We start from the raw sequence: 60948 nt of genomic DNA on the forward strand, positions 1-60948 counted from the left end.
GAACAAGGACAGTCCCATGGCAGCAGTCTGGGTTAAATGCTGCGGCTCCAGGGCACAATGGTCATATAGAGGAAGTGACTGAAAGTCAGAGAGAATGAAACACTGTTTTATGCATTTATTGTTGCTTTCCTCCTCAGTCTTGTGTCTGTTGTTGCCTGTCCCATGTCTGCACCAGCACATTTTGTCTTCTTACTCTATAGGACAGCAAACTTATGTCAGTATTATCCATCAGTATACTAGTGTTCAATCCTGAATGATCAGACGATAAAATGGGCAAAAAACAAAAATGTTATGCTCACCAAAGATATTGATTGAAAATTGATATTGTGAAATATTTAAACAAACCATTTTCCCTTTGAACATATTTTCAAATGAAAGAAACATTTCTTATTATTATCAATGCTGAAGACAGTTGTGCTTCTTAATATTTTTGTGGAAACGGATACTTTTTTTTTTCAAGATTCTTTGATCAATACAAAGTTATAACTACACCACTTAAACATAAAATCACTGAAACATCCAGTCAAATAGTGTGTTTTTTGGATGAACCAGGAAGAGGCACTTCCTCAAATCTATCAGTGAACACACATCCATAGAGATAGACAGCAGACAAACTGTCACCCTCGTCCAGCTGTAGAGATCGCTGCTGGGGTGGTAATCATTGAGTTTAGCGAATATTTGATCTTATTTGCACACTAGTCACAAAAAAAAAGAAAGAAAAAAGAAAAAAAGTACATTTTTATTTTTAGACATTTTAGCCAAGAGCCAGAAAATAATGAGTTTAGAAATTATTGTAAACTGCAGGCCTCATTTAACTTAATCTAGACTCAATTCTGTCATCTTACAGCATGAATCAGGGTCACTCTTGTTCTGTACAGTTCCACTGGGGATGATGTTGTTGTTCCGTTGTTGTTACATGGAAGTAGAACTACACAGAACTACACAGTCACATCTGCTGATTTTCCAGATGTTAATTGTTTTCTTTTGGTGTCAGCAGTTTTCCAGCAGACACACCCATACAGACTACACAAAAACTAGCCCAGTCAAACGGCTACGCTAACACACGCCCCAAAAATCAACATTCTGCTGCTGGATGCCATGAACGGCCTATTTGTCTTGATTTCAGTGTTGAGCTAAAGTTGGCCAAACGCATGTTAGGAAACATTCCATGGGGGTTCAAGAACCACAATACACACGGCCAACATCCACTGCTAGGAGACTTTACACCTCAGAAAACTTCTGAAGCTAATATAAGCTACAGGAAAATTGTCTTAAAGGGTTAGTTCACTCAAAAATGAAAATAATGTCATTTATTACTCACCCTCATGCCGTTCCACACCCGTAAGACCTTCGTTAATCTTCAGAACACAAATTAAGATATTTTAGTTGAAATCCGATGGCTCATTGAGGCCTGCATAGCCAGCAATGACATTTCCTCTCTCAAGATCCATTAATGTACTAAAAACATATTTAAATCAGTTCATGTGATTGCAGTGGTTCAATATTAATATTATAAAGCGACGAGAATATTTTTGGTGCGCCAAAAAAAAAACAAAATAACGACTTATTTAGTGATGGCCGATTTCAAAACACTGCTTCAGGAAGCTTTGGAGCATAATGAATCAGCATGTCCAATCTGCGGTTCAGAGTGCCAAAGTCACGAGATTTCAGCAGTTTGGTGGTTTGACACACAATCCGAATCATGATTCGACACAAAAGATTCATAATGCCCCAAAGCTTAATGAAGCAGTTTTTTTTAAATCGGCCATCACTATAAGTCGTTATTTAGTTTTTTTGGTGCACCAAAAATATTCACTAACCCTTTAAAGCAGAACTAAGTAACTTTTTTTACCTTCATAAATAGTTTTCTAAGTCCTTACGATGTTTAATTGACTTGTAGTGGTGTGTTTGAGGCGTGCACTAACCCCATCTGGCACGTCTACGCCAGAATACAGCACTTGAGCTGCACTGACCCGAAACAATCTCGCCTCATGTTCACGTTCACGCGAGAGTGACAAAATGCTTTACGGTAATTCAAAAACAATGTATATATTATGACTTTATAAGACAATTTCGAAAATTACCCACCTCCATCGAGTGTACTGTATTTGCAAATCACCCACCTCCTCTTTCTTGTACTGTATTTGCAAAACTACTGCGCTGGTGAGTGTTGTAGTCGTTGTAGTCCAGAGCTGCGTTTGGAGTATTTACGACAGTGTGATTCACTGAAGGAACCTGTAGGGGGAGCTTCGCAAATCTTACTGAGTTCTGCTTTAAAGTCAGTGTGAATTACAATTTTGCCACAAGGGATTTGTTTTTGCTGTATTTTTCCAAAATGCTGTATTTTTACTTTATGTTTTCATTTTATTTAAAGTTATAGGCTATTAATTTTGTGTTTTTTTTTAATGTCTCTAACGTTATATAACGTTTGTTTTAGTTATTTTATATCAAGTTAAAATACATGAACATGAGAGATGTTTGCAACTAGCTGAAATAAAATAAGCGCCGCGCTCGTTGTGTTTCGTCTTCCGGTTTGTATACATGGGTTTCAAAGACGTCACTTCCGCTATGCCCGCCGCCATATTTGGGACCGGTCACAGCTGCGCGCCCTGTTTAAGTCTATGGTGACAGCAGCTACAACTACCAGAGGAAGGCCAACAAAACGCTCTCAGAAGGTTCACAACAAGTTTATAATAGATCTTGGATATGTGGTGCGGTTAGCCGTTTCAACAGTCGTCAGAACTTCAAATTTATTTGATTTATTTGAAAATATTATGAATTCTAGTTGCTGTGTTTCGGCGTGTTACAGGATGAACAAATTCACGACACCAGCTGACTACATTACTTAGTTCAAGTACATGCGTGCATGATTTTGTGCAAATATAAGTTGTAATTTTATGTATAGCTTGTATAAATATATATGAATTACCATAGGATGTGTCCTGTTGAGTTAATTAACCTTCTAGCAAAGCGCTTCAGTTTACGGGTGTTCATTCAGCCCGCGCAGCTCAAATAGTTATCAAAATGAATCTGTTATTGATGTTATTGTATACAAAAAAAAAAATCTGTTATTGTTCATGATCCTTATTATTAATCAAACTATGTGTTGATGAAAATAATGCATTCGTTTTCTAAAAGAAATATTAAAGTTTTAATAATACTGTGTAGTAACGTTAAACATTTTAATGACTTAATCATTGCTGTTTGAGCTGCGCACGCTGAAGCTGAAGAGAATAAAAAAACCCATAAACTGAAAGTTAATTAACTTTCAACTTTTTAATTAATCAACGGAACACATCCTATATAAAATAATCCAGATATTAATACAAAATAAAAATAATATTACAACTAGTATTTGCACAAAATCACGCACAGATGAACTTGAAGTAACCTCATTGAAACTCTGAAACACAGCAAATAAGCCCAAATAATTCACAACGTTATTTTACAAGTATATACGATTATAATATCATGTATAAGAAGAAGACAGTCCCAATCATATTAATGTTTTGTCTTTTTGAGCGCTCGCACTGAAGCTATAGATGATCATCAGCTCTGTGGGTTATTTACCTCAACGAAACACATCCTTTATGAGAATAATCAGATATTTATACTTAATAAAATTAATAAGTTTTATCTGTACAAAATGACGCGAATGCACAAGTGAAGTTTGAACAAGTTATGTAATCAATGTTTAACTCAGTCGACGCGCTCTTACCACAACAACACGCTGAAACAACAACACAGAGAATTCACAACATTTTATTACAATAGTGTCCTCGTTATAATGTTACGTAAATGACAGTCCCAGCAGTTATTAATGTTGTGCATTGCTGTTTGGCTGCCAGTGGTGTGGTCCCTTCTGAATGAAGCCAATAATTCTGCCGATCTAACTACTTTGGGATCAAATAAATTTGTAGTTCTGACGACTGTTGAAACGGCTAACAGCACCACATATCCAAGATATATTATAAACTTGTTGTGAACCTTCTGAAAGCGTTTCGTTGGCCTTCCTCTGGTAGTTGTAGCTGCTGTCACCATAGACTTAAACAGGGCGCGCAGCTGTGACCGGTCCCAAATATGGCGGCGATAGAATACAGTGACGTCACATGAAACCCATGTATAGAGGGTATTCGTCGACGTCACTTTCCCGCCGAAAACGCGCTCCCTCAGCTGGACTGAGTGGCAAAAGAACCTGCTGCGTGACTGGATTTAATAGAGGAAACTGCGAAAACACGAGTAAAACTAACGAATTACACTAAAGGTTGGAATTGAATGTGTTCCTTACAACTTGTCAAATAAAAGTAATCCATGGATATTGACATGCAGCCAGGAGTCGTGTTTCCTGACATTTATATGTGCCTGATTTCGACGGTGGGGAAATACATAAAGCAAATCTGCCTGTGAATATTTTATATAACTACAAAATAGGTAGGTTTAAATCCGCGTAATCACTTTCATATCAATGTTATATCGTCATATTGTCCAGCCCTAAAACATATATATAGTTTTATAGTAGGCTATAGTTTTTATCAGTGTTGTTTATTTAAAAACACACAATTATGCAGAATATAAGATCGAAAATATTTAATTGATGAATTGTCAACATAATATATAACAATACAATATATACGGTATGATTTTACCTCAAAATCCAACATTTTGTCACAAAATGATAACTGCAAATCCATGTTTTTCTGCCTGGAGTTCAGATGTTTGTGAATTGCAGTGATCCATTTGCTTTTTTTTTCCTGTTGCTTTATGATTTTTTTAAAAATATATGCCTCAGGTTTTGTGTCAAAGCTATTTGTACAGTCAATCACAAAGCTCTTTCCCGTTTTGGATGTGTTTTGTGTGTTTTTCGCGACATTCACACTGAAAACTGCTGCCGCTCAGTCTTTTGCCTCTCAGTGGACGTGACCGCAGCCGTAACGGTCGACGGTGACGTCACTTGCATACCCTCTATTTCCAGCCGGTAAGACTTGCGGATTTATGAATGAACCGCTCGTTTTAAAATCTTCCCGATGTACTAACATTTGTTATGACATCCGCTTCAAACCTTACAATGCTCATGATAACTTTAGTTACATCTACAATAAGTAAATCCAATTCACCAGTTAATTTCTTCACAGCGAAGCCACCCAGGTGAAAAAAAGTACATTTCTATAATGTACTTAAAGTGCTTTATTTTCGTGCACTAATTTTGTACTTAATATACTAAAAATTCTTCTTTAGTACTTCTTAAGATCATCTTAAAGGATTAGTTCAACCAAAAATGAAAATTATGTCATTTATTACTTACCCTCATGCCGTTTGACACCCGTAAAACCTTCCTTAATCTTCGGAACACAAATTAAGATATTTTAGTTGAAATCCGATGGCTCCGTGAGGCCTCCATAGGGAGCAATGACACTTCCTCTCTCAAGACCCATAAAGGTACTAAAAACGTATTTAAATTGGTTCATGTGAGTACAGTGGTTCAATATTAATATTATAAAGCGACGAGAATATTTTTGGTGCGCCAAAAAAAACCAAAATAACGACTTAGTGATGGCTGATTTCAAAACACTGCTTCAGGAAGCATCGGAGCACAGAATCAGTTTTATCGAATCATGATTCAGGTCGAACTGCCGACGGCTGAAATCACGTGACTTTGGCGCTCCGAACAGCAGATTTGATTCACTGATTCATTATGCTCCGAATCTTCCTGAAGCATTGTTTTGAAATCGGCCATCACTAAATAAGTCGTTATTTTGGTTTTTTTGGCGCACCAAAAATACTCTTGTCGCTTTATAATATTAATATTGAACCACTGTACTCACATGAACCGATTTAAATACGTTTTTAGTACCTTTATGGGTCTTGAGAGAGGAAGTGTCATTGCTCCCTATGGAGGCCTCACGAAGCCATCGGATTTCAACTAAAATATCTTAATTTGTGTTCCGAAGATTAACGAAGGTCTTACGGGTGTGCAACGGCATGAAGGTGAGTAATAAATGACATTATTTTCATTTTTGGGTGAACTAACCCTTTAAGAAAGTGTACTGTGCTATTTTGAGACAGCATGAAATATGAACTAAAATGTGCTTTAATATACTATCTCTGTATTTAAAAAATGTATTTAGATACCACTTATAGTATATTTGAACCCATAGTGTACTACAAGTGGTAGCTAAATATATTTTTTAAATACAGATAGTATATTAAAAGCACATTTTAGTTCATATTTCTCAAAATAGCACAGTTGAGTACACTTCTTAAGATGATCTTAAGAAGTACTAAAGAAGAATTTTTAGTATATTAAGTACAAAATTAGTGCACGAAAATAGAGCACTTTAAGTATATTATAGAAATGTAGCCTACTTTTTTTTTCACCTGGGACCGCAAAAACGGAAGTTGAAACACAAAATGGCTGCACGCGCATAAGGTCTATTAGAAATAGTTTAGCATAAGTTCAGCTTGAAAACCATTGGGAGTCTTCTCTGAGTTTGTCATTGAAACTTATCTTTTATGTTTCATTCGTTAGGAAGTTTAGGAACTGAGACCACGCATTTCCTCTTTTTATCGCTTTTGGTCTGTTCTTTATCGGTTGTTTATCTTTAAACTAATACATGTCACACTGAATCTATTGTGTGCTGATATTGTCAGGCGGGCCATTTGAAGTGCCCTTTTCTTGACTTGCAGTGGGTGGAGAGACCAAAGGGGCTCTTTGTTTTCACAGAAGCCTCTGTCTGTACTTCCTGTTGACAAGATGAATGTCCATCACATCCTGTCTCCAGTGTTGGTGCCTGGTGTTTGCTGTCTGATTGACAGCTGAATGAATGAAGCCAAGGCTATCTGTACTAACAGAGAGATGACTGTTTCCTGCGTCTCTATGACTGTGTGCAGTAAGGAGATTCAACTCGGTTTGGCAGTTAATTTGTTCAAACACTAGACTTAGCCAGCTTTTTAATATTTTTTATATAACATGCCATTTTGTTTTCTAATATGAAGAAAAGTTAATGATGCTGTAAACAGTGCTAATCCTGAAACTACCACTAGATGGCAGTTGTGTTCTTTGTTGCCATTGGCATCTATTACCACTAGAGGGCGACATTAATGCACTTTATTTGATCCTGCTGTCATTATTCTAGTAGTGCAAGTGACTGAACTATCAGTTTACCTAATAAATTAAAATGCCCAAGTAGTAAAAAATGCCCAGAAATTTTGACAGAAGAGTGTAGTACAATAAATATCAAAAGTAAAACTCCTTGCTCCTTGTTGTACAACTACATATTCATTTTAAAAGCTATATCAGCACATTTGTGCATATAACTTCACTTTAACTTCAGTACTTTAACAAAATTAATTTGCTTTATCATTCTTATGATGCACGGGTCTTTATCTTGTTTGCTAAATTATTTATAGAGCTGCTGTGGATCAGCTTATGTGGCTCAGACAGTGATGGAGATGTTAGTGAGGCCTTGTCTCTGAGGAACTGGCCTCTTTCGACATGATTTACAGGCTAAAATTTAAACTCGGTCCTCCACCAGTCAGGATTTGCGCATGATTTTCTCAGACACTGGGAAAAATTTTATCAAATAGATCATAATAGCAGCTCATATCATTTGGTCTTGGAAAATATTAATGAGAAATGTTCATATTAAGATCTGACATTTGATTTCAGACTCTGGCATTTTGGCAAATCTGAGCACAGTGTGAGACGCTGTTGAGATGCTATGGAAATTAAACCGCTATGGAAATACTTCTGTTCCTTTGGCTACAAGGCTGTTGAACTCTAATTCAAAGGACATGACTGTGTGATTATATTATTGATGTGGGTGTACAGCTTCACCTCTATTGCCCAAAACAATTTTCCCTTAACAGGGACAAATAAAGTATAAAGTAAAGAGATCTCTTCTGAAATTCTAGAGACATGAGATTATTTGATCTCAGGGAGTAGTAAATGCCATTATGAAGTGATTTCTTTTGTGATTTTTTTTTTTTTTTTTCATTAACAAAATATCATCAAAATCCACTCGCCACTCTTACACAACACCGTTTTCAACTAATTAGTTTTGGCCGTCATTTTAAAAGTGCAAGTTTTTAAAAATGATACTGTTATTGTCTCCATGTAAACTACAAAAATATGAATTTGTGAAACTACCATTTTCAAGCCCCAGAAAGGTAGTAAAGACATCATTAAAGCTGCAGCCCGTGATTTTTCCTCTTTGTCGCCATCTCTTGTTTGAAACCTGCAATTGCAGTCATATGCGGAATAGTTATCTGTACGTGTGTTGTGCCTCGGCACAGCTCGTCAGCGCAGTCTTTTGCTTTTTGACTACGGGTGAATCTCCAGTTGTCACTGATGATTGTCATTTGGACCTTTCTGGATTACAATCCGCCATCAAAATGATAAGTTTAATTATTCCAGCTGCTGTGAGAAAAGGCTATAAATGCTCCACTACAAGCAGCATCCTCACATGATAAAACTGACTAGCCTGGACGGGACTCCTTCCTTTCTGTTTATGGACGTGATGTAATGATGCACAGACGAAATCCACCATGTCGCTCTTAATATAAAACATTATTACAAGCTTACCGTTGTGAATCGAGCTAAGATAAGGAGATAGTTTTGAGCACTGGCTGGTTATGTACTTTATCAAAAATTTATTTTGGATCATTTTTAACCAAAAAAGTTACGGACTGCAGCTTTAAAATAATCCATGTGACTCCAGTGGTTAAATCTTAATTTTATGAAGTGTGTTGGTGATTAATATTTTGTAAATAAAGTGGTAAATTATGTTTTTTTTTATGTTTTTTTGCACAAACAAAGCACATAAAATTGTGGTTAAACCACTGGAGTCGCATGGATTACTTTAATGATGTCTTTACTACTTTTATGGGGCTTGAAAGTGTCAATTGCGTAGCTGTCAGTGGAGGGACATCATTAAAAAATATCTTAATTTGTTTGTGTTCCAAAGATAAATGAAAGTCTTACGGGTTTGGAATGACGAGGTTGAGTAATTAATGAAAGAATTTTCATTTTTGGGTGAACTAACCCTTTAAGTTTTAGTAATTTTCTCATGTGATTTTGTCATTTTCATTAGTTTTTCATTTTATTTTTATTTTTAGCTTTAATATACAGTATTTTTATTTTAGTACTTATTCTGGTTAGTTGCTAAGGCAACCTTTTAATTTAAAATGTTTAAGTTTTTTAAGCTTAAGTTTTATTTCAGCTTTTTTTTCAATTAGCAATTTTTAATAGTTTTAGTTTTAGTTAACAATAATAACACCGCTCATAATTATAGACTCTAAATGACTCACGGTAACACTTTACAATAAGGTCTCATTATGTGAACATTAGTTCGGTGTTTCCCAACCCTGCACACCAACAGTACACATTTTGAATGTCTCCCTTATCTGAACCATATATTTCTGGTCTTGGAGTTTCTACTAACGAACTGATGAGAATCAGGTGTGTTTGATTAGGAAGAGTTGGAAAATGTGTACTGTTAGTGTGCCTCCAGGAACAGGGTTGGGAAACACTGCATTAGTTAATGCAGCTAACATGAACTAACAATGAGCAACATTTTTTTTACAGCATTTTTTAATATTTGTTAATGTTCATTAATAAAACCTTATTGTTATTGTAACCTTATACAGCCATTTTTGCAAGAAACTATCACAATACGTGATCTATAAAGTAGCTATAAATTAAGTAGCCTAGTTGAAAATGATCTCAGTGTATTTAAAGTCATAGAGTCTCAGATGAGGTGGTTTAGCAAAGCATCAGGTGTTGTGAGCTTTCTGAATGTATCTCAGAGAGCCGCAGTGTGTTTTCTTAGTGCTGACATTATCAGGAGAGGCAGAAGAAGATTTTCATGCATTTTTCATGTGCTTCAGCTCAGAGGAAGAGCCTGTGAGATAACGGTGCATTTAATTGCTTCAGAAACCCCTGAATTCACGTCAACCTCTGTCCATACATCTGAGAACTGAAATCACCTCACATTCTGTATGATCACATTGCTCATTTGTGTGTTTTAACTTTGCAATGTTGCGTCACTCGTGTAAATGACATCAAAGTCTATATTGATCACATCTGCCAGTTCTGATTATGTTTGCAGGTGAATGAACCCGTGTCATCTTCAAGTGTTAACGTCTGACACTTTTTCTTCCTTTTCAGCTTTTTAAAATGCTTAAAGTCAATTTGCATCTTTGCACATTCGCACTTTGATTTTCAGATGACTGAGGTGTGTGTGAGTGTGTGCTGTCCTGATAAACCCTACATTATGGGGACAAAATGTCCCAGTGTAACTGAAGCAAGCTAGTAAGAGCTGCACATGTAAACCTCACTCCCCTGGTCTCAAGAGGCGCACTAGTGACTGACACTAGAGGCTGTGGTCTTGGTGTCCTTGTTAGAGCGCCGGCCTCTCATACCGGAGACACCAGTTTGAATCCCACTCGAAGTGGGTTGAGTAGGACCGGTTGCATTTGGTGCCGTGACCCGGATAGGAATGAGGTTTAGCAGGGTGAGTGTAACGTAGGCCAGTAAGAGCTGTGCATATAAACCTCACTCCCCCTGACTGACACTAGAGCGTCCTTGTTAGCACACGCACCTACCATGCTGAAGAAGCTGGTTCGAATCCCGCTCGGAGCGGGTTGAGTAGGACCGGTTACATTTGGTGCCGTGACCCAGATGGGAGTGAGGTTTGGGGGGTGACTGTAACGGAAGCATGCTAGTAAGAGATGTGCGTGTGAACTTCACTCCCCTGGCCTCAAGACGTGCTCTAGTGATGGCGCTATTGCGGTCTTTAGCATCTTTGTTAGCGTGCCCGCCTCCCATGCCGGAGACGCTGGTTCATGTTCCTCTTGGAGCGGGTCGTGCGGGACCTGTTACACCCAAAAAGATGGCAATATCCGAAATCCTTGTCCTTGTGGGTACATTTTTTGTTCGGCATAAGAAAAATAGCTTATAAATCACACTAAATGATGTTTATTGAAAATTTAAAAATGCAGAAAGTTTTCTGTGATGGGTAGGTTTAGGAATAAGGGATAGAATATACAGTTTGTACAGTATAAAAATCATTATGTCTATGGAAAGTCCCCATGAAACAATGTGTGTGCGTGCGTGCGTGTGTGTTACTAAGGTTATCATGTCAACATAATCCAAATATTCTTATTTCTAGATCCAGCTAAAACAGGTGGTAGCTGGTTAACATGGTTTCTAATTGGTCCAAGCTGGTTTAGATTGGTGAGTTGGGTGGCCTAGAAGCAGGTGGACCTGATGTCAACCTGCCAGACCACTTTGGATCAGCAGTAGACCATCTGTAAGGTTCCTATGAGCAGTTTGGACATCTTAAGCTGCAGAATTGAAATATGTCAACATACAAAGTCTGATGTGTTTTACAGAATGTACATCAAACCAATCTACAATCGTCACCCAATAGCTTTCCTCTGCATACTGTATTTTATGAAAGTAATTGTGTGTTCAAGGTCAGGCCGTGTGCTTGTTGTGGTTACTGAAGTATGCAAAGTGAAAACATCAGCGAAATCGGAACAGACCTGCAACTAAATGTCCTTATGCATATTCAGACGCATTGGATATAGAACTGTAGCTGTGCAGGAACAGTCTCACAGTTTGAATTTTATTTTTTAAAATGACCAGTTCAGTAATACTATATTACATTATAATCAGTTCAGTAACTGTCCAGTGAATACTGCTATGAAGAAATAGAAAGCTAGTATAGATCTACATATACCAAACTGCTCTGGCTGTATACTGTATTATATTTACACATTTTCAAAAACACTACAAAAGAAAGAAATAAAGGAAAAAATTGTATGCTTGCTAGTCGACATGAAACGCAGCCTGCAACCCATTTCACTTATATATTGTTACATATTTCTGAGTGAAACGTGATATTCGACGGTACAAATTGTTTTCCCCCCATGTAGGTACTAATTTAATTTAGATTTCATGGATATTTGACTTTGAATATATATGAAATACTGAACACTATATTGTTCTGAAATAATTCTACCTGTAGCTGTATGTAGGGAGAGTGGGGTAAGATGTGTCACCCCTTTATTTTATTTTAAGCAGTAAAATATTTTGAATATTTAAACCTTTTTTTTGGCTGGGTTATGAAAATGCAAATTATGTGCAGCAACATACAGTATTAAGAATGGGATTATGCATTAGTAAATTGTTATTTTTCATTTATATTCATATGTATTGGAAAAGTAAATATATTTACATTTTTCCTAATTATTCAGTGTACGCCATGATATGTCACAGGTTACCCCTAACATGGGGCAAGTTGTGTCACTAAACCACTGTGGCTATTATAGACACTTTCTTCTGAAATATGATGTCACATTAGTTAAATTTCAGCAGAAAGTTCCATTGTCTATTGTCAATAGTGCAAGATATGAGCAAGATATGAAATCGCAATTGCAAGAAAGAAGTATATTAATATTTATATTAATTTCTTAATGTATTTATATCTCACAATTCAGGTTTTTTCTCAGAATTCTGAGAAAAAAAGTCTAAATTGTGAGTTAAAAAGTCACATTTACATTTTTTATTTAAATAAGCTTCCATAGATTTCAACCGGAAAAATTCACCATGATTCACCAATTCACCATCTTGATAAGTGGCACAGTTTACCCCACTCTCCCCTACTATTCATTCTTTGATTTTGTTTTGATTGAATATTAATAAATTACAAATGAACACCATTTAGTAGTTAATATACATAAATTTGTAAGAATGTTAACAGTTCTCAGTACCCCCTAAACTCAAAGTACTATTCTAGCAGGTGACCTTTGACCTGAGTGGATTCAATTGACCTACTTCAGCTGTTTATACTCTCAAATAAAAGTAGTCATTTGTACAGTGACAGTAACATTTAAAAAGCATTGTGATATTTTCAGAAAAAAAAAAAAAAATCCATTCAAAGTCATCACAATCATAATCGACTGTAATCAAAAGATCTTTCATTTTCTAATCAGACCAGCCAAGTCTCAACAGCATCCTTGAAAGATCACCATTAGAAATGTTTAAAGTTGTTTTTACACAGTCCGTCATAAACGTGGCAAACTTTCACTGTTCCTCCGGACAGCCCAGAAGCTCCGCCCTCATAGTGATGCGTCCGTACCACGACCACGGAAGAATCCGGACGAATCGGGCGTAGATCGGCGGATCTATCACGTTCTTTCTGTGCGTTTCATTGTCAAAGTTTCCTTGGAAGATCTGCCAATGACACAGAAGGACAATGCATTATTAAAAATGCTGAATCAGGTGAAAGCACCACATTCTGATGTCATGTAAAAGTGCACAATAATGTGGCTGCGAAATAGGCCATATAAAGCAAATGTTTGGCTTTCATACACCCTTAACCTGCGCTCTTTTAATAGCACTCGTTAAAGGACGTCGTTCATAGATTAGTCCTCTGAGAGAATCTATTCCAGTAGACCGTCTCTTATCAGCACACTGTCAGAATAGATTACCCACCCAACACCACTAACAACCCCCAACCATGACACTCATGACTTTACTGTGTGTGTGTGTGTGTGTGTATTTAGAGGACAAAAACCACTGTCTCTGTATGTTCAGAAGGAAGGAAGAGGGTTTTGAGGAGAAAAGATAACACATCACATCTTGAGACTGAAAAAAAAAGTGAAAAAAGGGAATGTTTACTTAAATTATATCATTATTCACCCTCATGAGTAAACCTGTATGACTTAAGGGATAGTTGAGCCAAAAACCGAATATTTTCCCATGATTTACATTTTGAAGCCAAAAAACAAAACAAAAACTAGCTTATGTTCATCTGAAAGAAGATAGTCATATACACCTAGGATGGCTTGAGGGTGAGTAAATCATGGGATAATTTTCATTTTTGCGTGAACTATCACTTTAATTCTATGGAACAACAAACTATTTTTTTCATTTATTAAAATGTTTTAGTAATAAATAATATTTACCTACACTACCATTCAAAGGTTTAGAGTCAGCAATATTTTTTAATACAAGTTTTTAAAAGTCTCTTATACTCACCAAGGCTGCATTTATTTGATCAAAAATACAGTAAAAACAGAAATATTGTAAAATATTTATCAATTTAAAATACCTGTTTTATATTTGAATATATTTTAAAATGTAATTTATTCCTTTGATGCAAATCTGAATTTTCCGTATCATTACTCCAGTCTTTAGTGTCACATGATCCTTCAGAAATCATTCTATTATGATGATTTGATGCTCAAAACATTACATTTCTTCTTATTATCAATGTTGAAAACATTTTTGTCAGAATTCATTGATAAATAGAATGTTCCGAAGAACAGCATTTATTTTTTAATAGAAATCTTTTGTGAAATTATAAATATCCTTACTGTCACTTTAATGCATCCTTACTGAAAAAAAAAGTGTTATTATTTTTTATCTTAATGACCTCATACTTTTGAATGGTAGCATGCTTATGTATTCTTATGTATAAAATTCTTTTTGTGTTTATTTAATTAAAAATGATGGAAAATATGCTATGATTATTTCTAGAATTTCACTGGATTTTAGTTCTTATATTAAACACTCTACCTGGCTACAGTGGCTGTTAAAAATAATATTGTCAAAATCTGAAAAATATTAATATTTACTCATTTTTATAATATTTTATTTTAAAATAACAAATAATCAATCAATGCACTCAGAAGCACCTGGAACACCTTAGCAACCACATAGCAACACTGAAATCAGTCAAGTTGTATTTGTATAATGATTGTTAAATAGAAATAACTGTCTCTCTTCTTCATAGAAGGACTTCTGCTGGAGTTTTGTGTCTGACAAAAGCTTTTGTCTTGTCAGCTGCTGCCGCTCCGGACTGGAAACGTGGAGGTGATTCTTCAGCTGGAGGTGGGAGATTGTCATAAAAACGCTGAGAGGTTCAACATTTCTCGCAGCTAATGCCAATGTCATGTCCTTCACTGAGTTTGTGTGAGAGGCTCCATCTATTCCTTACAATCACCTGAATGATTTTTGTGAAAGATATTAAAATATCATAAGGTAAAGAAGGTAAATAAATAATAAAGTATGGTATCTCCTTCGAATAGCATCAAATATCAAAAATGAAACATACCGGTTCGTTCACATACTCCATTGAACACAGCAAGTGTCCTACCTTATCCTTCTGTTGTTTCTCATCCTGATATACGAGCCATTTCTCTCCATCGTTACTGAACGCCAATTTAAAGGAACCAACAAACTGCACATGCCCGAAATCTTTGGCTCCTTGGGTGATAATTCCTGTGATTTTGGTTGTAATCAGCAAATCCACCTGGTGATAATGAGAGAGAGAGTTTCTACAGACGTTTCTGTGAAGAAAACAGCAGCCCACATATATCACTTAAGACAGCACATTTTACACTCAATAAACAACAAAAAAAACCTTCTAAAACATCTGTTATAATACAATGAAATATTTACGATTTGTATGTTGGTTGCAGGAAACGTTATTTTTTTCATCAGCATACACAGCTCATTTTGAAGGGGGGAGAAAATGGTGTAGTTATGGTGTATTGAGCTCAAAGACAGATTTCAGCAACAATGAAATAAAATGATGAAAAGGGAATAGTAAAATTGCAGGAGTAGCTGTGCAAAAATAGAAACGGGGCATCCAACTGATGGCGCCTGCAGTGTAGACGGCTCTGCTCGTGTCTAAAAGTGTCACTGTAAAGTAGGTCATACCTCTGCAAATCACTAGAAAGGTGTCTGAGGGTAAAACAAATCTCACACCTGCTTTGGTAGGACTTTCTCTCAACCTGTTATCTGTTTAATACAGCTTGAATTTAGTGTCCTTCACGGGATGATGGACGTCAGAGTAAATCACAGCGCTCGTCTGCACTGCAGAGTTTCCCCTCGGAGGACCGGAGTACATCAGCGCCACTGACACCGCAGGAACGTCTTCAGGCCGCTGGATTCTGTAAGTCTATTACTTTAGTGGTATTACAGGATTTCAAGGCTGCTGTAATTAACTGCTCTGGAGCTTCTTGTTTTTTTGCTAAAACAGCCAGTCCTGATTAATGAACTTGGCTTTTATTAAAATAAGCCGTGCCTCATGAAATTGAAGATGACATGATGCCCAAAGGCCTCAAACTACAGTGTGCTTCTTTAAATTTGGCATATACATTTCTGGATGGTTAGGGTTGGGCAAAACTCAGAATTTGTTGTTTTTGAATTAATGGATTAAATTGGCCACACCCACAGGGTGTGTTTATGTAAATACACATGTATTTAAAACATAAAAAATGACATGATTTAGACCATTTATATTTTTATCATAATAGATCAAATAACTTTAATAAGACTAATAATAAGATTAATTCTAATAAAATAATTCAAATTATTTTTAAGTCTCTTTATTTTAAGATACATTTTGCAGACTAATGTCTTTTTCTCAGCTAAAGAACTTTAATTAATTAACAACCATCAAAGCAGAATTTAACTCTGACAAAGCACCATTTTATTTTCAAATAGCTCTATAAAATAATGACATAATTATTTGTTTATTATGTATTACATATTATAATTAATATATAGAGTAAATTAAAATGTATTAAATATAATGAAATAAGTTACAATAAGCACATTTGTACTCATTTCATTATATTTAATAATTTCACATCATTGGTGAAACTTTTTTATATTTTTAATTTTATTTTAAAATAAAAATTTTAATTGTTTTTACAGTATTGAAATTAGTTTAGAGAAATATATACTCAGTTATATTAAGATAAATAAATAAATAAATATTTAAATAAATATTAAACTTGCTATTTTAATCATTATTATTATCATATAATATTTCTAGAAATACCTCATATGATAACATATTTATGGATAATACATATTAAACAATGAAATGTAGGCATATAATTAAAATCTACAGCTGTTATATGAATGTTTTGTTGGGTTTCCTACATCCTGAACGGGGCACAACTGTGCAGTCAGTTTCTTTCGCTCTCTCTCTCTCTCTCTCTCCTCCTGCTTCTGTATTATTCTTTCATGAGGACTGAGGTTCTGCTTTCTGACCTGGACTGACGTGAGCAGCATTCACAGTAGCTCTGCAATCTCAGAGGAGGGTTTGAGCGGCTGGGCTCGGCTCTGCAAGCGTGCAGGTGTAATATAATATATACATTAGCTGTTCTCTCGGATCCAATTTCCCAATCTCAGTTCAATGGATACAGACTCAGCCATTTAAAGCCATCATGGCTCTTAGTTCTGAGACCGAGCTCAGATTTACAGTCAGTTATAACGGTTTAGCTAGATTAGTGATGCTGGTGGTGCAGAAGATGACCTCAAATTGACCTGTGAGTGGACAGGGAGGATTATAGGAGAAATTAAAGATTATCCTGTAGTATATTGATTGCATGAGGATGAATTTGTTTATGTGGCATGGAAAATTTTGGCTAAAGTCATATACTGAACAAGGCTGATGCCACATCCTACCACCCGCCATGTGTCAAATTCAGCCCACTTGGATCCCTAATGATCCCATTGGCTGAAATAACTTTTGTAATATAATATCCTATTCAGTGCCTACCTAAAATCACCACATAAATATTCTCTGGTTGTCTTAAAAATAATACCAGCTGTTTATCACTCCAGTTTGTGCTTGTCACTGTGTGACTTTTCAACTCCCTCAGAGGCAGAAACTGTACAAAGTTATGAATATTTAATGTAGTAAACTCTGTTTAGTTCATGATTGGCTGTCTTGTTGCTAAATAACATTTGAGCACCTTTGGCCCCACAATTCCAGATAGGGCTTTATAAACCAGGATTTATAGTGTTTTTAACTATGGGTTTAAAAATTATGATAACAAAGGAAAAAAAACAACAGCAAAAACACAGAAAAGCCTTATAATTAGTCTTAATGAGCAAAATAAAATAAAAAAATCACTTTTGATCAATTTAATGTGTCCTTGCTTAATAAAAGTATTAATTTCTTTAAAAAAAAATAAATAATAATAATAATTTTTACTGACCCCAAACTTTTGAACAGTAGATAGTAGTACACTTACCAGCCACTTTAATAGGTACACCCATTTAACTGCTTTTTAATGCAAATATCTAATCAGCCAATCACATGGCAGCAACTCAATGCATTTAGGCATGTAGACATGGTCAAGACGATCTGCTGAAGTTCAAACTGAGCATCAGAATGGGAAGAAAGATGATTTAAGTGACTTTGAACATGTAATGGTTCAAATGTAATGGAGTATTTCAGAAGCTGCTGATCTACTGTGATTTTCACACACAACCATCTCTAGGGTTTACAGAGAATGGATTGAAAAAGAGAAAATGTCCAGTGAGCATCAGTTCTGTGGGCGAAAATGCCTTGTTGATGCCAGAGATCAGAGGAGAATGACCAGACTGGTTCAAGCTGATAGAAAGGCAACAGTAACTCAAATAAGCACAAACGAGGTGCAGAAGAGCATTTCTGAAGACACAACATGTCGAACCTTGAAGCAGATGGCCTACAGCAGAAGAAGACACACCAGTGCCACTCCTGTCAGCTGAGAACAGCAAACTGAGGCTACAATTCACACGGGCTCAACAAAAATGGACAATAGAAGATTGGATAAACGTTGCCTGGTCTGATGAGTCTTGATTTCTGCTGCAGCATTCAGATGGTAGGGTCAGAATTTGGTGTAAACAACATGAAAGCTTGGATCAATCCTGCCTTTGTCAACGGTTCAGGCTGCTGGTGGTGTAATGGTGTGGAGGATATTTTCTTGGCACACTTTGTGCCTCTTAGTACCAACTGAGCATCTTTTAAACGCCACAGCCTACCTGAGTATTGTTACTGACCAAATCCCTTTATGACCATGGTTTACCATCTACTTACATCAGGATAACACACCATGTCACAAAGCTCAGATCATCTCAAACTGGTTTCTTAAACATGACAATGAGTTCACTAAACTCAAATGAGCTTCAAAGTCACCAGATCTCAATCCAATACTGCAACTTTGGGGTGTCCTGGAACAAGAGATTCACATCATGGATGTGCAGCTGACAAATCTGAAGCAACTGTGTGATGATTTACGTCAATATGGACCAAAATCTCTGAGGATTGTTTCCAGCGGCGTGTTGAATCTCTGCCACGAAGAATTAAAGCAGTATATACATACAGTGTCCTCCACAAATATTGTCACCCTTAGTAAATATGAGCAAAGGCGGCTGTGAAAATAAATCTGCATTGTTTATCTTTTTGATCTTTCACTCAAAAAATTCACAAAATTCTAACCTTTCATTGAAGGAAAAGAATTGAAAATGGGTGGAAAAGCTCATTATGAAATAAATGTTTTTCTCTAGTTCATGTTGGCCACAATTATTGGCACCCAATTATTGCAATGTCCTTTTCCCAAGATAACAGCTCTGAGTCTTCTTCTATAATGCCTGATGAGTTTGGAGAACACCTAAGGAGAGATCAGAGACCATTCCTCCATACAGAATCTCTCCAGATCCTTCAGATTCCAGCTCCATGTTGGTGCTTCTTCTCTTCAGTTCACTCAACTCACTCAACTCATTTTCTTTAGGGTTCAGGTCAGGGAACTGGGATGGCCATGGCAGAAGCTTCATTTTGTGCTCAGTGACACATTTTTGTGTTGGTTTTGATGTTTGTTTTGGATCATTGTCCTGATGGACGATCCAACCACTGCCCATTATTGGATTTCTAGCAGAAGTGGTCAGGTTTTGATTTTTTATCTGTTAGTATTTGATAGAATCCATGATGTATCTGAACAAGATGTCCAGGACCTCCAGCAGAAAAATAGGCTCACAGCATTAAAGATCCAGCAGTATATTTAACCGTGGACATGGGGTACTTTTTACCCCTGTGTGCACCAAACCCATCTGGTGGGTTTGCTGCCAAAAAGCTATTTTTTTATTTTCATCTTACCACAGAAGCCGGTCCCATTTGAAGTTCCAGTCTTGTCTGACAACTGAATATGCTGGAGTTTGTTTTTGGATGAGCAAAGAAGGATTTTTCTTGAAACCCTCCCGAACAACTTGTGGGGATGTAGGTGCTGTTTGGTAATTTTTTTTTTAGGCTTTCTGAGACTCAAGACTCAACTAATTTCTGCAATTCTCCAGCGTCTTTGGCCACTCAAACTTTCCTTCTCACCGCGCATCAGGACGATTTAGACACACGTCCTCTTCCAGGCAGATTTGTAACATCTTTAGTTGATTGAAACTTCTTAATTATTTCCCTGATGGTGGAAATGGGGATTTTCAATGCGTTAGCTCTTTTCTTATACCCATTTTCTATTTTGTGAAGCTCAACGATCTTTTGCTGCACATCAGAACTATATTCTTTGGTTTTACTCATTGTGATGAATGATTAAGGGGATTTGTCCTTTGTGTTTACACATATTTGTACTCCTGTGGAATAGGAAGTCATGGCTGCACAATTTCATGCTCCTAGTCACCCTGGTGTGCTAAAAAAAATTTAAATGTGAATGGGAATATACAGAGATATTTTACTCAGAAGAATTTCTAGGGATGCCAATAATTGTGGCAAACATGTATTGGAGAAAAACATTTATTTCATAATGAGCTTTTTCCCCCATTTTCAATTCTTTTCCTTCAATGAAAGGTTAGAATTTTGTGAATTTTTTGAATGAAAGATCAACAAGATAAACAATGCAGATTTTTTTTCACAGCCACCTTTGCTCATATTTACTAAGGGTGCCAATATTTGTGGAGGGCACTGTATATAGTACTATATACAGCATGAAAGTCTAAAGTCTCACCTGCAGCCACTGTGATTGGTCGTTATGGGCTGACGTCCATGCATTGACCTTGCCCTGTTTGTCCAGTCTGGCCTTGGAGGGTTCCCAGGAGAACATGTCCATGTTCAGGGTTTGAAACACACTGGAGGAGGTTATTTGATAGTCCTGGATGTGTCCGGTCTTCATCCCCATGGGCTCTGAGCATCCTGAAAAAACAATTGCAAGAGTGAACATAATTCTCATGACTCATGACTGTGTCGAAAACTGCGCCCATAGTGTCAAAACACAGACCTGTGAGCTCACAGCCCAGGAGCTCCATTCGCAGTGTGCAGTGTTTCCTGCAGACTTGTGGGTAAACGCGGATGTATTGCGCTTCAATCGGTGGGCTGAAGGAGTTGGCCGAGGGGGCATTGTTATCGGTATTTCCTGTGAATATCTGCATTAAAATAGCATAACTTTTAATAGCAAAAATAAAAAAATCCAAAAATGTTTAAAAATACTTCACAAATCGTGCAAATATGTACAAATATTATAAAACACCAAAAGCATTGCTTATTATACTCGACATTGGCAGGTCAAATAATCACGAACAATGATGCTAAATCATATAAAACAAGAATTCAAATATAGCTGGCCTAAATTAAGATAAATCTTACATTGAAGGGATAAAATAGTTCACAGGCAGATTTGTTGCAGATGTATAAAATAAGAAGAGTCTGACTGATAAAAATAAAAACTGTAATGAGGGACGAGTTGGCAGGAGAAGTTCTTAAGCGGACACTTTCTTAATTTAAAAAAATCCCCCCAGGCTCTCTCATCTCATCTGGAACGAACGGTGTGCCCCGTCTTACCATGTCCTCATCTGTGTCCTTGACTTTAAACATGCTCCAGGCCTTCCCGTCATCGCTGTATGCCACTTTATATGATTTCACATACTCAGGGCTTCCGATTCGCTTGGCACCCTGTGTTATCAGTCCGGTCACCCTCATTCTCTGCTGTAGATTTATCTGTGAGGGGACAGCACAAAATCGATGGCCTCAGCTCACAAGATGAATGAGTGAAGCCTTGTGGGCTGTGGAGTAATAATTTGTCCCTATCAGAAATTGCTGTGGTAGAGACAATAATGGCCATGTATCTGGAGAGGGGCTGTGTGGAAGTTAGCTATGAAAGTTTGCACTGTAAAAAGCAAATAAATCTGAATTAAATTGTAAATGTTTTTTTTTTAAATTGTAAATGTTTTGTTTTAAATTGTAAATATACATTATATACATTCGGGTTCTGGAAGGAAAAACGGGATTCTTTTTCTCCATAGGTAAACGATAACTTAACGATAACAAAAATGTATAAACCTTTAAAGATGGACCTGTTGTGAGTTCTGAGGTTGTTAATTGATAATATATTTTTGTGGAAGCCATCTGATTGCATTATTTCAACTTATTTTTAAAAGAATTGAATTAGTGGTGAAAAACTACATTACCCATGATGCTGTACAGAAATTCCACCAATCAGAGAGTCACGACAAGCAAATTGCACCGAAAGAACCACCCACTCGCAATGGAACACCGCAAATTGACGTAATCAAGTCAGCATATTTAAAATGTATTGTTTCTATAGATATTATCATCAACTGTAAATTAATAGTTTTATTTTTTACCATATATTTAAATTCAATTTACAATGCTTCATGGGATTGTAGTTCTTTCCAACACCAAAGTCGTTTAGTACTTTTTAAAAACACTTATGGGAGAAATTAATGGAAAAAATGCCTCCGGAACCAACGCCTGAAACTTTCCGCTGCCTTGAACGAATGAACTCTGATAGTGGCTGTCAATTAATGAAATTAAAGGGGACCTTTTACAGGATGTAATATAAGTCTCTGGTGTCCCCAGAATGTCTGTGAAGTTTCAGCTCAAAATACAGCTTAAAATTTTGGGGTTTGTGATGTCACCAACCCAGGAAGAAGCTTGTTGTAGTCCTATGAGATGTTTGTTGTAGTCCTTTAAAAAGCAATTTCTATAAAACAAAAAAATATCTCCCTTTGCATTGAACTTTGAGCGTCGTAACTTTGCAGATGTTGTTTATGCGCAAACATCAAACATTACAGATATTATGTACCGTATGCTTATTCTTCTGTATGTTCCTGTTCTCTGCAATAAAACCCCCCCAAAAAAACAGCAACATTACACACTAACTAAAGTTAAAAAAGTGAAATCATAATCAAGGACCCCTTTAATACAAATTAAATGTATTATTATTATTAATTATTTACTGATTTATTTTAAACATCTCTTTTTGCTTTAGTACAATGACAATGTAAAAGCCAAAATTTCATTTTTATTTGAGGTCCTTGCCATCTAGTCATTTGAAAACCCATGCTGGGTTGTATCACCACTTGATGTCCAATGTAAAATGTGGCTCCTGATGCAAAAACAAACTCTAAAGCAGCAATGAGGACATCTGAGGACTAGACACACAGGTAACATAGTTTTTCAGCAACAAATTGAGGTCTTATTTAAAAGCATATTGGCATCAAAGCCTTCTTTAATCTCTAGAGCACAAAAATGGAGTCAGGCAGATGAAGGACGCCAAGCAGAACAAGGCCAGAGGCGCTGGTGTTGTGTGGGCATAGCTGGTGGCAGTGTGCGGTTGCCACTTAAGTCATTACGGTGGCTGTGAACGCCCACACTGTTCTTTCTGTGTGTCTCCTAATGAAATCATGCCTTTCGAAGTCCTAAAATCTCTAATGAAATTTGCCTCCAAGAATAAACTAATTACTGTGGGGTGTTTATACTTTTCCTTGAAAGCAAGGAACACAGCAGTTACTGTGTTGAATGGTTGGTATGCAGTTTTGAAGTTAAGTTAGTTGTTATCTAGCTAAGGCAAACACCACTATTACTATTGCTCATATTTTGCTCATGAATTTATATTCAGTTATAAAAAAAACAACCAGTATAAAAGCATGGGATGAGACTTAAATGTGTACTGTATTAAGAAATTAATAGTCTTTTTGTTTAAGTTAGCTTAGATTTTCATTTAATGCAGTCAAAATGTGGCAGGATTACCTGAATCCATGGATATCGATCGCCCTCGGCTGCGCTCCAGGCATTGACGAGGCCCTTCTTGTTGAGTCGGGCGAAGTACGGAAACCACTTCTGCAGTCCAAACAGAGCTCGATGCGTGGAGGAAGCTGTTACCTGCTGGTTTGAAATGATCCCCCCTTCCATACCTAAAGGTCCAGAACATTCTGAGAGAACAGACAGACAAAGAGATGGTAAGAGAAATCACATATAACGTATTCTCATCCTAAAGGGATAGTTCACCCAAAGATGAAAATCCCATCATTAATCATGTCGTTCCAAACCCGTAAGACTTAGGTTCATCTTCGGAACACAAATGAAGATTTTTTTGATGAAATTTGAGAGCTTTCTGTGCCACCATTGACAGCTACACAGCTACCACTTAGATGCTTTAAAAAGTTCATAAAGAGATCGTAAAACTAATCCATATGAATTGAGTCGTTTAGTAATTTTCTGAAGAGACTAGATCGCTTTATATGATGAACAGATTTAATTTATTCTTTTATTCATATATAAGCATTGATCAGTGAACATAAACAGAAGCTCAACACAACATGCTTGACGCATGAGAACAAACCTCACTGGTTCTTGCGGAAGCTCAAACATGCTGAGTAACATGAGAATGAACCTCATTGGTTCTTGCGGAAACTCAAACGTGCTGCGTAACACGAGAATGAACCTCAGTGGTTCTTGTGGAAGCTCAAACGTGCTGCGTAACACGAGAATGAACCTCAGTCGTTCATGTGGAAGCTCAAATTTGCTGCGTAACACGAGAATGAACCTCATTGGTTCTTGCGGAAGCTCAAACGTGCTGCGTAACACTCGAGAATGAACCTCATTGGTTCGTGCAGAAGCTCAAATGTGCTGCATAACACTCGAGAATGAACCTCATTGGTTCATGCGGAAGCTCAAACGTGCTGCGTAACACGAGAATGAACCTCATTGGTTCGTGCAGAAGCTCAAATGTGCTGCATAACACTCGAGAATGAACCTCATTGGTTCTTGCGGAAACTCAAACGTGCTGCGTAACACAAGAATGAACCTCAGTGGTTCTTGTGGAAGCTCAAACGTGCTGCGTAACACGAGAATGAACCTCAGTCGTTCTTGTGGAAGCTCAAATTTGCTGCGTAACACGAGAATGAACCTCATTGGTTCTTGCGGAAGCTCAAACGTGCTGCGTAACACTCGAGAATGAACCTCATTGGTTCATGCGGAAGCTCAAACGTGCTGCGTAACACGAGAATGAACCTCATTGGTTCGTGCAGAAGCTCAAATGTGCTGCGTAACACTCGAGAATGAACCTCTTTGGTTCGTGCGGAAGCTCAAATGTGCTGCGTAACACCTGAAGGAACCTCATTGGTTTGTACGGAAGCTCAAACATGCTGAGTAACACGAGAATGAACCTCATTGGTTCTTGTTGAAGCTCAAACGTGCTGCGTAAAACGAGAATGAACCTCATTGGGTCATGTGGAAGCTCAAATGTGCTGCGTAAAACGAGAATGAACCTCATTGGTTCTTGCGGAAGCTCAAACGTGCTACGTAACACTCGAGAATGAACCTCACTGGTTCGTGCGGAAGCTCAAACGTGCTACGTAACACTCGAGAATGAACCTCACTGGTTCTTGCGGAAGCTCAAACGTGCTGCGTAACACTCGAGAATGAACCTCATTGGTTCTTGTGGAGGCTGAAAAACGTACTGCGTAACACGAGAATGAACCTCATTGGTTCTTGCGGAAGCTCAAATGTGCTGCGTAACACCTGAAGGAACCTCATTGGTTCGTGCAGAAGCTCAAACGTGCTACGTAACACTCGAGAATGAACCTCACTGGTTCGTGCGGAAGCTCAAACGTGCTACGTAACACTCGAGAATGAACCTCACTGGTTCTTGCGGAAGCTCAAACGTGCTGCGTAACACTCGAGAATGAACCTCATTGGTTCTTGTGGAGGCTGAAAAACGTACTGCGTAACACGAGAATGAACCTCATTGGTTCTTGCGGAAGCTCAAACGTGCTGTGTAACATTAGATTGTACCTCATTGGTTCGTGCAGAAGCTCAAACGTGCTGCGTAACACGAGAATGAACCTCATTGGTTCGTGCGGAAGCTCAAATGTGCTGCGTAACACGAGAATGAACCTCATTGGTTTGTACGGAAGCTCAAACATGCTGAGTAACACGAGAATGAACCTCATTGGTTCTTGTTGAAGCTCAAACGTGCTGCGTAAAACGAGAATGAACCTCATTGGGTCATGCGGAAGCTCAAATGTGCTGCGTAAAACGAGAATGAACCTCATTGGTTCTTGCGGAAGCTCAAACGTGCTACGTAACACTCGAGAATGAACCTCACTGGTTCGTGCGGAAGCTCAAATGTGCTGCGTAACACTCGAGAATGAACCTCATTGGTTCTTGTGGAGGCTGAAAAACGTACTGCGTAACACGAGAATGAACCTCATTGGTTCTTGCGGAAGCTCAAACGTGCTGTGTAACATTAGATTGTACCTCATTGGTTCGTGCAGAAGCTCAAACGTGCTGCGTAACACAAGAATGAACCTCATTGGTTCGTGCGGAAGCTCAAATGTGCTGCGTAACACGAGAATGAACCTCATTGGTTCGTGCGGAAGCTCAAATGTGCTGCGTAACACGAGAATGAACCTCATTGGTTTGTACGGAAGCTCAAACATGCTGAGTAACACAAGAATGAACCTCATTGGTTCGTGCGGAAGCTCAAATGTGCTGCGTAACACGAGAATGAACCTCATTGGTTCGTGCAGAAGCTCAAATGTGCTGCGTAACACGAGAATGAACCTCATTGGTTTGTACGGAAGCTCAAACATGCTGAGTAACACGAGAATGAACCTCATTGGTTCTTGTTGAAGCTCAAACGTGCTGCGTAAAACGAGAATGAACCTCATTGGTTCTTGCGGAAGCTCAAACATGCTGAGTAACACGCGAATGAACCTCATTGGTTCTTGCTGAAGCTCAAACGTGCTGCGTAACACGAGAATGAACCTCATTGGTTCGTGTGGAAGCTCAAACATGCTGAGTAACACGAGGATGAACCTCATTGGTTCTTGCGGAAGCTCAAACGTGCTGCGTAACACGAGAATGAACCTCATTGGTTGTCACATGTGAAGCAAACATACTTGATCTTCCATTTACAACAACTGATGTGTGCGTTGATTAATGTTTATATGTGAATAAAAGCCTAAATTCAATCTATTCATCATATAAAGCGATCAAGTCTCTTCAGAAAGTTTGGACTAAACTGCTCAATTTATTTGAATTAGTTGTAAGATTCTTTATGAACTTTTTAAAGCTTCAAAGTGTCAGTTGCATAGCTGTCTATAGAGGGACAGAAAGCTCTCAGATTTCATCAAAAAGATCATCATTTGTGTTCCAAAGATACATGAAAGTCTTACGGGTTTGGAATGACATGAGGGTGAGTAATTAATGACAGAATTTGCATTTTTGGGGATCTGTTCCTTTAAAATATTCAGTTGTTTCCTTCTCATAGACATTTAACTGGAGAGATTTTGCTCAAGTAACATTCTTCTCAAATGATTCTCCTGAGAAAAAGACCCCCATAATCTCTATAGGGAGTTTCAGAAAAGATCTGAACCAAAGTAAACAATCAAAAGTTAGATATTTCAATATATAAAACGAAACGTTTAAAATCAAATTCTTCCAAAACTGAATGTTCACATTCATTTCTATATGCTTAATGTATGTCAACAATTGTTTCATTCGAACTTGTTTTATTTTTAAAAGAAATATCAGTAACTACTCTGACAGAGTGTCCTGCAATACTTATTCAACACCTCTACTGAATATGCAGCACAAAACAGGCAGTCTCCTTTCTCTAAAAAATAAATGTAATAAGGGAAGATTGAGCAATTCAAAGGAATACCACAAATGCAGTGTTCTTTGGTCTCAAACGATAATATGATAATATCATTCTTGCTCTCGCAGTTTCCTGCCACAGACTCCGTATCGGCACCGGAAATGCCATTTTTCTCTGTTTTGTCCTCAAAAACCTCTGGCAGGTCTGAACTTTTGGATGCAACGTCCTTGGATTCATCGATGGATACTGTGTCCTTGCTCTCACACACAGAGATGCTGTCTTCACTCTCGAAGCCTAAGATGTCCTCCCTAGGGTCATTGCTGTCATCGGTTCGTCCACCTGCGGAGATGGCGCCCGCTCGCTGGGACATCAACGGAGTACTTGAACCATATCCACTTAACGATCGCACCGACTGGGGAGATTCAAAAAGGAGCCGCAGGCTGTTCAGACTTGCCCGTAGGGAGCTTTGCCTGCTATGCTTGGACAGCATGATCACAAACCAAACCTTATTGTGGGGAGTAACTTTATATACGCTCCTCTGAGAGCCGGGTAAGTAAGAGTGCATGACAGTAATCTTCAACTAATTCTATTATGCATTCAAAGATGTGTTAAACTACAGCTGGGGAATATCTTGTTTTGAGTCAGCGCAAAAAATACCAGCAAATAAGTCATGGTTATGTAAGTATTGGTATTCTCTCGAGTCCTGGAGCGTACGGTGAGTTATGAGGGATTTCTGGTACACTCAGGAGCAAGAACGTCTAGGAAATGTTGCGTGGACAAAAATAAGCAACACAGAATCAGTTCCCTGCCTGAATTCACTGAAATGACAGAATGATTTCACGAGCAATGTGGTACCCTACTCTGTCAAAGTCATATTGGCCTAATTCACTCAGATCCTCCTAAAAAAGCTGTCGAAGGCAGATGGCTCTCATCCCCAAGCTGACACACGCAGAATCCAGTTTTAGTTTGAGTTTGCTCCTCAAGAGATGATAACGAATATTTATGCACATGGGTTTAATTAAATGAGGTGATGAAGTCGATTCTCACTTACTGTACTGACAGTTCCGCCCCATGTATTCGCCGGGACATTGGCAGGTGTAGTTTGCTCGCAGGTCTGTGCAGCTGCCGCCATTTTTGCAAGGATTTTTCTCACACTCGTTAACATCTGAAAAGAAAAGCAGACATCCACAGACACCTCAGGAAATGATCAAAAGCGACAACTTGGGAAAAAAAGCTCCGAAAGGTCAAATATTGTTTCTCATTATGTGCTGATTTGCCACAGTGATGATAAATCTCTCTCATCATCATACCGATTTACATCGAAACTGCTTATTTACTTGCTAAGAGAAAACGAATTGCTTAAATGTGGTTCATATGAGACTTTGATACTGAAGTAACTACTTTGTCTCTAATGTCAAGCTTAAGCACATTGTAGGAAAATGTATGCATTAGTGTTGACACGATATTGGAATTTCCAACTTCGATATGACACCTTGAAAAGTATTGATATTCAATACCATTTTCGATACCACAGGGAAAACTGCCATACATGGCTCAATGACGTGAGGAATAATTTTTTTGTCCAAAGGCCTTAATAATAATAAAAAACAGTATAGATATGACGTACAAAGTATGCAAGTCAGTATAACTACATCTCTTTTATTGAATTCCAATGGTTTTAATTATATTTTGCTACATATAAAGGTATTTTAAAGATTTTGAAGTGTCAAAAGGTCATTCGGTTTAAAAGGCCAATACAGCCATTTCATTTGTGATTAAAAAATATAATATTCTGGCAAGATTTTATAACATCATATATTAACATAGTGCAAAATGGTATTAAAATTATGCATAGAAGTCGCTGCTTTGTTAAAAGTCCAGAAAAATTAATTTAATTGATGTCATTCGGAGTTACCAATATAAAAGGACTGTTTTGGATCAAGTCATGCGGTCAGTATTCTGTGACAGGATGTGACATCATTCAGAAATAATTATATCTTCATTATGTTTTTTAAAAACCTTATTCTTCAATGACCCATATACCTCCATACAGATAATTTGTTATTATCTCATATTTTTTTTAATAATTTAGTTGCAATATAATAATTTGGCTTTATTTGAATCATTGAACTAAATTTACAACAACAACAAAAAAGACAAGTAAACAGTTAGTAATACAATAAGAACAAATTGCAAATGATAGCACAAATAATTACAATAGAATAAAGATAAACATGGCTTGAAGTTTTTCAGGTGGGTCTAACAGTAGTATTCAGGTAAGAAATACTACAGAAATTAAAGTAATCAAATGTGAAGACTATCCTGTGTTATTTTATTGTAAAAATGAAATGCAGATTAATGCTTCCAATTAGAGTTACAAAAGTTATTTAGTCAAGAGCAGAGAGTGATTTTCTTTTTCTTTTTGATTTTTGTTCTTTGATTAACATGACAGACAGCTGCAGGTTTATTAGACTGCTGTCACTTTAAGTGTTTATGCATGGATCCATTATACTTTTATACTTTTCCAATCCACTGCACTACTTTTCCATTGTTTTTCAATACAAACACGTGCTAGACGGACATTTTTAACCTTTGCGCTCACGTCTTGCGTCTTTTGCAGTGTCTTGTGCATGACGGCATTCTAAAAATGCACCGCTCAAGTTAATAGAAGTTCAACTTTTTTTAAAAAATGCTTCTCTAGACCTTGCACTTTTTTTTCGTTCCACTGACCTGCGTCTCACATTTTTAACAGCAAAAATGTGTTCTGTGTGAAATGGCCCTTATACAACATGCATTTTCTCTCAACTATTTACATTACAAAACAGACTGTATTTACCTGAATACTCAGCAAGACAGGCATTTTGACACCATTTTGTGTGTATTTGACCGTTTAAGTGCAATAAGCCACGAAAAAGAAGACAATTTGGAACTGTTTGAGTGGCGGCTTTATGAGAGCGCTATTTATATAGATCAGTGGTGGGCGTGCTTTTGGTGTGAGTACAAAAATTGCAAGAACGACTAAAATTATGTACAATACAAGGACTATTCAACCGGAGTGAATGAGACGAGTGAGTGAGAGGAGGTGTGTGTCAGTTCGCCGTCGGAGAGAAGAGAGAGCAGGAAGGTGCAGCTGGTATCGGTGAATCAATACTGCAGAAAAAGTGTATTGGAACCGTTTCAGATATTTCAGTATTGATACGTATCAAAATATCGATATTTTTGACAACACTAGTACGCATAAGATTGTATGAATTCATACGAATTTGCCACCAGTTCGCCAAAATGTAAAATAGTTACTAGTAGCTCCTAGTAGAAAAGCTCACGTTGTCCTATCTCAGAGTTATGCTGCACTGACTTCTCACTTTGATTTTTAAGCAGCACAAAAGGACCTCAAGAGACTCGTTACGGACAACAAACTGTGGGGTTGTCCGAGCTGAAATTCAGAGATCTGCAAGGTGGAGCATAGGCTCAATTGTTTCAGGTATCTGCAGAGATAAAGCACACCTCTGGGTTTACCACAGCAGAAGAGCACTGGAGGGCAACAACAAAATCCACAGCTTAAACAGCATCATCTCATAGGCACTGAAAGTATGGATGAACAGTACAAATGTGGGATTTAAGGATCTTGTGGGGTTGTGCCAAAATAAAAAGAAAAGCTAAAGGAATAGGACTTTTAATGTCCCATTGCAATTTTAAAACTAGACTTTTACATTTCCGAAGAAAATGTGAGTGGGTCTTGCTCATTGTCACGATGCTGGATTGTTATGGAAGGTTTCCAGCTCTTTGCTGCAAAGGTGTTTAGAGTAGTTTTTAGCATGTTGCTATGCGGTTGCTATACTAGCCTAAATCAGTCTGATATTCTGGTCTCTAGATATGCCTCAGTTCCCCTCTCAGTGTAAGTCTACATGATACCACTCATTCAAGCACCATTCACTCCCATTATAAAGCTGGGAAGAGCCAGGATATTTGTTAATATAACTTCAATTGTGTTTTTCTGAAAGAAGATAGTCATATACACCTAGGATGGCTTGAGGGTGAGTAAATCATGGGATAATTTTATTTTTGGGGTGAACAACCCCTTTATTTAGGCTGTTTTTGATACGGCACCTTTAAGGCCTACAATGTAAATGTCCTCTGTTGTGATATGCTAACCTGTAGTTCTCACAGTTCTCACCTGGGTGCAGTGATGAATATGCATTGATATGTAAATGTGGGTGGTCATATGTCAATGTGCTCATACTGTACTTGTGATGATGAGCATATTAAAAGCCAGATTTACTAAACAGGGCAAAATTAGGATGTGCCTGCAAACTAATAAAAGTGCAGATGGGAGTGGAAAGTTCTGCGAGTGATCTACTGACAATGCACAAATACAATTTCATCTCAAGCACACAATCAATTGTTTTTTTTTTTTGGGGGGGGGGGGGTGTAAGTATTGCCGCAAATACCACTGAATTGACTACCGCAGACCTTGGTAAACCATGTTGCATGACTCACTTAATTACTCTCCACCCATAAATTTTGCGTCTGAAAAGGGAAACTCCAACAAATGCATATGCAATAAGGTCAGGTGCAAAAATAACTGTGTCCAATGCTGTTCTTTTGAACTTTCTATTCATCAAAGAATGCTGAAATATTGTATCAGGGTTTCCACAAAAAAATAGAAAATAATAATGTTTCTTGAGCAGCAAATCAGCATATTAGAAGGATTTCTGAAGGATCATGTGACACTGAAGACTGGAGTATTGATGCTGAAAATTCAGCTTTAATCACAGGAATAAATTGCATTTTAAAATGTATTCAAATAAAAAACAGTTATTTTATATATTTGTGTGTTACTGTATTTTGGATTTAATAAATGCAACCTTTTTTTGCATAAGAGACTAAATGAATGCTTAAGAAAAAAAGGTTTAAAAAGCATTTTAAAAATCTTACCAACCTAAACTTGAAATAGTAGTGTATTGAACGCTTTTATTTCAAAACCGAAAGAAAACTAAGTCCATGATATGACCCCCAACACAAAGCATTGTTTTTACTTTGGCACATCCATAGTGAGGAACGACCATTGGCATTCAGCCTTCATACTAGTCATGTGCATCCAAGCACCGCTGTCAGTTGCGATAGAACAAACTCGTCCTGATTGGTGGGATTCCCTCCGTGGGGCCAAAGTCCAGCCAGTCAAGCAAGTAAATTGGTGTGAGGAGCAGAGGGGGGTTGGTCGGCTGTCACGCTGGATTTGTGGTACTGTACGCTTTTTCCACAGTAAAACACAGAGTCTCTGACCTAATAAATGTCTTTTTGAGTTCCTTTTGGTTGCCTCTTCCCCTGATCAGAGCTCGTGCCATTGTTGAACACATGCTGATTTCAGCATTCCGTTTCTTAAAAATGCAAATTCAGTGTGCTGAGTTGTGCCAAGGCAACTAGGTTAATGAAGTCAGTGATGCTTCACACAGTATGAACACTAAGTCAGAACCAGCATCAAATCCTGCATAGATGATATAGATGAGGATGGCAGCACTCCCCGAGGTGGTATGTACTTCACTTCTTTATGGCTCTTCTACAACAGTTTCACGGGATTGCACCAGTTCTCCTGTGAACCTCTTATTGAAAATGAATTGTGATCTAGCAGGTAACTTTTTCCCTGTGCTATACTTTCTCGCCCCCTCTCACTTCTGCTGCAATCTGTCTGTCTGCTCATGGTAAAAGCCACTGACATACAGTTGCCATTTTTCTTGGTCTATTAAAAAAAGGAAAATATATATTTATTAGGAATTCAACTGGAGATATTACATCACAGTTTCTTTCATTTGTATTTTTTAACTTAAAGGGTTAGTTCACCCAAAAATGAAAATTCTGTCATTTATTACTTACCCTCATGCCGTTCCACACCCGTAAGACCTTCGTTAATCTTCAGAACACAAATGAAGATATTTTAGTTGAAATCCGATAGCTCCGTGGGGCCTGCATAGGGAGCAATGGACACTTCCTCTCTTCCACTTATTTAGTGATGGAATCATGATTCAAAACACTGCTTCATGAAGCATCGGAGCACAAATGAATCAGTGTGTCGAATCATGATTCAGATCGTGTGTCAAACTGCCAACGGCTGAAATCACGTGACTTTGGCGCTCCGAACAGCAGATTCGATACACTGATTCATTTGTGCTCTGAATCTTCCTGAAGCAGTGTTTTGAAATCGGCCATCACTAAATAAGTCGTTATTTTGTTATTTTTAGCGCTCCAAAAATATTCTCGTCGCTTTATAATATTAATATTGAGCCACTGTACTCACATGAACCGATTTAAATATGTTTTTAGTACCTTTATGGATCTTGAGAGAGGAAGTGTCCATTGCTCCCTATGGAGGCCTCACGGAGCTATCGGATTTCAACTAAAATATCTTAATTTGTGTTCTGAAGATTAACGAAGGTCTTACGGGTGTGCAACGGCATGAGGGTGAGTAATAAATGACAGAATTTTCATTTTTGGGTGAACTAACCCTTTAATAATTCTCTGTCTTTGATTCTTTAGTTTTTATTGATTTAAAATTCACTTCTGCTGCTATCTTTCTGTTTATAGTAAAAGCAACAAACATAGAGTTTCAATATTTCTTGGTCTACATACACACATGGCCTTTCTAGTACTAGGTTGGACCACCTTTTTCCCTCTGAACTGCTTTAATTCTCTGTGGCAGAGATTCAACAAGGTGCTGAAAACATTCTTCTGTGATTTTGGTCCATATTGTCATGATAGCATCACACAGTTGCTGCAGATATGTCGGCTGCATATCAATTATGCAAATCTCCTGTTCCATCACATCCCAAAGTTGCCCTATTGGATTGAGATCTGGTGACTGTGGAGGCCATATGATTCTAGTGAACTCATTGTTAAGTTCAAGAAACCAGTTGAGATGATTTGAGCTTTGTGACAGCGCATTATCCTGCTGGAAGTAGCCTTTAGAAGATGGTACACTGTGGTCATAAAGGGATGAACATGGTCAGCAACAATACTCAGGTATAGGCTGTGGCGTTTAAAAGATGCTCAGTTGGTACTAAGAGGCACAAAGTGTGCCAAGAAAATATCCTCCACACCATTACACCACCAGCAGCCTGAACCGTTGACAAAGGCAGCATTGATCCAGCTTTCATTTTGTTTATGCCAAATTCTGACTCTACCATCTGAATGTTGCAGCAGAAATCAAGACTCATCAGACCAGGCAACGTTTTTCCAATCGTCTATTGTCCAGTTTTGTTGAGCCCGTGTGAATTGTAGCCTCAGTTTGCTGTTCTCAGCTGACAGGAGTGGCACTGGTGTGTCTTCTGCTGCTGTAGATCATCTGCTTCAAGGTTGGACGTGTTGTGCGTTCAGAGATGCTCTTTTAAACCTCAGTTGTAACAAGTGGTTATTTGAGTTATTGTTGCCTTTCTATCAGCTGAACCAGTCTGGTCATTCTCCTCTGACCTCTGGCAACAACAAGGCGTTCTTGCCCACTGCTGCTCACTGGATATTTTCTCTTTTCAGACCATTATCTGTAAACCCTAGAAGAGGTTGTGCCTGAAAATCCCAGTTTCTGAAATATTCAGACCTGCCATGTGCTGCCATGTGATTGGCAGATTAGATATTTGCGTTAAGCAGTTAAACAGTGAGTGTATCTGTCTTTCTTTTTTATTATTTCATCACATTTTTAATTTTCTTGTCTTTTCCAACAAATCTCAATGGAACTCTTTACACAAGCATTATAATGGAATAATGGTCTAAGCACCGGATGTCATTTATGTCTAGTGACATCCCTGGTTTTTTATACATGTCACACTCAGCTAAACATCCTACATGAGGCCAATGCTGTGAAGTCTAATTATTATGAAAAAAACCAAGCAGGTCATGGGGACTGGTGCAGATAATGAGACCGAATGTCATTCTCCAAAATGATTTTCTAAGGCCGTCGCTCAGTCTGTTTTCACCCAGCCTCCAGCTGCTAACTAAGCCTCAGTGTCTTATCTTTCTCAGCTGTACTTTCACTCTGGCATTAATTATAGACCACGCTTAGAAGTCAATTCAGGAGACAGTGCAAATTAAGGTCACTGATGCACATGTGTGATGTGTATTAAGCTGTGCAGGCTGTGTAGAACAGAGCACAATATTCTTTCTCCCAATCCATGAAAAATGCAGGCGGTGTGAGGTAACCACAGAAACAGGAGAATCAGGACAAAAAACAAAACAAATAATAACAAGCTCTTACAGCAGCAAACAGACAAAAAATAGCTCTTTGTTAATTATGTTCTTGTCACTTTGCTAAGTGTTCTGGTACAATACACAATAAAAGTGTTTTTGAGATTAAATGAAGCAGAAAAACATAGATATTTACATTAATGTGGATTGTGTTTCTACACTAGTTGTTGACTAATGCCAAAATTTTACAGCAAGTGCACTGTCGCATTGTACAAACTTGACATGCGTTCACTCAGTACTCAAGTGATTGATAGTTCCATTCAGATGTCTGTAGCACTAAATTAGACATGTTATTATTATGGTAGCTAGAGATAGAGATGTATGTATATTTGTGTGTGTGTGTATACATATATATATATATATATAACACACACACACACACACACACACACATATATATATATATATATATATATATATATAATGTGTTAGTGCTGTCAATCAATTAAAAAAATCATGATTGTTGTTAAATCATGATCATAATTGATCATGATTAATTGCACCTAACATGAAAGTTTTTAATATATTTTTATATTGTAATAATTTCACATTTAATCTCTAAATGAATGTAAAAAAAAACATAAAAACTGTATATTTTAAACATTTGATCTAAATCGTAGGAAATTTTCAGAAATTGAAAAGTTATCAAACACTTCACAGTCTTCATTGCATAAATTAAATATAGATTATTCATTATTAAAGCTACAAAAGTGATTCAGTCAAGAGCAGTGAGTGATTTTCTCTGTCTTTTGTTCTTTGATAAACATTAATGACAGACTGCAGCAGGTTTATTAGGCTGCTGTCACTTTAAGATCTGACGCAGATCTGACACACATCCGATGTCCTCTTTACATTAATTTAGGGCTTTATTTAACTCATTTAAGACTGTGCTTATAACTGAAACTAAATTAAAATAAATGTGCCTAAAAAAGATGTTTCTTACTGTGTTGGCAGTGGACACCATTGAAGCCAATTGGACATCTGCACAAATATCCGACAAAAGTGTCTCCGCGGTAGGTCTCACTGTGTTCACACACCCCTCCGTTGTGACACGGGTTCGGGTGGCAGGGCCCTGAATGAGGAAAACACATAGTATCTGAAATCTCATTCATTTTTAAATGGAACTTAAAGGGTTAGTTCACTCAAAAATTAAATTTCTGTCATTAATTACTCACCCTCATGTCGTTCCACAGTGGTTCGGAACGCGTATCAAACTACCAAAGTCACGCCCCCCAGTGGTGAACCACTGAAATTTCGAAACACTTATGATGTAACGAAGCCTCGTTTACTGAAATCACGTGACTTTGGCAGTTTGATGCACGCTCCGAACCCCTGATTCGAAACAAAAGATCTGTAAAGCTTCATGAAGCAGTGTTTTGAAATCGCCCATCACTAGATACTGTTTAATAAAGTGGTTATTTTGTTTTTTGGTGCACAAAAAGTATTCTCGTCACTTCATAACATTAAGGTTGAACCACTGTACTCACATGAACTGTTTTAAATACATCTTCAGTAGCTTTCTGGGCATTTGAAAGTGTTAATTATCTTGCTGGCAATGCAGGCCTCACTGAGCCATCGGATTTTATCAGAAATATCTTAATTTGTGTTCTGAAGATGAACGAAGGTCTTACGAAGGTAATTAATGACAGAATTTTTATTTTGGGGTGAACTAACCCTTTAAAGTCTTACTTGCAGGTTCATGTATAAGTGAACTTGATGATCAGTGTACTTAATCACATGCACTATTCCCTCAAGGTGATTATTATTTCATGTCCTTCAGCTCAGTCTGAACATCACAATAAATACTGCATTAGCTGTAAAAGACGATTCCAGAAAGTGTGACTTCCTAATGAACGCTAAGCAGATGTTTAAATATGAATTAACAAGTGAATGGAAATCGAGGCTGACATCATTTATGTTCACGGCTCATAAGCCGAACGTGAGCCATCTGCTTAATATGGCTTTCATATCTGGAGTCTCAATGAGCAAGCTCTTTTGAACCTTTCTTAAAATGAGGAGAACACACCATTAAAGGAGACTTCAAATAAACAAACTCACCGATCACAGATTCCTCTTCCCAGCCTGATGCTGTTAAGAGAGCAGAATGCACAGTTTGTGTGAGATTCTGACATATTCTATCTGCACTATTAAAAATAAAGATTCCAATTAGATGAAACAGTAGAACCTTCTAAAATTCCACTACAAACTTTTTATTCATTTACACTTTTTCAGTAAAAGAATGTAAAAATGCTACAGTAAAAACCTGTTATGCTGTTAACTTACCAGTTAACATACCGTTAGCTTACCATACTGTACAAGTTCATATGTAATTTTACTGTAAAATACTGTCAAATAAAAACTGACTTAAACTACCATTTAATTTACAGTAAAAAAAACTGTAAAGCGACATACCCATAAGTCTCTGCATGACACCAAATATGATTATGTTTTGTATAAATTATTTTATTTCTTCTCATTTTTTTCAGTAATCCACATTAAGATGTTTTGTGTTACAGTGCCTAGAAAATCATCATACCCCTTTGAAATAGATACTTTATTTGTTGTACAGCCTGAAATCAAAATCCATTCCAAAAAACCTTTTCCAGCTTTATTTACAAATTTTGCCTTACAACAACAACAACAACAAAAAGCAACAGTTCTGAAAATTGAAAAACTAGATTAACAAGGTTGGAAAAGTCATCAGACCACTGATTTAATACTTTGTAGAGCTACCTTTTGCTTTAATTACAGCCATTAATCTTTTTGGATATGTCTGTACTAGCTTTGCACACCTAGATTGGGGAATATTTGCCCATTCTTCCTCAAGTTCAGACTCAAATTGCATGGTTAGTAGCAATGGACTGCTCTCTTCCAGAGTCCGTCCATTGGATTTAAGTCAGGGCTCTGACTTGACCACTCAAAGATGTTCACCTTCCTATCCTTAAGCCATTGTGTTGTTCTTTTGGCGGTATATTTAGGATGTCATATTGGAAGGTGAATGACCTGCCCATCTTCAGCTGAGGGATGCAGGTTTTCCTCAAGAATTTTGATGTACTTGGCAGCATCCATTTCCCCTTCAATCCTGACTAATCGCCCAGTCCCCTCTGAAGAGAAACACCCCCACAACATAATGCTGCCACCACCATGCTTCACAGTAGGTGTGATGTGTTTGCTTTTTGCCAAACAGAGCGCTTGGAGTTCAGTCCAAAAAGGTCAATTTTGGTCTCATCAGACCATAGCACCTTTTGCCAGATGGCATCAGAGTCTTTCAGGTGTTGTTTTTGCATAGCACAAACGAGACTGAGTGTGGCACGTTTTCAGGAAAAGGTTCTTTCTTGCCAGCCTGCCATCCAGGCCAGCTTTGTGTAAAGCTTGTGAGATAGTTGTCACATGCACAGACCGACCATAAAGCATAAAGTCCTTCAAAGTTGCCTTTGGCCTCTTGGTAGCTTCTTTGATCAATGTCCTCCTGGCTTGGTCATCCAGTTTTGACGGACGGCCTGATCTAGGCAATGTATTGGGGGTGCCATACGCTTTCCACTTCTTAATGATGCTCTGAATGGTACTCAGAGGGATAGCTAAAAGTTTTTTGTAGCCTTCTCCTGACTTGTGCCTTTCTACAACTTTACCCCAGAGGCCTTCTGAAAGCACTTTCCCAACCATGGTGAATTATCTTCAGTACCATGGACTACAAACAGTGGAATCTTCAAGAAACTGCTGGTTTTATTCTGACGTAATCAAAACCACTACAACTGATGTCAGGTGGGGCAGTTAGCCTGGTGTTTAATCTGAAGTTTATAAGTTGCACCTGAGCAAGTTTATATCACCCGGTATTTATCACTAATTAATTTTTAATAATCCTCCAGAATATTTTAAATGGTTATTTTCACTTTGATGATGAGGGCTATAATGTGTACATATAGCTCAAAAAGTTTTACTTAATTTATTTAATTTTCCAGGGTGTAAATGTGATAAAAGGTAAAGATTTTCACTGGGTATGATGACTTTCTATAACAAAATTCTGATCTGAAGAACCATATAGCAACTCAAGAACAGCCAGAAATGATTCTTGATAAGAAAAGGGTTCTGCTGAATCTGAGAATCTTTGGAGAAGCTTTATTTGTGGGAGTGTGGAGAAATAAAACACTTCAAATTTGTAAACTCATGTATGATACATTTTCAGATGACAAGGAATAGGCAAAAACTTAATAAAACTAAAAAAAAAAAAAAAAAAAATTGCAAGAAATGAAATCTCATGGGCCTTCAGGCTTCTTGAAAAAGTGCCTTAAAAACTCACAGGAAACATTTTCATCAGATGGTGTACTGGGACAGTCAGCACCGTTCTCACACGGAACCGGTTCACATACTTCACCTACAAAACACGAAGAGATATAAACAGGAAATGAAAGTATCTTCTTTTCCAAAGACAAGTCATCTCTACAACTTGGAAATGTGTGTTGCAGAGCGATGCACATGAGTTTGTGATGCTATCCTCAGCCACGCTGTCATTTCGACCTGAATTATTCAGCCACAGGAATCTGGAGTGGAACTTTGAGTGTTTACACAGGTGTCCTGTCGGCCAAACTTTGGAATACGCTGGCTGACTCTTAAAGATGCAGCGCAGATGTTTGGTGATGACAAAATGTCAGTGCTTCAGAAATGTGTAAGGTTAAGTGAGATGGAAGATTAGAGAAAATCCTTTGTGTAAAGAAACACGGCTGATGGAGCTGTCTACTTTCACATTGATCATCCGACACAACCTGAGGGCATAAAGCTCAGAGTGGATTATAGTAGCACGATCCACACGGCCTTGTGCTTTCCAGTACAATGAATTTCAAACTGCCAGGAACGTTATGTGCATTGATACAAAAACACTGGCACAGAAAACTTGCTACAATTTGATTATGAGTAACACAGTGAAACGGAAGGAATTGAATGATTCCTCAAAGCTTATAGTTCTATTTTAACAAAACCCTTATTGAAATGTACCAAGGTAGTCACATTTTCCACCAAAAAGTAGGCCTAGTTATTACTACTGGGATAAAACTGTGGTACTGTATTTTCACTAACAGAAAGGTACTATGGTACCCTAGTAATATTGTAGTTGTTGGCACAAGTACCATAGCAATATCATGTTGTTTTGTACAAGTGCACTACCAAAAGTTTGGGGTCAGTAAGATTTATTTTAATTTTTTACAAAATTAATACTTAGGGATGCATTAAATTGATCAAAAGTGACAGTAAAAACATTTATAATGTTTCAAAGGCTTTCTGTTCTTATAAACTTTCTATTCATCAGAAGATCCTGAAAAAAACAGGGTTTCCACAAAAATATTAAGCAGCACAACTGTTTTCAATATTAATAATAATAGCAAATGTTTCTTAAGCAGCAAATCAGCATATTAAAGGTCCCGTTCTTCGTGATCCCATGTTTCAAACTTTAGTTAGTGTGTAATGTTGTTGTTAGAGTATAAATAAAATCTGTAAAATTTTAAAGCTCAAAGTTCAATGCCAAGCGAGATATTTTATTTAACAGAAGTCGCCTACATCGAACGGCCAGTTTGGACTACATCCCTCTACTTCCTTCTTTAATGACGTCACTAAAACAGTTTTTTGACTAAGCTCCGCCCACAGGAATACACAAGAGTTGCGTTTGTAGAGTGTGTTTGTCGCCATGTCGTCGAAACGCTGTTATTTTCATCCCGCAGTCCAATCACCGGGTCTGATTCCGGCTCAGATTGATAGGGTAAAATTAAAGACATGTTTACAATAACACTGAGCGCGTGCATCTCCACGTTATGGTAAGAGGCGTGACCTTTCCGGGCAAGATGCGCTAAACTGCTGTCAAATCACAACACAGGAACCGCTGGCACAATCAGAACTCGTTACGTATTTCTGAAGGAGGGACTTCATAGAACAAGGAAGTCATCAGCCCGTTTTTATGACAGTGGAAACAGCGGTATACAGATAAGTAAATTATGTGAAAAATACTGTGTTTTTTTACACGCGAAACATGAACACATGTTATATTGCACACTATAAACACAATCAAAGCTTCAAAAAAACACGAAAAACGGGACCTTTAAAATGACTTCTGAAGGATCATGTGACAGTAATGATGCTGAAAATTCAGCTTTGCATCACAGGAATAAATAACATATTAATAGTTTTAAAATAGCTTATATTAAAATAGAAAATGGTTATTTTAAATTGCAATAATATTTCACAATATTAACATTTTTACTGTATTTTTTACTGTAGCCTATTACATGGTAGATGATATTGTTTGTACAATTTACTGTAAAAACTGTAGTAAATATGGTATTTTGGTGGAAACTATGGTTTATAAGTACATTGTACATTTTTGTAAGCATCAGTAATAATTTTAATAAGTTGTAGGTATGAAAAACAACAGGTTTCTACACACATATATATATAGAGAGAGAGAAAGAGAGATACTGTTTGAAGTAAATTGACTGAATTCCCATACATTTTACTTCAAAAATTGTAGTAAATATGGTATTTTGGTGGAAACTATGATTTATAAGTATATTTTTGTAAGCATTACAAAGATAATATTCATTTTAATAAATTGTAGGCATGAAAAAACAACAGGTTTCAAGCTAAAAACAGCTCTAATTAGTGATATTACACAAAAAACTCTATCACAACAACACTAACCCAGTTGATTTCTAATGACACCTCAGTGACAGTCCATACTGAGTCATTCTAGTAAAGGTCAGCCACAGTATGACATTTAACAATCACACTGGGTTCAGCCATTAAAAACACAAGGTGATGTTTCAGGCTTGCATATGATAGTTTTTGAAGCCTATTTATTGTTCAGATGACCTCTGGATCACCTCAAAGTAACATCAAACAAATATCACAGATCACAACAGCGATTAGGAGCAAAGTAACATGCACGAGCAGGTGTTTTACTATTCATTTCCATCTTTATGTGTCAAGCAGCTGCATGTGCTTGGATTAATATCATGTTTAATTGAACGTCTGTTAGAGGGCGCTGATCAAGCCCGAAATAACCCGACATCTCATTATCATCTCCCTCATGAATTATGTCTGAGGACGTTTGAATAAAACACCAAAGTGATGCAGCTGATGTCCGACCTGTGAATATAAACGCATTAAATGTTATCTTGAAGTTCTGACGTGTCTGATTAACTTAATGTGGGTTTGTTTTGTGCAAATGTGAGTCGTATGATGAACGCACAGAGTTGTGTTCAGTGAACTCACCAGTGGATGTCGGATGTGGGATGGACGCGGCAATGCGGACGACCAGGAACAAAAATAAAGGAACCATGGCGAGGAAACTTGAGTATGTCCGCTGGTTCTCCAGTAAAGCCTCGATCCGTCCCGAGTTTCAGCTGTGATGCAGATGTAATGGCAGAGAGACTCGCAGCGTGGATGTCCGGTGATGCTGTGACTCCGAGCAGTGATGCTGCTGCTGCTGCTGCTGCTTCTTACTGCAGTGATGAAGATGATGATGGAGACTCGACACTGGCATCAGTGAAGACGCACCCACTGATCCATTCATCCTCAGAAAGCAAGAAAAAATAATGAACTTTAATATCTAGGGCATACGGGGAATTTAAATGTAGCTACTGAAGCTACTTTACAGAGTTAAACAAAACAAACAAACAAACAAAGAAATGAACGAAAAAATAGGGGCACGTAATTGATTTGACTCTCCAATATTCGTGATGTGCAACGTAAAATCGCCACGTGCAAATGTAGCTAATGTTATAATGTCCCATATTAACCTACTTTATTGGCTATTTTAGTACAAGAAAATAAAAACATCACGTCTTACATCGAAAATAATCTTTTTTTCTATAGCCTAGGTGTGCTCTCATTATGACTATAAACATGTTCATTTATTGCACATATTGATGTTCTTCATAGCACATTATGAAGATAACCTCAAAGTTGTGTGTGTTAGTGTTGTGTATCTGGCGCCCCCTGTAGGTCAACAAGAGGAAGTAACAGCATTCGACAATATTAGTAGATAATATTCAAGCATCTTCGAATTAATAGGCTAATTTTAACCGTATATATCGCATAAACCCTCTGATTCTAAGTAAAACCTCGATTCTGATTATCATACTCATCTTTAATGATTAAAAACGTATAAAGTTGCAATAAAACTGAGAAAACAGTTTCTATAAAACATTAGAAAGGTGATAGTCTCCATGACTTTCACTGTCTTTAAAGATAAATGAGCTAATTAGCCTATATTTAAACAATAAAAAAACATATACATAATTTATTATTATGATTTTACAGTAGCAGCATTAATTTTACGTGACTATGTATGGCAGAAACCGTTGTTACCATGGTATTTTGTTGTGAAGGGTGGCAAGGCACGGGCACGCGCTTCAGTCAGGAGCGCGGCGGGCGGGCTCACGCGTGGTGGGAGTGTTTGAGGGGCGCGAGGGCTGCGCGAGACTTCACAACACAACTCTCAACATGAAACTAGCCAAAGTGAGTGAAACAAATGTAACGAAAAACTTCCTTAACATCGTTTTTAACATCTCTTCCCCACTCTTTAACACTCCTGCCTGACTGTAAATAAGCATAAGCGCTCAACTAACCTCAAACGCTGGACTTTTGTGCTGTCAAACTTGGCCAGAACCAAACTAAGCTAACAGCTAACGCACATAGCCGTCATTTGTATGCAGATTCGATTTGACTCTGTTTTTCTTTAGGCTTATTCTTGCTGAAATGCAGTTTTACAGTTCCTCATACTAGTTTTGATGTGTATTCCCACTCCAGATAAATAATATCTTGTTGTGATTACAAAGTGCTAGTGTGTAAAATATATATAAGTCTTATTCCAGTATTTGAGTTACTGTGTCCTTTCCTATTTTCAGATAAGGAGAAAATCAGACAATGAAGACCTGAAGCTGTCTGTCTTGTGTTAGACCCAAACCAACACACTGAATTAGAGGGAAAACTGTCTCCTAAAAGGGAATAAAGGTGTAGTTGTGGGTTTCAGGAGGGGAAACCCTCCTGAACTTTGTCAGCTTTCATTGCCAGCTTCCCAGGGTGACAATGATGGCAACCCAGGGTGGCGGCGAGGAGCCTGATCCCTTTTCGGTGGTGACCCGAATGGCTGGGGCAGGAGGAGACGGGGCCACCCATTTACCAGCCTGTTGCAGCCAGGGGATGCAGATCTCAGACCTGAGCTCAACTTTGTCCGTCCATACCACAGGTTTACCACCCAAGCAGCCTCCTGGGGTCACATATTCCGTCTTTGGGAAGGATCCGAGACCTGGAACCGTCATGTTTGCCTCAAAGGGAGGTGGTATTAGTCCTGGACATGTTATATCGGGGTCTTTTTCAGGAGTTGGGAGAGAGATGTCAGATCCTATGCAGGAAGGTGCTTTCGGTCTAATATCATCCACATCCCTGAGTCCCGAGGCTCACTCGCTGGGCACAGTTGAAGAAGGTGATGCTCTGGATGTGCAGGAAATCGGAGAGGATGACGAAGTTGTTTTAACCCTTACTGCACCGCCTCCTAATCAGTGAGTTGCTGTAATATGACTTTTTGCACCATATGAGTGTATATCTCTGAACTGTGATGAAAATAGTAAAAGATCATTTGGCAAGTACATAATGGAGTTTGTAACTCTACAGGTGGTATCATGGGAAGCTGGACCGGATGATTGCAGAGGAGCGTTTGCTTCAGGTCCGGGCAGCGGGCAGCTACCTCATCAGGGAGAGTGACCGCCGACCCGGCTCATTTGTGTTATCTTTCCTTAGTATGACCAACACAGTCAGTCATTTCAGGTGTTTGTTTTTTTCTCTTAATCTTTCTCCTCAGCATCACTGTCAAATCATCTTTATATTGAACCATCACTAACGGTCATGACGATTTATTCATTTTTCTTTTATTGTAATCTAAAAGATTTTATACCAAGATAATGAGATGATGTCTGTGGTGACCGGAGTAATGAATGTTTGCAGGATCATCGCCATGTGTGGCGATTACTACATTGGAGGCCGTCGTTTCTCCTCTCTGTCAGATCTGATTGGTTATTACAGTTATGTGTCCTGTCTGCTGAAAGGAGAGAAGCTGATATCACCAGTCGCCCCTCCAGAGGTAGACATTTTGTATTATTTATTAACAGAAAAATTGACAATGTCATTTCCACTGTGTATAAAAACAATATGTTTTGTTATGTAAGCCTGTTGAAGACCGCAGGAGGGTGCGAGCAATTCTCCCATACACCAAAGTGCCCGAAACTGATGAGATCAGGTAAATTCATTTTATTATATATTACTTTCAAATACTATATACTATAAGTATATATACTTTTTTTTTTTTTTGTAGAAAATTAACATTTATTCAGCAAGGACATTTTATTTTGGTCAAAAGTGACATTTATATTGTTACAAATGCTTTTCTTTTGAACTTTCTAATTATCAAAGACAAAGTAGTAATGTAATGTAAAAAAAACAACATAGCAAAAATATTACCAACCCCAAACTTAAACAGTTATGTGTTTGTGTGTGTATATATATATATATATATATATATATATATATATATATATATATATATATATACTGTGTGTGTATATATATATATATATATATATATATATATATATATATATATAAAAAAAACTTTTACTGACACTATTTGTATACTACGGAAAAAGATTAGGGCCAGGCAATAATAATAATAATAAAAACATCTTGAGATTAAAATCTATGTGCAGATAAGCATAATGACTTCACCCTAGGCTGGAAGAGTGTGTATAGACATATACACACTCAATATTTTTCTTTCTGTTTATTTAACAAAGTCTTATGTAGAGATATAGGCCTAATATAGGTTGTCCTTTCTGTTTCCGTTTGCACATTTACAGTAAAACATATCGACGCACTTTAAAACATACAGTAAAACATATCGACGCAACTTCTTGCCTGTATGGTGATTAGATTCACTGTTTTGCACTGCCACATTAAATTTGAGAACGTGACACGTTTTTTATTCTCGGCATTTTATTGAGACATTTTTTCTCAAAATTTAATGAGTTTTTTTCTTGAAACACGATGACTTTATTCTCAAAATGTAATGTTTATTCTCAACATTTTATTTTGACCTTTTTTCTCAAAACACGACTTTTTTCTCAAAACGCAATGATTTTATTCTCAATGTTATATTTAACTTTTTTTCTCAAAATGTAATGTATAATCTCGCCTTATAATTACTTTAATCTCGAGATTGTTTTATTTTTTTTTATTATTGCCTGGCCCTAATCCTCTTCCGTAGCATACTATTATAGTATTTATTAATATTTTGAATTTTATGTTTTTTGGTATTATGTTTATATTTTCAGTTCTCATTTTAATTTTAGTTAAATATTTAATAATTTTGTTTATGGTGCGTTTTTTACATTACTATTTAGATTCATTAATTTTTATTTCGGTATTAGTTTTTATTTATTTCCTGTTAGTAATTTTTGTGATTGTGGATTTTACATTTTTTTTATAAAATATGAAAATGAAAAAATTTCAATGTCATTGTGATTAAAGTTTATTTAAATGGACATCTTTTGCTCACAGTTTCTTCAAAGGCGACACATTTATAGTTCATAATGAACTGGAGGACGGCTGGTTGTGGGTGACAAATGTCCGAACAGATGAGCAGGGACTTATAGTTGAGGACCTGGTGAAGGAAGTGGTGAGTGGAAACACTTTAGATTTTAAATAAAAAATATGTGTCAATTATTGGAAGATTAAAAAAAAAGATACAGTATTATGACAGAGGTTGTCCTTGTATCGACACTTTCAAAGGGACGTGAGGAAGACCCACATGAGGGGAAAGCGTGAGTTTAATTTGCTTTGATTTATAGTTGAGGAGTAGTAATGCAAACTTTATGTCTACAACATAAAATTGATAGGAATATCTAATTATATTCATGCATCTCTTATGATCTGCTCAACATCTTTTGTCTGTTGCAGCTGGTTTCATGGCAAGATCAATAAGCAAGAGGCTTATAACCTACTGATGACAGGTCTGTCAGAAAAAGAAAAAAATGTTTAAATGAAAAAAAAAAATAGCAAAGGGTTACACCTGCCAAACTTCTGTAATCGTTCTCCCTAGTTGGGCAGGTGGGCAGTTTTTTAGTGCGGCCATCTGACAGCACACCTGGGGACTATTCGCTGTATTTCCGCAACACCGAGACCATTCGGCGCTTCAAAATCAGCCCCACACCCAGCAACCAGTTCATGATGGGAGGCCGTTACTACAACAGGTACATACAATTTGCAAGCGTTTTAAGGCTTTTAGAATGTATAAAATTGAGTTTCATGTAGGTTTGTCAAAAGTACACATTTCGGTACCAAGTCAATACTGAAATTTAAAAAATGTGACAATACCAGCATTTCCCCCTAGCATTTTGAGCGCTGTTGAGCGGATTCTTAAACACCTCTGATGTGTTCACATGCTCAACAGATATGTCTGTGATTGGCTACAATGATCAACGCTTCAAAAACATGTTGTAAATAGACATCTTTGACGCTCTTTACCAAGTGCTTACACAGATACACACGGGAGTGCTTGAAAGCAGGCGTCTATCAGCGGATATATTAGGGATCTGTTGATGGATGCCTGCTTTCAAACTCTCCCCTGTGTATCTGTGTAAGCCAGGGGTGTTCAATCCTGTTCCTGGAGGGCCTCTGTCCTGCAGAGTTCAGCTCCAACCCTAATTAAACACACCTGAACCAGCTAATTAATGTCTTACTAGGCATACTAGAAACTTCCTGACAGGTGTGTTGAGGCAAGTTGGAGCTAAACTCTGCAGGACAGTGGCCCTCCAGGACCGAGTTTGGACACCCCTGGTGTAAGCGCTCGGTGAAAAACGTCAAAGATGTCTATTTACAACATGTTTTTGAAGCGTTGATCATTGTAGCCAATCACAGACATATCTGTTGAGCTTGTGAACACAATGGCCAATCAGAGGTGTTTAAGAATCCGCTCAACAGCACTCAAAATGCTAGGGGGAAATGCTGGTATCGTCACATTTTTAAAATTTCAGTACCGAAGTCAGTACTTTCGACAACCCTAGTTTCATGACACACCTTGCTTGTGTTTTCTTGTTTATGTTTTTACAGTATTGATGACATCATTGAACACTACAGGAAGGAACAGATAGTTGAGGGCCACAACCTTAAAGATGCTCTGTCTGTCCAAGTACGTGCAACAACCTTTTGGAAAATTCTCATTCTTTTTATTCAAGTGTTAAATTATTTAAATTGTGTGATTTTTATCAGCACCAGGAGCAGGTGCTGACAGACACTGTCGAAGGCAAAGAAATCTACAACACTATCCGTCGAAAGACCAAGGATGCTTTCTATAAAAACATTGTCAAGAAAGGTTATGTCCTGTTCAATAAAGGTATCGCCAACATTTCACAGTAGGATTATGTTGAAGGCATTATCAAAATAATTTTACTAAGACATTGTCTTACGTCTTTTATAGGAAAAGGAAAAAGATGGAAAAATCTATATTTCATCCTTGAGGGAAATGATTCCCAGCTGATCTACTTCGAGAGTGAGAAACGAGCGACTAAACCAAAGGGTTTAATTGATTTGAGTGTGTGTTCTGTGTATGAGGTCCATGACAGCATGTTTGGCAGGTTTGTTTCTCGCTGTATTATGTGCTGATAATGGTTCAACTTAAAATTTGCTTGAACTACAAATAAGTTTTTTTTTTTTTTTTTGTAGGCCAAACTGTTTCCAGATAGTTGTGCAGCACTTTAGCGAGGAGCAGTGTATCTTTTACTTTGCAGGAGAGACACCAGAACAAGCTCAGGTAACGATTATTTCATTAGCAATGCTGGCTAATACACTTTCATTAGAGTAATGCTGTGTCAAAGTGTTAAATCACACATCTTCCATGTTAATCAGACTTTTTGTCTTGAGTTTAGCATGAGAAGTAATGCATTTGTAAGTCCATCGGTTTCAGTCCCGAAGTGAAATTTCATTGGTCCAAAATCCATCTCCACGTACGCCACTGAAACACTGGCCAATATAGTGTTGGAGGTTTCACGCCTATATATGCGTGGCCTGGTGACCAATCTACACTGATTTCACTTTCCATCAGTAAGAGCAGAGTAATAGCACAGCTGTACAGAAAATATTGCAATCCACACAACATAATGGGAGACATATCAGAGTTCAAAAGAGGACAAATTGTTGGTGCGCATCTCGCTGGCTCAACTGTGACCAGGACAGCAAGTCTTTGTGGTGTATCGAGAGCTATGGGATCCAGGGTAATGTCGGTATTCTACCACATAAGACGAACCACATCCAACAGGAGTAACTGTCGACGCAAGAGGAAGCTGTCTGAAAGGGATGTCCAGCTACTAACCTGGATTGTATCAACCAAAAAAAACAACATGAAACGACAGCTGCTGAATTAAATGTGCACCTTGACTCTCCTGTTTCCACCAAAACTGTCAATATTCATGGTCAGGCTGCTATAGCCAAACCTTTGGTCGCTTGTGCCAATGCCAAATGTCGGTTTCATTGGTGCCAGCAGTGCAAATCTTGGGCTGTGGACAATGTAAAACATTTGAAGAATCCACATTCACTGTCTTTCCCACATCCGTGGGAGTTACAGTGTGGAGAAGCCCCAAAGAGGCTTAACACCTGATTGTTGCTGCTGAGAGTAAAACATGAGGGTGGATCAGTGATGGTTTGGACTGCAATATCATAGGCCCACTACTTGTGCTGGATGGGCACATCACTGCCAAGGACTACTGAACCATATTGGAGGAACATGTGCACCCAATCCTTCAAACATTGTACCCTGAAGGTGTTGCCGTTTATCAGCATGATAATGCCCAATACACACAGCTAGACTTGTGACAGAATGGTTTGATGAACAAGAAAGTGAAGTTGAACCTCTCCCATGGCCTACACAGTTACCAGATCTGAATATTATCAAGATACTTTGGGGTGTTTTGGTGGAGCAAGTCAGAAAACGTTTTTTTTTCCACCAGCATCACATAGTGACCTGGACACTGTTCTGGAACAGGAATGGCTCAAAATCCCTCAGGCCACTGTGAAGGACTTGTATCTGTCATTCCCAAGATGAACTGATGCAGTATTGGCTGCAAAAGGAGGTTCTACATCATGCTAATAAATTATTGTGGTCTAAAACCAGGCATTTCATTTTCATTGTCCAACCCCTGTGTGTATGTGATATATATATATATATATATATATATATATATATATATATATATATATATATATATATATATATATATATATATATATATATATATATATATATATATATATATACATAGTAATAAATAACATTTGATCTGTTTGACTGTTACATTGTCATCTTGCAGAAATGAGGATGGAAAAATGTTGCACTGTAGAACACTGTGAATATGACTGCTAAATTTATTCTTGCTCTCTTCATCTGTTCTTTCTGAACTGTGTAGGACTGGATGAAATGTCTGCAAACCTTTTGCAGTAACTTGAGGAAACCCAGCCAGCCATGCTCAAACAAACGCCTGCGTCAGGTAAACTCTGTTGCTTCTTGACGTCTAATGTCAATGAGTTACTGCGATGCTACCCCTCATGTGTTACTCACATGTATCTTTACAGGTCAGCAGTATATTTCTAAATGTTGAAGAGGCTCACAAACTGCCCAGTAAACATTTCACAAATGCTTACTGCAACATTTACCTGAACAGCATTCAGGTAGCAAAGACCCATCCGCGGGAGGGTCAGAACCCTGTGTGGACAGAGGAATTCATTTTCGAGTAAGCCGCCTCCACAGATGTTGATAATAATTGTATAAAACTGTATATATCTTTATTAACGTGTTTCATGATATTCCTGTAGTGACCTATCCAGTGAAATCAACAGGTTTGAGATCAGCCTAAGCAACAAGACAAAAAAAAGCAAAGAGAATGATATTTGTATGTTCCTCCTTATTACTTCATACTCAGACTTTCAAAACTGTTTTGTATAAAGAATAACGTGCGCTCTTCTTGTGCTCTCCCGCAGTGTTCATGTGCTGCCCACTGTGTCGGCTCCAAAGGGGTCAGATGATTGACGAGTGGTTTCCTCTGAGCTCCCACGTGCCCCTGAAGAACGTGGTGCCCAGCTCGCTCCGCCTGAGAGTGCGCTACTCTGTGGAGAAGATCATGCCCGTGGAGGTGTACAGTGAGTTAAAAGAGGTGGGATTTTCATTGGAATTATACACGTGTTGATATATACACAGGGTCCGCATATAAATGAAACTCAGTTACTGGCCAGTTGGCTAGAAACTGTCCTAGAAATTACAGTATATTACATTTAAATCACAATGTTAGAACGTTAGTCTGACCCTTGCTGATGAAAGTGCCATTGTTTTAATTGAAATGTTAGAAAACGCAGAGTAATTGAGAACTATTCATGGCATTCAATAGTGTTTTTTATTAATATTTTGAATTAGCTTTTATTTTTATATTTTAATTTTAGTTGATTTTTGGTAATTTTGTTAAGTGCTTTTGTCTTTATTGTGTGTGTGTTTTTTAATACTATTTAGGTTCATTTTTAATCAAGTTTTAGTTGTACTTTAGTTTTAATTTTTATTTATTTCAGAAATAATTCTAATATGCTGTTTTAGTGTTCTATTATTATTATTATTATTGGTGCTCATTTATTAACAATGGTTCTTATTAGTATCAATGTTGCTTAAAAATTTTGTGAAAACTGCAATTTTTGTCAGAATACTTTGAATATAAATTTCAATTAACAGCATTTATTTGAAATAGAAATCTTTTGTAACATTATAAATGTCTTTACTTTGAATCAATTTAATGTGTCCTTGTTGAAAAAAAAAATATTAATTACTATTTTTAAAAAGATCTTACTTTGTATCAGAGTTTCCACAAAAATATGAAACAGCACAGCTGATTTTAACATGGATAATACTAAGAAATGTTTCTTGAGCAGCAAATCAACATATTAGAATGATTTCTGAAGGATCATGTGACACTGAAGACTGGAGTAATGATGCTGAAAATTCAGCTTTGACCACAGGAATAAATTATATTTTAAAATATATTCAAACAGAAAACAGTTATTTTAAATTTGTAAAAAGTTTTTAATATTCCAACTAAAACTTTATACTGCCAATGTATATTTCAGTTAACATAAATATTTTAAATAGTTTTAGTTAACAACAAATATACCCTGGTTCATATAATATTTGATCCTTTACAGCTGGTTCTGCTGAAGGAGTTGCATGTGATCAACGCTTTGGCCCACGTTTGTGGACAGGACCGCACTCTCCTGGCCAGCGTTCTGCTCAGGATATTCAGACACGAGAACCTGGAGGCCCAGCTGCTCAGAGAGCTCAATGACCGTGAGATCAGCGCTGAAGGTACTTCTTTTATTCTTCTTGTTATGTTGTATAGCTGAATTCTCTGAATTATTCACAGAGTTGCTTGTTTTTACAGACGAAGCTACAACTCTTTTTCGTGCCACCACTCTGGCCAGTACCCTGATGGAGCAGTACATGAAGGCCACAGCCACTCCTTTCGTTCACCACGCTCTGAAAGACACCATCCTGAAGATCATGGAGTCTAGACAGTCCTGTGAGGTATTGGTTCATTTTTTTAGGGTTAACTAAAGTGGCATATAGATCATCATGCTGAAAGGCACCAACCATATCCTCCTTTTATAGCTAATAATTTTAGTCAAGGTTTCTTGCATTAAAAATAATGTATTTAATTAATAGTTTCATTATTTGTAATTTATTTTAAATGACCAGTTCTATCCTCTCTTTAACACTTTAGAATTAAACTAGATCTTTAATGCTTAAATATCTACATAACCTATTATGTTTTATGACTGTCAAATGACATGACTAATATGCTTCAAAAATGAATGAACCGTTGCAGCAGCTGATGCTTCCTAGTTTGATGGTCATTTGTGAACGTCATTAGAAATGTTCAGTAACCTTTTTATGCCTGGTAAACATACTGTAAATTAGCTCAATCCCTCTAAACTGGAGAAGAATGAGGATGTGAATGTGAATCTCACTCATCTCCTGAGCATCGTGTCTGAGCTGGTGGAGAAAATATTCATGGCTGCTGAAATCCTGCCTCCGTGAGTCTCTGACATGACTTTTAAGGAATTCAGCCAGTAAACCATTTAATCAGGATATAATGTGAGAGAATGGAGATTTATACATATTGTTGCTTTTTTTCTTTTTCTTTCTTTTTGCAGAACTCTCAGGTTCATTTATGGGTGTTTGCAGAAATCTGTACAGCAAAAGTGGCCCAGAAACACAACCATGACAACTAGAGTTGTAAGGTATGGAAATGTCTTTTTTGTTGCAGGATATTTTGAATGTTTTTTTTATTTATTTAAATGTAATAACATTAATAAATAATAATTAGTTAAATACAATTTATATTAAATGTATTAAGTTATATATTTAATATAAATTGTATTAAATTATATTATTTTATATTAAAATAATTTAATGAATTAGTATAAGATATAGGGGTGTAAATCGGACAGTTCATCACGATTCGATACAATATCGATTCTCATAGCCAGCGATTCGATATTTTCCAATACCTCAAAAAGTTCTGTGATACGATTATGATTCGATTCGATTCGATCAATATTTCAATATTTTGAGCCTATTTTACACAGCCAGTTAAATTTTTATTAGCTCTCAACTGCAACCAAAATATATAACAAACATTTATTTCAAAATTTCACATCCTGAACCCTGATTGGGACATCCACAAATAAAAAATTCACACAGTAATCTAATGACAGCTTATGACATGACAACAGTCAAGAAAGTATTTTAGTTCTGTGCTAAAATGTGTAATGTCATAAAACTGATAAACAAGGAATACACACACACACACACACACACACACACACACACACACATAATTAAAAGACATTTCTTTTAAATGTATAGCGCAGGTTTTTAATGAAGCAACAACATATTATAGGTAGGACAAAACAAGACAGGCTATTAATATTCTTTCATTGTGCAAATTTATTATAAAGGCTCTAATACTGAGCGGCACAATGCATTTGCGCGCATCCCGTGTGCAGAATGATGCGCTTGAAGCAACACAGAGTCACAGTGCGTGGCGCTCCTATGCGGCAGTTTATTGACCATATTCTTTCAGTGACAGTTCCATCTACTGTCCCGAGTGTCTTTCACAAGTTCTGAAAGGTAGTTACGCGTTGGCGATAATGCATAGACTGATATTGTGTGAAAATGTGGAGAGTGTTAAAACAAAGGTGCCTCTATAATTAGCCCACAGGTATCGATTTTTTTACGCATTGCATCGATGCATCGGATCGTTAGACATTAGATCGATGTATCGATCTATATCGATGCATTGTTACACCCCTAATAAGATATATCATCAACTGTATAATATAATTTAATTTATATATTAAAAAAGTCTCTTTTTCTTCCAGTGGATTTGTCTTCCTCAGATTGATCTGTCCTGCTATCGTCAACCCAAGAATTTTTAACATCATTGCTGGTGAGCTGCAAATGACCAAATTGTTTAAATTATGTTTTTATTAAACAGACATCAACAACATTTTTGGCAGGCTTTAAATAAAGCAATGTCTTTTAATAAATCTTTTAAATGTAAAAAAAAAAAAAAAAAAAAATGACATGGCATGACATGTCTATTTCTGCAGACCCTCCTTCCCCTATCGCATCCCGGGCACTCACTTTAGTGGCCAAAGCGGTCCAGAATCTGGCCAACCTGGTGGAATTTGGTGCCAAAGTAAAAAACAAGCACTTTGAGTGAATTTTAATAGTTCTTGTAGACTTTGCAGGTTCTATAATTGTTGCTTTCTTCAAATTCTTAATTTTTTCCCATCTCAGGAGCCGTACATGGAAGGAGTGAATCCATTCATCAAGAGCAACAAACACAGAATGATCATGTTTTTGGACGAGCTTGGGGTTTGTCAGCATCTGTTATTTTGCAGCAAATGTTGCTAGTACATTGAAAAAAAGGTGTAGGATTTTTACTTTTGAAACTCAGAAATGAGTTGTACATAAAACTTTATTTTAGTACGTCTGACAAGAAAATACTATTTCAGGCTATTTTCAGCTGGTAAATTTCACAAATAATTATAGAGAAACGGCAAATAGCACATTGAATTAAACATGAAATTTTGAAGTAGAAAGCCTGAAATAGTATTTTCTTGTCAAACGTACTAAAATAATATTTGTTTTATATGGAAGCTTGTTTCCGCCACTAAATAAAAATGGCAAGTTATAAAGTCAGAATTGTGTGATACAAAGTCAGTTGTGAGTTATAAAGTTTTTTCTCGCAATTACATGCAGTTGCGAGTTACAAAGTCAGAAGTCTTTTTTCCCTCACAAATGGACATTATAACACACAATTGCGAGTTTATATCTCACAATTCTGACTTTATAACTAGCAATTCTTACTTTATCATGTAATTCTGACTTTATATCAGGCAATTCTCACTTTATGTCATGCAATTGTGAGTTTATATCTTGCAATTCTGAGAAAAAAGTCAGAATTGTCAGATAAAAAAAAATCGCAATTGCAAGAAAAAAGGTCAGAATTGTGAGATACAAAGCAATTACCTTTTTTATTTTTATTTAATGGCAGAAACAAGCTTCTATAGTTTTATGTACAACTTAGAAAAATATCTTTTTGCTGTGTAACAAGTTCTTTTAAGACACAAAATAAACTTCCTCCAGGGGGCGCAAATCCTCCATGATCCATATTCAGCAACATGGAAATACACAACAGCTGTTTCCATCCAAAGCTGTTGAATTTAACTTATGCACAAAATTGGAAATCGCATAAAACATTTGCGAATAAAGCACTGTTTCCATCCCATGAGTTCAAGAGAACAAAATCACCACGTCCTGGGACATTGGCGCAAAATATTGAATAAATGTGGAAGCCACTGTGGCTCTTTTTTCCTACATGCCTCAATTGAGTGCATACGTTTTTTATGCACATTTTTAGAATTAATGCTCATCTTGGTGCTTCCATCCAGCTTTCTTTAATGCAATATCCCAATATTTGCCTAAAAGTAGGTGGATAAGCACAACGATGAAGTCATATTCACGTGACCTGTGCAGTATGTTCAGTATGTCTTTAGTATTTATATACGTTTTCTCTTTTCAGAATGTCCCTGAGCTTCCTGAACCCACAGAGCACTTTAACACTGACCTGGCCCGTGACCTCGCTGCCCTGCACCAGCTCTGTGTCACACACTTAAACGAGCTGAGGATACTCAGTAACGAGAGGGGCACGCAGCAGGTAACCGTATAACGTATGACATATTTCATGCTGATAGCCAGTACTTGTGTGTTTCTCATGTTGTGTTTCTTTGGCAGCACATCTTGAAAAAACTCTTGGCAGTCACTGAACTTCTGCAGCAGACCCAAACTCAGTATGCAGTGACCAACAGCGGCCGATAGACTGCAGGATTTCACAGTCCTACACACTTTAAAAGCTTTTACATGTCTGTTCTGTGACATTAACCACTTGTGATCAGAAAGTGAATGTTTCTGTTTCTGCACACCCTTATTTACAGGATGTTTTCATTAAGAGATAAAAATATGAGGCAAGAGAAACTTTCCACAGCTGTCATAAAAAAGGACAGAGTGACAGAAGTGTTCATGACTGCTGTTTGCATTCTGCAATGTTAAACACTATTACATTTTGTATTTTTTTTTTGCTCTGAAAACAAACTAAAAAACATTATACTGAGAAGTCTGACAGTTGTGATGCTTGACAAGCGTTTTATCTTACTGAAACTGTGGAAAACATGCTTGGAAAGACCAAATATGCTTTATGAATTTACACTCTGACTGGTTTGTTTTCTTTTTAAGTGTTGTGATTGAGCAGGCCATCAAGAGAAAACATTCTTTATATCTGATTTTATATATCTGTCTGATGTAGGAACTACCAAGAAGTGCAAAAGAAGCTATTTTGTATCAAAACTATTTTCATACTTGGAATCATGGAATTGAAAATAATGCATTTTGCTTTTGAATTTTTCTAAAATGATTTCTTGACAATATGCATAAGGAGATGGGTGACATTACACTATCAGGTATGCATGCACTCATTTAATACATTATTGTAAAAATACAATAACTGTGTTCTAATATATATATGCAAATAAATCGTAGGATTTTTGACATTTGTCAGTTTTATTTCTATGAATTGCTTACCATTTATTTACAGTTCATTCAGTGTCGTTTTTAAATGTATTTAAGGTGATCGTCCCACAGGAATAACAATGACTAATCAGATAAGTCTTAGAGCTACAATATGTAAGATTTTTGCTGTAAAATATCCAAAAAACAGTAAAATATACTGTAAAATATCCAAAAAATAATCCAAAAGCCAGTGTTAAATTTTGTTCAGTTGAGTACTTACAATATCCCAAATGTTTCCAACTATTTGAAAATCGTGAGAAAATTGCGATTTTAATCAAGGCTCCGGGACGTTTACGGGAGTCGCCTGTCAGTGGCGTCATATCCGCGTTACCCTCGGTTTCCAGTTTTATTTTGTAGAAACCATGGAAACACTAAAGACGCTTTAATATATTACATGTTTTATTAGACAAGGGAACAACTGTTTGGGTTACATTTATAGACAGAAAACGTATTGTTGTTATATAGCTCAACATGTTTAGTCTTATTGTTTAAATCAAATTCTTGATTTTCTGAGAGAACCATGCTTTTACCATGCCTCAGAGAAAAACACTATTTTGTCAAGTAGGCAAGTGATACAGCATTTTCTCCATCATACAATACAATGAATTGCATGCCATTTATCAACAAAAGCCACCCAGCATTTATTATGATATTCTAAAATCGATCTAGCTTACAGTGCCGACGACCACAGCATAATAAAAGTTACAATGCTCGCGAGGCGTGTGTCGCGTTTGTCTCTCATTAGCAATCTCTCCAGCGGCTTCGTTCAGCTCCAACATCACTCGACCGCTTCATACTACAGTAACGTTAATAAACTCATCCATGAGCATGATTTCTGCTCAAGTCCCATCCTGATTCTTTTCCACTGGCTGTGAGGAGAAGACGACATCTCCCAAGATTCCGCGCTCAAACTCAGCGTCATCAAGCTACGCCTTTGTTTTGAATAGGAGACCTCTAGTGGCGAAAAATGTACATATTATAGCTTTGAAGACTTACTTCGTAACATTAAAGGGTTAGTTCACCCAAAAATTCTGTCATTTATTACTCACCCTCATGCCGTTCCACACCCGTAAGACATTTGTTCATCATCAGAACACAAATTAAGATATTTTAGTTGAAATCCAATGGCTCCGTGAGGCCTCCATAGGGAGCAATGACACTTCCTCTCTCCATAAAGATACTAAAAACATATTTAAATCGGTTCATGTGAGTACAGTGGTTCAATATTAATATTATAAAGTGACGAGAATATTTTTGGTGTGCCAAAAAAAAACTAAATAATGACTTATTTAGTGATGGCCGATTTCAAAACACTGCTTCATGAAGCATCGGAGCACAAATGAATCACACTTGCTTATGAGAGTTAAACCAATGTGTCGTGAAATCACGTCAAAAAACATAAAACGTCTAATTTCCTCCCAGTGTAAAGAATCATAATCTGAGACAATGAAACAGGTGGGGGAAAAAAATGAAACAAAAACAAACAAACAACCAAAAAATCTATCAAGTCCCACTGCCCAAAGTCTGCAGATCGGCTCTGAATGGGCAAAAGTCGAGTAGTGTATTACAGCCTTAAGATTACAAAATATATAAAATGTATATTGGTATATTTTTAAGTCTTCTCTTTAAAAAAAAAAAAAAAAAAAAACCCTGATGTTTACAGTTTTACCTCTAGATGGCAGCATTTCACTACATTCTCATGTTGATCTGTCGAAAATTAGTCCTCTGTGCTTAAAAATGAATTCAAAGCTCTACTATGTTGTGAATTCTGCTTTTATAAAATGTTCACTATAAAATATAAGCACATTATTGAAATGTAGCTAATAGAAAAGCAAATTATAAATGCAATCCTTCTGCTGGGCTGGAAGATATAGGCTAGAGCCAGGGCATTAAGGTTAATAGTAACATCTATGAGTGCTGCACAGACAGCGAGTTTTTTTTTTTTTTTGTCGTCTAGGTGTCATTTAGTGCGGCTGAACTTTGCGTTTTGAATCCATTGTAGATATACGAATTTACACACAGACGCCTATGACCTTATTTTTCATTCTGTACTCAGCTCTATCGCGACATCTCTCCGCGTTCAGTCCAAACCCACAGGCCCGACAGAGCTGCAGGACTCTGGTGGAGTGATTTAATTGTCCTGTGACGAGGCACAATAGAGATTACAAGCACCCACCGACAGCACAGTTGGCCAGCAGAAGGGACTCTATGCCCCCTATTCCTGCCTCAGTTTTCTTATTATTTTCCTCTTTCAAAGGGCCCAAATAGAGCCCAGCAGGTTTGAGTAAAGAGACGTGAAAGAACGTCTTCCTACTAACTTTTCAGCCAGTGAACAAAAGATCAGCGTTTATCTCTGAAACCAGCAATGATTAAATCAATGTCAGCACAACTAAAATCAACATGACATCAAACGAAAAGAGCAACATACTGTTTTCTGACAATGTAAAATACAAATGAGAAGATTCATTCATGGGTCAGACTCATTTTATAATTATTTCCATTGGACTGGAAAGTAGCCTATGTTGTAGATGCATTTACACCCCTGTGTGTCTTCATGTGGAGTATGAAAACTTAATGGTTAAAAAAATGAACCTGCAGGTTCACATGAAAAGGATTGTGGAAAATCACATGCAATTTTTTTTTCTTTCAATAACTATCATGATTGATGGAATGTGGAAATGCAACATGTCTATAAATATCTTTAGCCCATGACCTCGTGCCCTGTGGACTTCATATGTCACCCCTTGAGCAGACCTCATGCCCTTAAC

General features: G+C 37.2%; 2 protein-coding genes across 6 annotated transcripts; one reads left to right on the forward strand and one right to left on the reverse strand.

Moving 5' to 3' along the window:
* Positions 1-12276: 12276 nt before the first annotated feature.
* edil3b (EGF-like repeats and discoidin I-like domains 3b) lies at positions 12277-44374 on the reverse strand. Of its 5 annotated transcripts, XM_048181102.1 has the most exons (12): positions 44275-44374; positions 43177-43478; positions 40220-40294; positions 37981-38010; positions 36866-36994; positions 28745-28858; positions 23841-24022; positions 21630-21785; positions 21070-21214; positions 20800-20984; positions 15165-15320; positions 12277-13237 (listed from the first exon to the last, which is right to left on the reverse strand). In XM_048181102.1, exons 2-12 carry the CDS (start codon positions 43241-43243, stop codon positions 13088-13090), a joined length of 1389 nt encoding a protein of 462 aa, XP_048037059.1. In that variant the 5' UTR covers positions 43244-43478; positions 44275-44374; the 3' UTR covers positions 12277-13087. The 5 variants fall into 5 exon arrangements, with proteins under 5 accessions (XP_048037059.1, XP_048037058.1, XP_048037060.1 ...); XM_048181101.1 differs by lacking the exon at positions 44275-44374 and having other exon boundaries at positions 43177-43822; XM_048181103.1 differs by lacking the exons at positions 40220-40294; positions 44275-44374 and having other exon boundaries at positions 43177-43824.
* Positions 44297-58159, forward strand: rasa1b (RAS p21 protein activator (GTPase activating protein) 1b). Its single transcript, XM_048181098.1, has 26 exons — positions 44297-44424; positions 44814-45467; positions 45580-45732; positions 45910-46045; positions 46131-46201; positions 47518-47635; positions 47749-47780; positions 47917-47969; positions 48059-48209; positions 49069-49147; positions 49228-49351; positions 49436-49592; positions 49681-49768; positions 51417-51497; positions 51583-51740; positions 51823-51899; positions 51988-52160; positions 53191-53350; positions 53427-53569; positions 53963-54078; positions 54199-54285; positions 55429-55496; positions 55660-55748; positions 55850-55927; positions 57138-57272; positions 57350-58159. Exons 2-26 carry the CDS (start codon positions 44995-44997, stop codon positions 57431-57433), a joined length of 3084 nt encoding a protein of 1027 aa, XP_048037055.1. The 5' UTR covers positions 44297-44424; positions 44814-44994; the 3' UTR covers positions 57434-58159.
* The last annotated feature ends 2789 nt before the right edge of the window (positions 58160-60948 follow it).

The sequence above is a fragment of the Megalobrama amblycephala genome, linkage group LG2 (assembly GCF_018812025.1).
Source record: "Megalobrama amblycephala isolate DHTTF-2021 linkage group LG2, ASM1881202v1, whole genome shotgun sequence".
Lineage (NCBI taxonomy): Eukaryota > Metazoa > Chordata > Actinopteri > Cypriniformes > Xenocyprididae > Megalobrama > Megalobrama amblycephala.

Coding starts and splice junctions, on each gene's coding strand:
- rasa1b (XM_048181098.1), top strand. CDS start 44,995: ATGATGGCAACCCAGGGTGGCGGCGAGGAGCCTGATCCCTTTTCGGTG. Junction 47,781..47,916: donor GACCCACATGAGGGGAAAGC/GTGAGTTTAATT, acceptor TGTCTGTTGCAG/CTGGTTTCATGGCAAGATCA. Junction 49,148..49,227: donor AAGATGCTCTGTCTGTCCAA/GTACGTGCAACA, acceptor GATTTTTATCAG/CACCAGGAGCAGGTGCTGAC.
- edil3b (XM_048181099.1), bottom strand. CDS start 28,258: ATGCACTCTTACTTACCCGGCTCTCAGAGGAGCGTATATAAAGTTACT. Junction 24,023..27,759: donor CAAAGAACACTGCATTTGTG/GTATTCCTTTGA, acceptor CTGTTCTCTCAG/AATGTTCTGGACCTTTAGGT. Junction 21,215..21,629: donor AGGACACAGATGAGGACATG/GTAAGACGGGGC, acceptor ATTTTAATGCAG/ATATTCACAGGAAATACCGA.